This window comes from Salmo salar, chromosome ssa11 (genome assembly GCF_905237065.1).
Source record: "Salmo salar chromosome ssa11, Ssal_v3.1, whole genome shotgun sequence".
NCBI lineage: Eukaryota > Metazoa > Chordata > Actinopteri > Salmoniformes > Salmonidae > Salmo > Salmo salar.
The window spans coordinates 80,219,476-80,291,564 of NC_059452.1; the positions used below are offsets into that span (position 1 = coordinate 80,219,476).

A 72,089-nucleotide genomic window follows, 5' to 3' on the forward strand; every position below is an offset into this window, starting at 1 on the left:
TATATCACGGGTATGACAAAACATTTATTTTTACTGCTCTAGTTACGTTGGTAACCAGTCTATAATAGCAATAAGGCACCTCGGGGGTTTGCGATATATGGCCAATATACCACGGCTTAGGACTGTATCCAGGCACTCCGCGTTGCATCATGCATAAGAACAGCCCTTAGCCGTGGTATATTGGCCATATACCACACCTTGTGCCTTGTTGCTTAATTCTAGTCATGGCTCATCCTACAGTATATAACTACTACTGTACACACCTTTTCTTTACATATACTGTCCATACTGTCTTCACACACCATTATATGTATAGATATTGATATCGAGTCTCTGACATTGCTCGTTCTGATATTTCTTAATTTCTTAATTTCTGCATCGTGTGTATTGTTTCGTTTTTTATTGCTAGGTATTACTGCGCTGTTGGATAGCATCTACAAATCTGAGTACGTGATCAATAAACTTGAATTTGATTTGATTTGACTGCACCTTAACTTGTGGCCAACATAAGCAACACAAACAAGTTTTCTCTCCCTCATGACAACGGTGGTTGATGGATCACTTAGATACAATATCTGTCATCACTAGTGAATCACCCAATCCACTCAGCTGCATCTGGCAGCACATCAAAATAAGAAAACTTTCATTGATATAAGCCAAGATAAGGAGAATGGAATTAACCCCTTGAGCCCTAGGGCCTACGGGAAGTTGTGTTGTGTTTTCACATGTCTGACTCTTTCTACATGTAACTCCTTGTATCTTTTCTATATTCCACCACACTATTTTTTGCTTTGGTTGACAAAAAGGGAACACTAATGCAGAAAACAGGGTCTAAACTGATGAGAACCCAACTGACATCGATGCAGGTAAAAAATATTTTAAAAATAAACCTTCTTCTTTGTTTGAGAACATTTTTGAACATTTTTAAGAAACATCATAAAATGGTTGTAAAGGAAAAAATCTTAATTTCAACTTGTGTTCAAGATTCAAAGCAGAGGCCTTTTCCTGAAGCCCTTAGGTGATCATTTGTAGTCTTGACAAAGCAAACCAGGTTAAATAGTTATAAGTGGTCATTTATTATGGTGTTCTAGATGTACAGAACACTGTTAAGCAACTGATAGTACTCCTTGCCTTAGAGAAGAAAAAAAATAGTTGGGCGAGGTATGAGAACATCAGAGAGAATGTGACGTTAAAGTTCTGGATTTCAAAGGAACCGAACTAGCGTTACGCAAACGAAACCTGTCAGTATTGCACAGTATTACCCCATGAGGGAAATGATGGAGAAAGGCTTTGATGCTTTGATGATATTGACAAATGTGGGAAGGTACACGATCTTCTACGTATAACATTAGTTTCAAAGATTGAATTGTAATACACCGTCTCTGACGGTCGTCGAATGTGGCAGGGCTTGCAAACTATTACGAATTACAAAGGGAAACCCAGCCGAGGCCTGCCCAGTGACATGAGCCTACCAGAAGAGCTAAATGCCTTCAATACTCGCTTCGAGACTAGCAACACATGAGAGCACCAGCTGTTCCGGACGACTGTGTGAGCACGCTTTCTGTAGCCGATGTGAATAAGGCCTTTAAACAGGTTAACATTCACAAGGCCGTAGGGCCAAACGGATTAACAGGATGCATACTCAGAGTATGCACTGACCAGCTGGCAAGAGTCTTCACTGACATTTTCAACCTCTCTCTGACCAACGACAATGAGACAGCCTAAAAGGGAGAAGGTTAGAGACCTGGCAGTGTGGTGACTGGACAACAACCTCGCCCTCAACGTCAGCAAGACAAAGGAGCTGATCGTGAACTACAGGAAATGGAAGGCCGAGAACGCCCCCATTAACATCGACAGGGCTATAGTAGAGCGGGTCGAGAGCTTCAAGTTCCTCGGTGTCCATATCACTAAGGACCTATCATGGTTCAAACACACCAACCGGGTCGTGAAGATGGCACAATAACTTATTTTCCCCCTCAGGGTGCTGAAAGATTTGGCATGGTCCTTCAGATCCTCAAAAAGTTATACGGCTGCACCATTGAGAGCATCTTGACTGGTGGCATCACTGCTTAGTATGGCAACTGCTTGGCATCTGACCGTATGGCACTACAGAAGGTAGTGCATATGGCCCAGAACATCACTGGGGCCGAGCTCCCTGCCATCCAGGACCGCTATTCCAGGCGGTGTTAGAGGAAGGTCCAAAAAATTGTCAAAGACTCCAGCTACTGAAGTCATAGATTGTTATCTCTGCCACCTCATGGCAAGCAGTACCAGAGTGCCAAGTCTGGGACCAAAATGGCTGCTGAACAGCTTCTACCCTCAAGCCATAAGACTGCTGAACAGTTAATCAAATGGCTACCATGACTATTTGCATTGACCCCTTTTAATTTGAACTGACTCTCTTGCACCGGCTCTATGCACACTCACTGGACTCTACCCACACACTCACACATACTACACTGACACTCCAACACACACATACACACACACAAACACTACATACGCTCACACAAAACACAATCACACACATGCAATTGACACTACACACACTCACACATAGACATACTTTAACACTCTTCACATACGCTGCTGCTACTCTGTTTATTATCTATCTTGATTGCCTAGTTACTTTTACCCCTACTTACATGTACATATTACCTCAATTACATCAACTACCTCATACTCCTGCACATTGATTCGGTACTGGTACTCCTTCTATATAGTCTCGTTATAGTTATTTTATTGTTTTACTATTTCATTTTTTATTGTGTGCACATTTTTTCTACTTTTTAACTCTGCATTGTTGGGAAAGGGCTTGTAAGTAAGTATTTCACGGTAAAGTCTATGCCTGTTGTATTCGGCATATGTGACAAATGAAATTTCATTTGATTTGAATGTAAGGCCATAATTATAATCGCAATAGAAAATATGAAGCACAGTTGTTCCTCATGACATCCTATCAGAGAATGTACTCAGCAGCACGACCATGATCCTTCTGACCTACCTTAATCAGCTGATGGCATGAAGTCTTTAAGTGATACCTGTAGGCCATAAAAATAAATAACTGAATGAAATCAATAAATGGAAACAGTAAAAAGAATTGTCACAGATTTGTCCAAACAAATCATTAAAGAGAAATCAGTAGGGGTTCAGGCTAGAGTCAATGATAGGTCGTTTTTACCATAGAGACAGTTGTTCTATCTATATAGTTTTTACGTTGTTGATTACTTGTTTAGACGGACACAATTCAACTTAATTTCACACCTGCTTGATTTGTCAGAGTAATAAAACATATATTGTGTTATGTTGATTATAAGCATTTTCACTAACAAGCAGAGAATGGAAAATGGATGTGTTTAGTGTGGGTAAGCTGTTTCTTGTTTTGGACGTTCGTTCCCTCCTAAATGCAACCAGAGAAGATCGCTGAATCGGTCTGGTTCCGTTGACATCTTGAATGCACAGTAATGTGATGTGTAATGGGCATCTGGTATCATCAATTCCTCAGGTAAGCATAACCATGTGTAGAAGTGAAAAAACATAAACTTTTCTGAATTTAAATACAAAACAGAGAGAAATATATATAAATTCACACCTATCTTCCTTTTTCTCAATATTACTGAAGACACACATGCATACTTTATACTTAAGCAATAAGGCAAGAGGGGGTGTGGTATATGACCAACATACCACGGCTAAGGGCTGTTCTTATGCACAACACAATGCGGAACCATGGTATGTTGGCCATATACCAAAAACCCCAGAGGTGCCTTATTGCTATTATAAACCGATTGCCAACGTAATTAGAACAGTTTCCAGTCGGGCCGCCTCCGGGTGGTGAATGTAGGAAACAACATCTCCACTTCGCAGACCCTCAACACTGGGGCCCCACAAGGGTGCGTTCTCAGCCCTCTCCTGTACTCCTTGTTCACCCATGACTGCATGGCCACGCACGCCTTCAACTCAATCATCAAGTTTGCAGACAACACAACAGTAGTGGGCTTGATTTCCAACAATGACAGATAGCCTACATGGAGGAGGTGACAGCCCTCGGAGTGTGGTGTCAGAAAAATAACCTCTCACTCAACGTCAACAAAACAAAGGAGATGATCGGGGACTTCAGGAAACAGCAGAGGGAGCACCCCCCTATCCACATCGACAGGACAGTAGTGGAGAAGGTGGAAAGTTTTAAGTTCCTCTGCGTACACATCATGGACAAACTGAAATTGTCCACCCACATAGACAGCGTGGTGAAGAAGGCGCAACATCCCCTCTTCAACTTCAGGAGGCTGAAGAAATTTGTCTTGTCACCTAAAACTCTCACAAACTTTTACAGATGCACAATCGAGAGCATCCTGTCGGGCTGTATCACTGCCTGGTACTGCAACTGCACCGCCCTCAACCGCAAGGCTCTCCAGGGGTAGTGCAGTTTGCACAACGCATCACCGGGGGAAAATTACCTGCCCTCCAGGACACCTACAGCACCCGATGTCACAGGAAGGCCAAAAAGATCATCAAGGACAACAACCACCCAAGCCACTGCCTGTTCACCCAGCTATCATCCAGAAGGCGAGGTCAGTGCAGGTGCATCAAAGCTGGGACTGAGAGACTGAAAAACAGCTTCTATCTCAAGGCCATCAGACTGTTAAACAGCCATCACTAACATAGAGAGGCTGCTGTCAACATACAGACTCAAATCTCTGGCCACATAAATAAATGGATTTAATAAAGGTATCACTAGTCACTTTAAATAATGCCACTTTAATAATGTTTGCATATCCTACATTACTCATCTCATATGTATATTCTGTATCTTAGACCATCTATTGCATCTTGCCTGTGCCGCACGGCCATCACGCATCCATATATTTATATGTACATATTCTTATTCCATCCCCTTACATTTTGTGTATAACGTAGTCGTTGTGAATTTGTTAGACTACTTGGTAGATATTACTTCACTGTTGTAACTAGAAGCACAATAATTTCGCTACACTTGCATTAACATCTACTAACCATGGGTATGTGACCAATACAATTTTATTTTATTTGAGTAAAACATATTTTTGGGTCATACCCTTGGTATACGGTCTGAAATACCACGGCTTTCAGGCATTCAGCATTCTGGGCTCGATCCACACGGTTTATAATATGCTTTAATGAACTGCAATCTTTTCCATCTGTGCCTGTCAGCCACCTCATAACTGCCAGCCATTAATAGAAACATACCATTAGCAGACAACTAGAAGAATGGAATTGATTTAGTGCTTAGTATGGAACAATACTTTGAATGACAATGAAATGCTGAAAAAAACAGGCTTTATCCGGGTGCAATAATGACAAACAGATAGCTTGATTAAAGCTGGAGTCCTTAATGGTGAAACTCCTACGTCTATTTGCAATATTACAACAACAAAGAAGTTACTGCAGACAACGAACAGCAAAATATGTACTGCAATTTAGTTTTACCACGTTGAGCCACCGCTTCGTCAACAGAACAATAACTATAACTACAGCCGTGGGACGAACAGTGGCACTGTTTCCGCTACTGCGGATTCTATCTTTAAAGTTAGCAACAAAGGTATTTATGGACAGTCAGTGTAATGTAGAGGCCTTTCGCCATGTCACCGAGTTGCCAACTGCTTGTAGCTAAGCATGATAGATCACAGTTAGTTATTGGATGGAATAGGAGGCCACCATTGAAAATCAAAGATGCCTGCACCTGGTATTACTGTGGCGGACCGTAGGGGGCAGCATTGTCCTTGGTCGCAGTAGATATGATGTTGCCTAGGTGGTTCAAATTAGTAGTCACTACGTTGTAAGCCTAAAGTCGCACAACCTTTGGTCAATATCCCATTTCAAGAGAGACCAAATTTAATAAATTAAATCCTAGTCCTGCCATTATTATTGTCTCCATGCTTCAAATATACTAAAACACCTTACCTAATTACAAAAAGTGACTGGATTAGATGATTTACATGAAAACACTGTAAACTCATTTATGATCCCATGAAACAAAAACATGAGGTAGTAAAATAGCAAAGGATTAACATTGTTGGAATCAGTAATGCTTGTGACTAAGTGATACCATCTGAAACCACATGGTGGAGACATTAGATCACATTTTGAATTCAGTGTCCCAAAAATGGAATCAAACGTTTACTATATTTACTCAACAGAGCGTCTCAGTCTCAATATAGTGTGAATTGTCTATGAATCTGTGTGTACACATTTTCCAGAAATCTGTGTAAAAACACAAAGCCATCAAAACACTTTGGAAATGTAATCCAGCATTTCTCAAATCAGTCATTGGGGACCCCTCAGGGTGTGCATATTTCTGTTCTAGTGCAGTACTAAAACTCCTAACTTAACAAATCAAGTGTTTGGTGATAGGTTGGGTAGTCAAATCAGGTGTGTTGGTGCAGGGAATAAAATAATAAAAGTGTGCACAACCTGAGGGTCCCCCAGGAATGAATTACAATCTAGCCTTCCAAATTTTTTTTTTTAAAGGTTCAAGAATAACTAAGCTTTTTTATCTTGTTTAGCCTTTGAAGATTTATTTGACTAAACACAAACAATTTTAGACAAACCTAGGAAGTGTGGGGTAGCATAGACAACATCACATAATTGAAACATCTTCATGATTTGGAAATAAGTGAAATTCCAGACTACATGCATGTATTTGCATCATTGCATGCAACATGTATGTGTCACATGATGTAGGCCTACAGTGAATTTCACCTTTAAAGCCACTGCTACTTCTGCTGTGCTAAATGGGTTATTTACATGCTTTTTAGACAGCCCTGGTTTTGAAGGAGTTTCAGCCTGGCCTGGCCACGGAATTCTCCCCCTGCCACAGAAGGTCTAATCTCTCCCTTCATCTCCTTCTGTAGATGAGCTGCTTGGAATGAGAGAAGGCAAATCTCCATCTCCTCAGAGGTCTAATAGTCTCCAGCATCAACGGCACTTCATACACAACCACTGGCTGGCAGATTAGAGGGAAGTCGTAGGCTAGCACACGCACACACTGACTGACACACAAACACACACAGCTCTTTACCATGAAAGTAATGTGAAGCGTGTGGCGTGACAATAACTTTGGCCTCTCACCGCACTCACCCCACCTTCCTACATTGATGACAGATTCACTGGACTTCCTTCTTTTCATGAAGAATTGAGCATGTTCTTTTGGAATAAATATCATTCCCACTGTAGCCTATTTCAATCGTCTGAAACGCTTTGAGAGACATTCATGTTCAACCAGAGATCTCTCCAGCAGTCTAGGGTATGGCTTTAGGCCTACTGCAATAATAGGCCTATATGTGAAAGGATTGTCCAAGTTCATTGTAAGTTTCGTTTGATTTAGTCTTATTTTTTAACTTCTACTACTCCTCCTAAATGTTGATATTTGTTACATTTTCAACCAAATATAATTCAATCCCACTGGGCACAGAAGTCAGTTCAACGTCGAATTTTGATTTACTGTTAGTTGAGTTGTCAACTAACATGAATTCAACTTGAAATCAACCATGTCATTCAGTGGTGACCCGTAATTCTGCCCCACCTGTTTTGAGCCCCATCTGTTTAGCTAAAGAAAATATGTTTTGCATGTTATTTTGCCATTAATACGTGTTACATATCAGTTTGCAAACAATGTAAAAAATCTAAAATCATTGAGTTAATAAAGCCGCATACAAACATGGTCTCTTTTTTGTTTTCTTGAGTAAGGCAGCTCCAAAATGCAGGTGTTTCAGTCTAGCTCAGTGCTTTCTGTGGTGGTGGGGCAGTCAGCGGAAAATGTAGAGCGTAAGGGTTGGTCATGTTTTCTAGTTGCGCCTTGATTGGCTCAGTGTTCTGTCACTCATGGGGACACTCCGTCACCGCAAAATCTACAGGTAGAGCTCGAAAATTGAAGCCCCTTGGGTGCTGCCATAGAATTACATTAGAGGTGTCCATCCAAGAAGACTCAAGGTCATTAGCCACAGATAAAATTATGTCAAATCACGTTATATCTACAGTAGCTTTGATTGGACTGATCATGTCAACATCATACTTTCAAAATCTTAGCTAGCAAGCTAGCAGTCATCATCATGAATCAAGTCGACAATCTACTGGCAAATCCTTTTCAACCCTTGTCATATAAAGAGAAATAATGAAGAGAAATTATAGATAAAACGTATTGCTGCTCATCGGCCAATGAAGATAAACATTACACAACAAGTTGGAAAGCGCAAATTCAACAATGAATGGTTTGGAAGGAATTGGTGGCTAAATGCAAGCATTGCAAAGATATCACTAGCCTGCTATTCAGTGGAGTTGGTGTGTGGTCCCAGTAAGGCTTTAAGGGTCTCTTTTCCAAGATTACAATTATAAACATTTAACATTGCCCATGCTGTCACTCCAGCATGACTTCTGCACGCTCAAAACAACTGGAAACTCGGAACTGGGAAGTCTCAGACTTCAATAAGTTCAACACAACTGGGAACTCTGAAAAAAACGAGCTCCGACTGGGAAAATACATTTTGAACGGTCATCCAACTTGGAATTGCTAGTCGGGAACTAAGGCTTCTTTCTGGAGTTCCAAACTGAAGATCACTGACGTCATCATGATTCGCCCTTGTTTTTTTTCAGTTTCCAGCACCATAAATCCAGAGAATGCCAGACTTTGTTGACAAAATTTGCCCACAAAGGACCACCGCGCCACCTTCCTGTTCAAGTGAGCACAGCACAACAAGGTGAGTCCAAAAATGTCTTGTAGGCTACTGCATAAATGATGTAATATGCCAGGGAGATATGTATACTGTAGCTAAGAAAGTAATACCAAGTGTATGCTGTGTAGTAAGCTGTTAGTAGCCCATGTGCCTCACCCTAATCATTTGGTCCATTTTCCCCTCATAATTTAGCCTACTGTTCTGACTTGGTGATGCATATGTAGCCTATAGCCTGTATTAGAGAAATGTAATCATTGAATATTGTAAGAGCTTTCATTGTCTGCCTTTATGCCCCCTTTATTTATCCTATGGATCTGACTTGGTGTACAGGGAGAATGCTGTAAGAGAGCCCATGTTCTGAATTCTGTTGACATTTCAAAGTGCTGAACAAATAGTTTTTATTGACTACATCAGTCCTAGCTCGCTCATTAATGTCTCAATCGAAATTAGGGATTGCCTCTTATCCGATCAGCATTATAGTGCAATTGATGTATTGTTTAGTGTTGTGGTGTGTTGTGTTGTGGCTGGCTTTGAGTTTGCCCAACCAAGATTTACATGCTAAAATCGACACTGATGTCATTGGATTTAGGTTAAAAGTTGTGTGGAAAAATTAGAAATACCCTTACATTGATTACTTTTTGCAAATCATCCCAAAGGTGTTCGATGGGGTTGAGGTCAGGGCTCTGTGCAGACCAGTCAAGTTCTTCCACGCCGATCTCAACAAACCATTTCTGTTTGGACCTCACTTTGTGCATGGGTTGCATTGTCATACTGAAACAGGAAAGGGCCTTCCCCAAACTGTTGCCACAAAGTTGGAAGCATTGAATGGTCTAGAATGTCATTATATGCCGTAGCATTAAGATTTCCCTTCAATGGAACTAAGGGGCCTAGCCTGAACCATGAAAACAGCCCTAGACCATTATTCCTCCGCCACCAAACTTTACAGTTGGCCCTATGCATTGGGGCAAGTAGCGTTCTCCTGGCATCCAACAACCCAGATGAATCTGTCGGACTGCCAGATGGTGAAGTGTGATTCATCACTCCAGAGAACGCGTTTCCACTACTCCAGAGTCCAATGGTGGTGAGCTTTACACCACTCCAGCCGACGCTTGGCATTGCGAATGGTGAGCTTAGGCTTGTGTGCGGCTGTTCAGCCATGGAGACCTATTTCATGAAGCTCCCAACAGACAGTTCTTGTGCTGACGTTGCTTCCAGAGTCAGTTTGGAACTCGGTAGTGAGTGTTGCAACCGAGGACAGACGATTTTTACACGCTAGCCTAATTTGAAGGGGTGTCCACATACTTTTGTGTATATATTGTAAGTCATTAATCAATCTGACTCTGTCTCAACCAAAAATCTAAGTTAAAGAATAGGACTAAATCAAATCAAACTTTAAATGCACTTTAAATAATGTTTGATTTGATTCAGTCCTATTGTCTTACTTAGATTTTTGGTTGAGATGGACACATGAATTCAACATATCAATTACTAATTTGTAGACAAACTGGAATTAAAGCCAGACGAAAGTCAGTGTCACAGATGCAACTATCCAAGCAGAAGATACTTCTCCTTCAAATGTTGATATTTGGTTGCACTGACAACCAAACACAATTCAAAAGCCCTAAATCATTACAGTTGAAATCAACCAGAGCTTTATACCCTAGGCATACATGTATTGTCTATTTTTAGTTGAATCCTGGGTTGAATTGAAACAGTAGCTTTTGATAAAAGGCCTAATTAGCATCATTAATGATGTATGAGATAAAGTATGGTTACATTTAATTTGCTCTGTTAAATCATTTTGAATTACTTTGATAGCAACAGTGAATCTATTTCTTTTTAAGTGGAGATCTCTCAACAGCATATTGGTAATAGTCAGTGACAAATATCAAAGTTGGGCTTGGTTAAACCCCTGGATGGGAGACCAAAGGGTAGCTGTAGATAGATAAATGATCCAGTAGAAGGTGTTGCCCAGCCTATTGTTTTTTTCTGATAGTGGCTATACAGTGCCTTCGGAAATTATTCAGACTCGTTGATTTTTCCACATTTTGTTAAATTTCAGCATTATTCTAAAATGGATTAAATAAACCATTTTCATCGGCAATCTACACACAATACCCCATAATGACAAAGCAAAAACAGGTTCAAATTTTTGCTCATTTATTCAAAATAAAAAACAGAAATACCTTATGTACATAAGGATTCAGACTGTTTGCTATGAGACTTGAAATTGAGCTCAGGTGCATCCTGTTTTTATTGATCCTCCTTGAGATGTTTCTACTACTTCATTGGAGTCATCCTGTGGTAAATTCATTTGATTGGACATGATTTGGAAAGGCACGCAGCTGTCTATATAAGGTCCCACAGTTGACAGAGCATGTCAGAGCAAGTGTCATACCCAAGAAGACACGAGGCTGTAATCGCCGCCAAAGGTGCTTTAACAAAGTTCTGAGTAAAGGGTCTGAATACTTCTGTAAATGCAATACTTCAGTTTTTAATTTTTAATAAATGAGCAAAAATTTCTAAAAACCTGTTTTTGCTTCGTCATTATGGGGTTTTGTGTGTAGATTGATGAGGGAGGAATAAAACAATTGAATCCGTTTTAGAATAAGGCTGTAACATAACAAAATGTGGAAAACGTCAAGGGGTCTGAATACTTTCCGAAGGCACTGTATATACAAATTCAATGTAAGGTTTATCTATGTTGAAATTTGGTTACCATGATGACATAATCCTGTGGTTGAAATTTCACCCACAAAACAACAGTTTTAATGACTTTCAAATCCATTGTATTTTCCACATAGATTCCACGTCACAATATGTTGACAAATTATGTTGAAACAAACCTATTAGTTCGCAGTGGGCTAGGCCTAGTTTACTAATACAAGGTAAAATGCTAATTAGTGCAACACAGTCATTTCATAGGTTACATGAGATTCATTAGAACAATAGCTAACAATTCAGTTCAGTAGTAATCAATCAATCAAATTGATTTACAAATCAGAAGATGTCACAAAGTGCTATACAGAAACCCAGCCTAAAACCCCAAACAAGCAATGCAGATGGCCTGATTCTCATGAACAGATGAAATGACAAACTTTGAGAGGCAACTTTTTAATCAGAGTTAAGATGTTTAAGCTATCTGTCTTACTGTGACTGCCGAAAACTTCAGAACAAAGTTGACTACAAATACAAAGTTATTTATTACCTTTATTTAACTAGGCATGTCAGATAAGAACAAATTCTGATTTACCATGACGGCCTGCACCGACCAAACCCGGACGACGCTGGGCCAATCGTGCGCTGCCCTATGGGACTCCCAATCACCACTCGGGAGCTCATCAAAAGTTGCCAAAGTAGCCTATTTTAAATTGTTCCAAACAAGTGAAGATGCTTGGGCCTATATAGCCTATTTCAATCATATTGAAATTAATTTAGTGGGCAATCAATTCAGTTCTATTTTGAAACTAGGCTACTGTCTGTCATTTTTGTCTCAAAGTGTTTCATGATGGGTGACAACATGTGCACAATGAACTGCCCAATCTGTGATTTAGTGCATTGTAATTGGGTAAGCATAATAAGCCGCTTCAATAGCTATTTGCAGCCATAGGTAGTAAAATCTCTCCAGTAGCTGATCCATTATCAGTATTGTGGAATACTTCTAATGCTAAGGTAAGATCTGAACGAAGATATCTGATCTGAGAGCAGCGCTGCTTTTCCTTCGATCCTATCAGTATCTACACATGGTCTGACGCACTTAGCAAACGTTCTCTCCATGCGCTTGTTTGGGAAACACTTAAAACATTGGCTCCAAAATAACGATGCATCTGGTATGATCATTCTAATGTTTAAGTTACATCACAACTGGGAAACTAGGCCCTGATCAAGACCACCTGTCTGGTGAGTAGCATATTGTTTCGCCTACATTTTCTAAACTGAGGATGAAGATTTCCTCGAGCACTATGTCACTTATCCTTTCTTTATTCAGGAAAGGAGTTGATTAAATCAGCGTGACCACAGTGATTAGATGAAGAATGAAGATCCCCTCAACTCCCCTATTGGCCTATTGATTGTGGTGTTTAAGTTGATCTGATGTCAATGGTTCAAAGCGAAATCTCGGCCTACCTGGAGTTTTGGGGTAGTGAGGCTTGCAGACAGTCATGATTTGTGCTCTGGAAATGTGAAAGGTTGTGCAGTGGGGTGCAAATAGTGCTGAACCCTAGCGGGAGGTGAGAGAGGATGTCCCCCAGACCCCAACCCCTGTAAGGACTGCCTAGGCTGGACCAGACCAGACAGACCACACCAGAAGGTTCCCATACCACACCAGAAGGTTCCCACACAACTCACACCCAGTCTTCTCTAACTGTCTCCTCTGTGTGTGTACCACCCACTAGTAGCCCTCATCCGTACACACTGATGTCAAATTTGCTACTTCCGAACTTGGGAAGAGTAGAGAATGTATGGTTGGCAGTGGATATCTTATTCCTAGTGATCCCTATAGTGCCCTTTAGGAAAGGAGGCTGTTGCCATTTGGGGTGGTTGACTAGCCTAGTGGTTAGAGCGTTGGACTAGTAACCGAAATGGTTGCAAGTTCAAATCCCTGAGCTGACAAGGTACAAATCTGTTGTTCTGCCCCTGAACAGAAAGTTAACCCACTGTTCCTAGGCTGTCATTTAAAATAAGAATTTGTTCTTAACTGACTTGCCTAGTTAAATAAAGGTAAATTTAAAAAATCCTTTCACAGTGTCTTCCAAAAGGAAAAATGGGCAGGCACCATCTGATACAACTTCCAAAACATCATTCAGGTAGGGGCTACATCCAACTCATGTCTCAGGTGTCCATAGTATTCATGTTGTATTGGCCTATTTATTGATTTTATTTGCCAGTCAAAACATTTTTTTTAAACATGACAGCGGTATCACAAAAAAGTCTGACTTATTTCCATTGTGATCCCTAGCTTGATAACTGAACACCTTTTGTGATGTCTGCAGTGTCATGTCTGCTTTCTCTCTTGATTCAATTATTGACGTCCATTTTGGTACTGTCCTCAGCCAACATTTGTTGTTTGGTCTGTCTGTTCTCTCTTTCACAAGCCAATGAACTAAGAGTGAAGGACCAATAGAGAGCAGCAGAGTACATGACATGGACAATTCTGTCACATAATTAAGGGGGAAATTATTGCAGAAGATACAATCAAATTAATTGAAATGATGATAAGGAAACCGTGAGTTTAAAATATGCCAGTAATTAATAATATTGTAATTACCAGTAATATTATTATGATTACTTATTTTATTATTAATGCAGGAATCCACATGTTTGATTTGCTCAATGTCTGACCTACGGCTGCACAGTTCCACTGAGAGCCAGCTGGGGGAAGAGGTAGGCTGTGAAGGAGAGATGGGGAAGAGAAAGGGATCAGGAAGTCGGAATGTGGGTCCCTGTGTGTGATGTGATTGTTAACAGAAATGTGTCAGCCCAGCCCCACCACCCTTGAGCCCAGGGCCCCGTGCGGCCTGCACAACTCAGAGCCAGGCTGGAGGTGTGGGGGACTCTGCCTCTGAACGCTGCAGTGCCGTGCAGCCCCAGATAACTTATCATCCCTGTCTCCAGTGGAACAACCATAAACCCCCGGGAGGAGGAAGAGGGGGGGAGAGAGGGGCCATAGTGGAAGGCTGAGCATAGAGCCATCTTTGGCCATGTAGGGTCCACCCATTCTGGGGAGGGTTCAGTGGGTCACCCCCTTCCTTAGAGAGGACTGGAGATGGAAGAACCCTGGCGGCAGGAGGAGACTCTGTGATGGGATCTAATCAGGAAGGAGGGTATAAGGCCCACAGACAAATGAGGCATCAATCAGGACACATCCCTTTCCAGTCATTATGCACGACTGAAACAGACTAGAGCGACAGTATGGCCATGAAACTATGTCTAACATATTATTTGGAGGTGGCAGGTAGACTAGTGGTTAGAGCGTTAGAATAATAACCGAAAGGTTGCAAGATCAAATCCCAGAGCTGACAAGGTAAAAATCTGTCGTTCTGACCCTGAACAAGGCAGTTAACCCACTGTTCCCCGGTAGGCCGTCATTGTAAATAAGAATTTGTTCTTAACTGACTTTCCAAGTTAAATAAAGGTAAAATATGCTTTTTTTTTCAAAGTTCATTTCATAACATATCCTACAGCTATTTACTTAGTGTACCTCCTGAAATGGGTAAGGAAAGACGAATGTTTAAAATGCAAAAACTTGTCAACACCTAAATCCTTCTCTATATAATTATGAATGGTGTTCTATTATGTATGTTGTAGATTGTACCTTTAGACAAGCAGCAAATAGTTTTGCCTAATAAGAAGAGAATAACATTTATGTATATTCACAGAAGGGTCACTCAGTCCTGGACTAGGTTGATTGAACCCAGGCTGATCTCTGACATGTCCTGTATCTCTGCCCCAGACTGACTGCTCTGGCCCTGTCAATGACAAACTCCATTTCACAGTCACATATGAAAAGACTCAATCTGAAAAATGCAATCTCAACAACTTTTGTCCTTGTTGTGTGTGTGTGTGTGTGTGTGTGTGTGTGTGTCGTGCGTGCGTGCGTGCAAGCATGCATGAGCATGTGTGTGCGTGTGTGTCTGACCTTTTTTAATGAAATAACAAATGTGAAATAATACATTCTAAAGACATTTAAATAAAATCTGTTTCACAATTGGTTGTTTTAAATGTAAATACCCTCTACTCTGTATACGTATTTCAACTGTAACTTTCCTGTAACTGAAACTTCCATTTTCTCCCCATGGTGAATAACATGTAGCCAATCCCCTTGAGTATTTCGTTCTGTCTAGACTTTCCATGTACCTATTTGTGCCTTTCAACACTGGGAAAGCAGATGACAGCCTCAACCTGACAGGATATGAGATTTTGGACAACCCGTGATAATTGCATGGGTGAATGGGATTTGTAGTTCTGTATTTGAAGGGAACTTGTATTATCGTCATTTGTTATCAATTAAGGAGCTGAGGGACGTTGGTGTTTGAATAACGCTTGGTGCTCTGATGAATAGCTTGGCAGGAGCAACTTGATTTCATTCTTTATAATAAAGGGCTATAGTCTAAGGCTGGAGTAGGTGCTGACATTTGCAGCTATAAAAACATATTTTTGGTATCTCAGATTTTGTAACTTTTGTACACCTAAATATACCTTATTACAGTGTAATTTACATATGTAATTACACTGTAACAAGTATTGTAATTATTTGTAATAATTAATAGTTAGACAGTACTAACAACATGTATCTGGTGGTAATTGCAGTCTTTAATTACAGTGGTGTAACAACGAATGCGCGTTACCATGCTTGTTACAAATGTTCAAGTTTCCGATAGCATCCGAACGCAACATTTTTCAGCCTGCACAAACCACTTTATAAGTGTTAGCCAATTGAAAACCAACCACCTCATTGACACAACTCTGCTATAAAGGGCTCTAAAGTCTGATGCCCAGGCCTTCATCCAGCTTTTGAAGTTCATGGGAGCTTATGAGCGCTATAGCAAAAACATGTTTTATTGTTAAATCATTTAACAGTGTATTTGACCTCGAAAGCAACAGTAGCTAAGGAGGGCGGGGCTTGACAATGGGTGGATTACTTTATTAAGCATCAATCTCAAAACATTTACAAGGTAGTAAACAGTTATGGCTAAAATTGTGAGATAGTCATTCAGTACTTGCCAAATTAGGGCGCCTATTAAGCTTGGTTAAATAAGGGTTTATAAATGCACTTAAAATGGTCATAAGACAACCTCTTATATTGTCATGTAACCTTGCAGGTGGTTGAACAACATTCTCACTTTTGGATGGGACGCACTGTTGCACTTATTTATTTATCCTAGGGCGGCATCACGTCAAGATCTGCCCATCTTTGAAACTCGCTCAAAATAACAAAGACCTTGAACATGCCCACAATTTGTGTTTACACTGACTTGGTGACAGTGAAAGTCGGCCAGTAAAATGCTACTAGAGTAAAAGTCTAAAAGTATTTGATTTTTAATATACTTAAGTCTCACAATTAAATGCAATTGCTAAAATATACTTAATTATCAAAAGTTAAAGTAAAAGTATAAATCATTTCAAATTCCCTATATTAAGCAAACCAGACGGCATGATTTTCTTGTGTTTTTAATTTACGGATAGCCAGGGGCACACTACAACATTCAGACAAAGCATTTGTGTTTAGTTAGTCCACCAGATCAGAGGCAGTAGGGATGACCAGGGATGTTCTCTTGATACGTGCATGAATTTAACCATTTCTTGTCCTGCTAAGCATTCAAAATGTAACGAGTACTTTTGGGTGTCAGGGAAAATGTATGGAGTAAAAAGTATATTATTTTCTTCAGGCATGTAGTGGAGTAAAAGTAAAAGTTGTCAAAAATATAAATGGCAAACTAAAATACAGGTACCCCAAAAACCTACTTATTTTTACCTAAGTACTTTGCACCACTGCATCTACAGTACAGAATGGACTTTCCATGCCTTGACAGCTAACGTTAGCCAGCTAGCTACTTAAAGCTGGCAAATAGCTACCTAGCTGGGCTCAATAGTCTTATCTTCCCTGATCCTTGTTCTCAGGGTATCCATACGGTACCCAAGGGTATTACTTTAGCTAGCTAGCTAGCTACTTCTGTCAACAAACCTATGAGTACACTACCATTCAAAAGTTTGGGGTCACTTAGAAATGTCCCTTGTTTTTTAAAGAAAAGCACATTTTCTGTCCATTAGAATAACATGAAATTGATCAGAAATACAGTGCAGACAATGTTAATGTTGTAAATGACTATTGTAGCTGGAAAAGGTTGATTTTAATGGAATATCTATATAGGCGTACAGATGCCCATTATCAGCAACCATCACTTCTGTGTTCCAATGGCATGTCTTGTTAGCTAATCCAAGTTTATAATTTTAAAAGGCTAATTGATTGTTAGAAAACCCTTTTGCAATTATGTTAGCACAGCTGAAAACTGTTGTTCTAATTAAAGAAGCTATAAAACTGTCCTTCTTTAGACTAGTTGAATATCTGGAGCATCAGCATTTGTGGGTTCGATTACAGGCTCAAAATGGCCAGAAACAAAGGACTTTTGTCTGAAACTTGTCAGTCTATTCTTGTTCTGAGAAATGAAGGCTATTCCAAGTGAGAAATTGCATAGAAACTAAAGATCTCGTACAACGCTGTGTACTACACCCTTCACAGAACAGCGCAAACTGGCTCTAACCAGAATAGAAAGAGGAGTGGGAGGCCCCGGTGCACAACTGAGCAAGAGGACAAGTACAGTAAAGTGTCTAGTTTGAGAAACAGACGCCTCACAAGTCCTCAACTGGTAGCTTCATTAAATAGTATCCGCAAAACACCAGTCTCAATGTCAACAGTGAAGAGGCGACTCCGGGATGCTGGCCTTCTAGGCAGAGTTCCTCTGTCCAGTGTCTGTGTTCTTTTGCCCATCTTAATCCTTTCTTTGTATTGGCCAGTCTGAGATATGGCTTTTTCGTTGCAACTCTGCCTAGAAGGCCAGCATCCCTGAGTCACCTCTTCACTATTGACGTTGAGATTGGTGTTCTGCGCATTCACAAGTAGGTAATTAAAGCCTATTGAGCCTCCAACCTTTCTAATCTTGGACACCCAGTGCATCTGTCCACGAGAGATTACAACCTTGTGACAGGTGTTACTGATTTGGATGCTGAGAAGAAACAAAACCCTAAATTAGTGAATTTTTGTGGAAACTTTCCCATTTGTAACAAGCACACTAACAAGCCACCAATTACCACCAGTTAGTTACATGTTGTTATTACAGTGCAACTAGTATTACAATTAACTGCAATACTTGTTACAGTGTAATTACACATGTAACCACCTTTTTTGTTCTGACTGTGCTATACATGATTATCTGAAGGTTGGAGCACATAAGATTACAGTAATAATGTTGTTAATACATGCACATTGAAATGCAATCTGTTGCTATGCAGTACCGGTACCTCAAAGTGCTTTCTGACCTACCACATTTTACACTTGACTTGTTTCCTTTCTTGACAGTTTTACAGTTATTTTATTGATTCAATTTCACTTAACTCCATCCACCAGTAGATGACCCTATTCCTTTACTATAATGACCAATCCCAAAACCAGTCCATTAGAAATCATCCATGCATTAGAAATAACTTTTAAAAGGGAATTGATATAACATTTGCTAATACAACATTCATAACATACCTAGACATAATGCTTTGATTAAGTTGGGTTCTCAGCTCCCCGTGGTCTCTTCTGCAGGCAATAACATGGTGAATATACCTGCATTAAACTGTAAAGGGGTTGCTGTGAATTTGACTGCAACTTACAGACAGCTAGTACTAAGTATGTTACTGTATTTCATATTGCACTACTGTAATCTAAACACAGAATTAAAGCAAGTACTTTATCATGATGACACACAGTAAAATAGCAGAGAATGGATTGTAATATACAGTAAAAAAAAGTCAACGGTACTGTAATTGTAAAAAATGTATTAATTAATGGATGAGCGAATGACATTAATAGAGGGGAGATGGGGTTTGTATTTCACAGTATTTTACCGTAATGTGATTGGTGAGAGCAGCTTGGCTGCTAGGTAATGTGTTTACACGTTACAGCATATCAATTAATATTTGTTGTTTTCTATCACTTGCACATCTAGAGGCCTTAACAAAGGCTTCCAAACTGTCAGTGACTACAGGGCAAAACAGACCAAAAGGACATGGCAAAATCCAATCTTGCCTGACGACTCACCCTGAATTTATTTCCGCTTCTCTAAAGATCACTATGTACAGTCCCTTCAGAAATATTCATAGCCCTTGACTTATTTCACATTTTGTTGCGTTACGGACTGAATTGAAATGATTTAAAAATATATATATCTTATCCATCTACACACAATACCCCATAATGACAATGTGAAGACATGTTTTTTGAAATGTTGGCAAATGTTGAAAATAAAACACAGAAATATCTAATTTACGGAAGTATTCACACCCCTGAGTCACTACATGTTACAATCACATTTGGCAGCGATTACAGCTGTGAGTCTTTCTGGGTAATGTAACGGGCGTCGTAAGGAGTGGACCAAAATGCAGCGGGTAAAGTGCTCATCTTCTTATTTATTAAAGGACAAAACACTTAAACAAAACAAACGATGGAAACACTCCCGTAAGGTGCACAGACTATACAGGAAACAACCACTCACAAAACACAAGTAAAACAAACCCCAACTAAATATGGCCTCCAATTAGAGGCAACGACAACCAGCTGCTTCTAATTGGAGGTCCTACCAAAACCCCAACATAGAAATAGAAAAACTAGATAAACACATAGAAATACAAAATGTAAAACATAAACCAAAAAACCCGAACCACACAAAACAAACACCCCCTGCCACGCCCTGACCAAACTACAATAACAAATAACCCCTTTTACTGGTCAGGACGTGACAGGTAAGTCTCTAAGAGCTTTGCAAATCTGGATTGTACGATATTTGCCCATTACTCTTTTCAAAATTATTCAAGCTCTGTCAAACTGGTTGTTGATCATTGCTAAACAACCATTTTCAGGTCTTGCCATAGATTTTCAAACAGATTTAAGTCAAAACTGTAACTCGGGCATGCAGGATCTTTCGCTGTCTTCTTGGTAAGCAACTCCAGTGTAGATTTGTCCTTGTGTTTTAAGTTAATGTCCTGCTGAAAGGTTAGTTAATCTCCCAGTGTAACGTGGGTCGTCTAAAGGAGACCAAGGCGCAGCGTGTATAGTGCTCATTCTTTTCTTTAATGAAAAACACTTCAACAAAACAACAAACGACCGACAACAGTTCCGTAAGGTACACTTGACAAAACGAAAAACAACTACCCACAAAAACCCCATAGACAAACCCCAACTTAAATATGATCTCCAATTAGAGACAACACGAACCAGCTGCCTCTAATTGGAGATCATCAAAACTCAACCTAGAACTAGAAAACCAGAACAAAACATAGAAACAAAAAACATAGACTGCCCAACCATATCACACCCTGACCTAAATAAACAGAAAAACACAACTCTCCTAGGTCAGAGCGTGACACCCAGTGTCTGATGGAAAGCAGACTGAACCAGGTTTTCCTCTAGGATTTTGCCTGGGCTTAACTCCATTCCGTTTATTTTTTTATCCTAAAAACTCCCCAGTCCTTAACGATTACAAGCATACCTACAATATGAACTATACAGAAGCTACTGTGTAGCCTTCAAGGAACTACACTGGACTTTATGCAAACTGGAAACCACATATCCTGAGGCCGCATTTATTGTAGCTGGGGATTTTAACAAAGCAAATTTGAGGACAATGCGACTGAAGATCTATCAACACATTGACTGTAGTAATCATTTATGGAAAACAGTCTTTTAGGGATCACTGCTACTTGCCTTTTTGAGATGCTTACAAGGCCATCTCCCGCCCTCCTTTCGGCAAATCAGATCACGACTCCATTTTGCTCCTCCCTTCCTATAATCCCTATAAACAGAAACTCACACAGGAAGTACCCATGCTAAGGTCTATTCAATGCTGGTATGACCAATCGGTATCCATGCTTTGAGAATGTTTTAATTACGCAGACTGGGATATGTTCCGGGTAGCCTCTGAGAATAACATTGACACTTACACGGACACAGTGACTGAGTTCATCAGGAAGTGTATAGAGGATGATGTTCCAAAGGTGATTATTAAAACCTACCCAAACCAGAAACCGTGGATAGATGGCAGAATTCGCTCAAAACTGAAAGCACGAACCATCGCATTTAACCCTGGCAAGGTGACTGGGAATATGGCAGAATACAACCAGTGTAGTTATTCCCTCCGTAAGGCAATCAAACAGCCAAAACGTCAGTACAGACACAAAGTGGAGTCACAATTCAACAGCTCAGACACAAGATGTCTGTGGCAGGGTCTATTACAAAGAAAAAACCAGCCACGTCATGGTCACCGAAGTCTTGCTCCCAGACAAGCTAAACACTTTCTTCGCCCGCTTTGAGGATAACACAGTGGCACCGATGCAGACCACTCCCAAGGACTGTGGGCGCTCGTTCTCCGTGGCTGACGTAAGTCATTTCAGCATGTTAACCCTCGCAAGGTTGCCGGCCCAGACGACATATCTAGCCGCGTCCTCAGAGCATGCACAGACCAGCTGGCAGGAGTGTTTACAGACATATTCAATATCTCCCTGTCCCAGTCTGCTGTCCCCACTTGTTTCAAGATGTCCACCATTGTTCCTGTACCCAAGAAAGCAAAGGTAACTGTAGCACTGACTTCTGTCATCATGACATGCTTTGAGAGGCTAGTTAAGGATCATATCACCTCTACCTTACCTGACACCTTAGACTCACTTCAATTTGCTTACCACCGCAATAGATCCACAGACGATGCAATCGCCATTGCACTGCACACTGCCCTATCCCATCTGGACAAGAGGAATACCCACGTCAAAATGCTGTTCATTGACAAAAGCTCAGCCTTAAACACCATAGTACCCTCCAAACTCATCATTAAGCTCAGGGCCCTGGTTCTGAACCCCGCCCTGTGCAATTGGGTCCTGGACTTCCTGACAGGCCGCCCCCAGGTGGTGAAGGTAGGAAACAACACCTCCACCTCGCTGATCCTCAACACAGGGGCCCCACAAGGGTGCATGCTCAGCCCCCTCCTGTACTCCCTGTTCACTCATGACTGTGTGGCCACGCACGCCTCCAAATCAATCATCCTGTTTGCAGACGACACATCAGTAGTGGGCTTGATTACCAACAATAACGAGACAGCCTACAGGGAGGAGGTGAGGGCCCTGGCAGAGTGGGAACAGGAAAATAACCTCTCTCTCAATGTCAACAAAACAAAGGAGCTGATCGTGGACTTCAGGAAACAGCAGAGGGAGCATCGACGGGACCACAGTGGAGAAGGTGGAAAGATTAAAGTTCCTCAGCATACACATCACTGACAGTCTGAAATGGTCCACCCACACAGACAGTGTGGTGAAGAAGACACAACAGCAACCTCAGGAGGCTGAATAAATTTGGCTTGGCCCCTAAGACACTCAAAACCTTTTACAAATGCACAATTGAGAGCATCTTGTCGAGCTGTATCACCGCCTGGTACGGCAACGCCCACAACCACAAGGCGGTGGTACGGTCTGCCCAACGCATTACCCGGGGCACAATGCCGGCCCTCCAGGACACATTATTTATATTTAACCTTTAACAACAAATTATTTACAATGACAGCCTACACCAGCAACACTTGTGCACCGCGCTATGGGACTGCCAATCACGGGCAGTTGTGATACAGCCTGGATTCAAACCAGGTTGTCTGTAGTGATGCCTCAAGCATTGAGATGCAGTGCCTTAGACCGCTGTGCCACTTGGGAGCCCCTAGTGGAGTATTGTGTGTAAGCCAGTGATAAAACAAATCTCAATTTAATCCATTTTAAATTCAGGAGGTAACACAGCAAAATGTCAAAAGAATCAAGTGGGGTGATAATGATTTGATGCCACAGATGGTTTGTTTACATAGCAGGTTAGGATAATTAACTTGGCAGGTTAGGATAACTAACTAGGCAGGTTAGGATAACTAACTTGGCAGGTTAGGAAAATGAACGTGGCAGTTTGGGTGAATTAACACAACAGGTTAGGAGAATGAAGTTAAGGTTAGGAAAAGGATTGAGGGTTAGACTTAGCTACAATGCTACAGTTGTCAACAACTGTTGTCCCTAACGCAACCAATTTATGGAGCTGTAGGCTTACTCCATCTAGTCACAATAGTAGAAACGCAAATAAACCAACTGTGGCGGACAAATCATCAGTATGATAACACCGGAGCCAGTGGTGTATTGCAGGCATTGTGTATTCTCACTTCTTAATCCCCATTATGTGTTTCAAAGTAGTGTGGTGGAGGTATATGCTGTATCAATTAATAAGGCTGATGGAACAGACCAAAATATTTAGTTTAAAATGTTGATAAACTATTTTTCTTTACTTCTAGGCGCAGCAATGTGCACATGGTAAGCCTACACACGAATGTTCCAAAATACAATTTGCAGGAAAACACCTTTCTAAAATGCACACCGCACATGCAAGCAGTTTCATAGACAGAGATGGAAATATCAGTTAGACGTTTAGAAAGGGGGAGATCTAAAGATGCTGCAACCATCATGGGTTGCTAATGTGACTGGGATAATGCCTTTGGCTGCTAGACAATGAAAAAAAGTTGAATGAAAACCAATAGAACAGGAGAACGCATATGAGTCTTTATGAAATAATTGCTTCCATGTTTCTATGGTGGTATTTTAGCTATGGGCTACTTTGAAGCAAGGTAAGCCATGCCTCATAATAGGAAGTAAAACGTCCAGGTCTCAAACAATTAAGAAACAGGAAAAATACAGTGATGCTAATGATAGGCCTAACCTTCTTCTGGTAGATGGAAAGGTTTTCCCAAAAGCCTTCAACAATTAAATGTTAACTCTCTATAAAGTAGCCTTTGCCTACCGAGCAGAATGATATCATGATTACTTGCATCAATCCAGTGGCCATCTGTTTTGCAAACTCCATCTCATGTGCTACAGAAACATCACTAACCAAACAACAGTGCTAGGTGTCTGTGCACTTGAATTAAAGGGTAAGTACACTAAAAACTCAGACCTCAAAAGTTGTCTCCTGATTTGTTAAAGCATTGTTATGGACAATCCAATATTGTAGTTTTCTATTAACAAAGTGTGACTTTGAGAGCAAAAACCTATGAATTTCTGACTCAGTTGACAGCCTCATTTATCTGTTTCAATAGCAGGACTACTATTAGCTTACTTGCACAGTACAGGGTTGGCTTGACTGTGAAAGACCAATATGGTCGGCGGGTAATGATAATGTTTTATCTCTGGACAATAAAGTAGACGAGCTCAAGGCGAGGTTCTCCTTCCAGAGAGACATCAGGGACTGTAACATACTCTGTTTCACGGAATCATGGCTTTCTCTGGATATACTGTCCCCGTCCATACAGCCAGCTGGATTCTCAGTACAAGAACTCAAGTCTTTTTGTTCACCTGATGTAGAATACCTCACAATCAAATGCCGACTGCATTACCTCCTGAGAGAATTCTCTTCAGTCATTATCACAGCCGTGTATATTCCCCCTTAATCCGATACCACGACAGCTCTCAAGGAACCACAGTCATGTCGCCGACAGAGATGGTCGCCTCGCTTCGCATTCTTAGGAAATTATGCAATATTTAGTTTTTATATGTATTATTTCTTGCATTGTTACCCCAGGAAATCTTAAGTCTTATTACATACAGCCGGGAAGAACTATTGGATATAAGAGCAATGTCAACTTACCAACATTACGAAGGGGAATACGACTTTCCCAAAGCGGATCCCCTGTTCGGACTACCACCCAGGACAATGGATCTGATCCCAGTAGGCGACCCAAAACAACGGCGCCGCAGAAGGGGCAGACGAAGCGGTCCTCTGGTCAGGCTCCGTAGACATGCACATCACTCACCGCTCCCGCTCCCAAGTATACGCTCCCGAGTATACTACTCGCCAATGTCCAGTCTCTTGACAACAAGGTAGACGAAATTCGAGCAAGGGTTGCCTTTCAGAGATTGTAACATTCTCTGTTTCATGGAAACATGGCTCACACGGGATATGTTATCAGACTCGGTACAGCCACCCGATTTCTTCACGCATCGTGCCAACAGAAACAAACATCTCTCTGGTAAGAAGGCTGGGGGTGTATGTCTTATGATTAATGAGTTATGGTGTAATCATAACAACATACTCAAGTCCTTTTGTTCACCTGACCTAGAATTCCTTGCAATCAAATCCCGACCGCATTATCTACCAAAAGAATTCTCTTCGATTATAATCACAGCCGTGTATATTGTGCATATTGTGCATATTGTCTATTCATCTCATCACATACAGTATATATAAAGCTTGCTCCAACAGTGCAGTAATAACTAACAATACCCAAAAATACACACACATCTAAAAAGTAAAAGAATGGAATTTTGAAATATAGAATTATTAGGACGAGCAGAGTATAAATATATATACAGTACAATTCAAAAGTTTGGAAACACCTCATAATATCTGTGTTTTGATTGAATAAATGTGATGCTATACAAAGATAACTAACATCTTTCTAAACCAATCCTATCATTGAATTGTTGCACCCTTTACTGAAATGGATGTTCCAGTTTAAATGGCTTTGGTAGTTTCCTCCCATTGTTCTGAACCCTGGCAGTCATTGTGAATGCAGGTTGCGTATGAATACAAATTTCAACTGGTAGATAGCCTAACGCTGTGAGGACAGATGCTGGGAGATGAGAAGCAAGTACATGGAATGAATATTTAATAAATAACGGAAATGAAACAAAACAAGGACAGCGTCTGGACAGGGGGAACAAAACTACATTAATGTAGACACAGGGAAGAAACTGAGGAAGTGACAGATATAGGGGAGGCAATCAATAAGGTAATAGAGTCGAGGTGAGTCCCATGAAGCGCTGATGTGCGTAACGATGGTGACAAGTGTGCGTAATGATGGGCCACCTGGCGCCAGAGAGCGCCAGAGAGGGGGAGCGGGCGTGACAGTACCCCCCCCCGTAGGGGCGCCCGGCTGAGGCATGGGAGCCGGGCGTGGGAGCCCGACAAGCCGGCTGATGCATGACGTGGGATGGGAGCCTGATAAGCCGACTGAGGCGTGGGAGCCCGACAAGACGGCTGAGGCGTGACGTGGGATGGGAGCTTGCCGAGGCAACCAAGGCAAGAAAACCTCTTGGGCCAGCTAAGGCATGGAAGCCCGACGAGCCAGCTGAGGCACCGCCATCAACCCCAACAACAACAAAAATCCCTGATGCTTCCAATAATGGTGTCTGCATTCTATGAGGACAGACACTGGGTGACGAGAAGCAAGTACAGGGAGTGAATATTTAATAAATAATGAACAAGAAACAAAACAAAGATAGTGTCTGGATAAGTGGAACAAAACTACATTAATGCAGACAAGGGGATGAAACTGAGGAAGTGACAGATATAGGGGAGGCAATCAATAAGGTAAAAGAGTCCCGGTGCGTCCAGGTGTGTCCAGGTGCGCGTAATGATGGTAACAGGTGTGCGTAATGATGTTGCCACCTGGCGCCCTCAAGCGCCAGAGAAAGGGAGCGGGACAAACACTGGCTAGGCATCACTTTGCAATCCAGCATAATGTGATTTACAGTTTGGGTTGCAAAAATCTGGTAAATTTCCCAGGTTTTGTAGGAATCCTGGTTGGGAGAATTGGGAAAGTTTGTGGAATTTTTCAACCCTACTTGCAGGCCTGATGTGACCTGTAAACTGTGAGTCTCAAGCCACTGTATTAGGCCTTATGATATACACTATATATACAAAAGTATGTTGACATCCCTTCAAATTAGTGGATTCGGCTATTTCAGTCACCTCCGTTGCTGATAGGTGCACACAGCCATTCAATCTCCATAGACATTGGCAGTAGAATGGCCTTAATGAAGAGCTCAATGACTTTCAACGTGTCACCGGCATAGGATGCCACCTTTCCAACAAGTCAGCTTGTCAAATTTCTGCCCTGCTAGAGATGCAGGGCAGTGTAAGTGCTGTTATTGTGAAGTGGAAACGTCTAGGAGCAACAACGACTCAGCAGTGAAGTGGTAGGCCACACAAGCTCATAGAATGGGACCTCTGAGTGCTCAAGCGCATAGTCTGTCCTCGGTTGCAACACTCCCTAACGAGTTCCAAACTGCTTCTGGAAGCAATGTCTTCGGGAGCTTTATGAAATGAGTTTCCAAGGCCAAGCAGCCGCACACAAGCCTAAGTTCACCATGCGCAATGCCAAACGTCTGCTGGAGTGGTGTAAAGCTCACCACCATTGGACACTGGAGCAGTGGAAACGCGTTCTCTGGAGTGATGAATCTCGCTTCACCATCTGGCAGTCCGACAGACGAATATGGGTTTGGCGGATGCCCTGAGAACGCTACCTGCCCAAATGCATAGTGCCAACTGTAAAGTTTGGTGGAGGAATATGTGCTTCCAACTTTGTGGCAACAGTTTGGGGAAGGCCCTTTCCTGTTTCAGCATGACAATGCCCCCCCCCCCACACACACAAAGTAAGGTAAATACAGAAATGGTTTGTCAAGATCGGTGTGGAAGAACTTGACTGGCCTGCACAGAGCCCTGACCTCAACCCCATCGAACACCTTTGGGATGAATTGGAACTCCTAATGCGAGCCAGGCCTAATCCCCCAACATCAGTGCCCGACCTCACTAATGCTCTTGTGGCTGAATGGAAGCAAGACCCTGCAGTAATGTTCTAGCATCTAGTGGAAAGCCTTCCCAGAAGATTGTAGGCTATTATAGCAGCAAAGGGGGACCAACTCCATATAAACACCCATGATTTTGGAATGAGAAGTTCAATGAGCAGGTGTCCACAAACTTTTGGTCATGTAGTGTATGGTTTGTTTCAATTATGTTGATAATATTTGCCTTGGGACTCTCTTGGTGAAGGCCACAGTACTGAACATGAAGGAATTGAACAACCAAATCTCTGTCATTAACAAATACAGTCATAGGTGGTAACTGTGCAATTCAATCGAAAAGGCAAGGCACACTGGGAAATTATTGGAGGTGTGGCTTAGTGGGGGAGTTAAATGTAAGTATACCTTACACACAAAAAATTATGTTGTATTACTCATATGAATATAATACTGCTCACTTCAACTATTTAAGTTTCTTAAGTTAATTTTTTTTAGGTAATCGGTTTCCTCAAAATGTTTGAGAATTTATCCGGTTTTAAAGTGCACAGCTTGTTGGCCAAAGCCTATGGGGAAATGGATGGAGTTTTTGGATAAACGCTGATATTAAGGTCTGTGGTAAACACAGGCTTGGGAGATCGTATTTCTTACGTTTTGTTCTATGAAATAATCTTCATCAACAAATGTAGCTATTTGTGAATTTTGAAGCATTTATGCAATAAAAATTATTCATAAAGGTCATGTTAACTGACTGATATTATCTCATAGAACAAAAGGTATAAGAGCTCCTAAACCTGTGGTAACCTCAGACCTTATTGTTGGCGTTTATCCAAAACCCGATTCTATCCGAACTAACCAGAGGTAACTAATTTCCGGTTTGTATGACTTCAAGCTGGCGAGCTCTATAAGGAACGACGTTGAACAATGTGATGTATAGGCTAATGTTAACATTAAAATGTTTTCCGATCAGTTTTATGAGTAATGGCATGTTATATAAAAGTTTTAGGACTATGGCAATATCTATGAACATATAACCACAATTATTGGGCAAAAGAAAGTGCAAATTAGGGGCAGTACCTTTATTCACTAATGAATACAAATATGTATTCTCATCGCAGAAGTATTGCGGAAGATCCGCGTAAAAGCGCGATTGAAATTGAAAAGCAATGTTTCCATGTATTCTGCATGTGTCAGCTCAGTCGGAAATTACCTTTTTCATTTTAACGCAATCTTTCGCGATACTTCCGCGATAAGAATTTAATCCAGCCCTAAATCTTTGAGATTGTGCTATGCACAAAAGCGTTTGATGGCCTATAGTCTCTGATTGACTTTGTCCTACCCACACTTCTGTGCCTTAATTCCCAGTATCCCTATGTGATCTGTCCTGTTTCGCCTGGTCCTGTTTCGCTTGATTTTATACTGCACTATTGATTGATGCACTTGATTTTATGTACAGCACTACATTTTATGTTAGCCTACTTTTAATGTAAAATGTCCTCGACTGTCTTGAAAGGCGTCTGACAAATAAAATCCATTATTAGTAGTATTGTTATAATATTTCACGTGTCGTACTTTCCCATTGAACATTGACAAAATGTCAATTTTATTTCACACCTACAGTGGCGTAGGCCTAGTGTATAACTCCATCTGGCAAGTAATTCATTTGTCAGCTTTGTTCACGTGCACCCTTGGATTGCAAAGGGATTTTAAATGTAAATGAGTAAAAACCCAGACTTCGATGAATGTACCGGAATTACAGTGTATTTAAACAAATTCTAAAATATAGCCATATACAAATTCATCATGATAAAATTATCATAGTGTAGGCGACTGTATTAAAACATAATTTCGAAATTAGGATTTAGGATTTATGCTCAGAACTAAGCATAATAGCATACATTTATTGCTCTTGTTTTTTTGTTTTGTTTTGTTTTGTTATAGCTGGCTCCCGAGTGGCGCAGCGGTCTAAAGCACTGCAGCTCAGTGCATAGAGGCGTCACTACAGTTCCTGGTTCGAATCCAGCCTGTATCACATCCGGCCGTGATTGGGAGTCCCATAGGGCTCCGTACAATTGGCCCAGCATCGTCCGGGTTTGTCCGGGGTAGGCCGTCACCGTAAATTAGAATGTGTTCTTAACTGACTTGCCTAGTTAAATTAAGGTCAAAATAAAGATTGCTCTCTCATATGCCTAGTCCCTTACATATTTGTCTATTAAAGTTAGAACCCTTAGTTGCTGCATCAATGTTTGGGCTTATAAATTAACGATATATTACCATTGACTGTTGAAGAATATAACTTAGAAATAAAGGCTTCATTAACATAGTTGAACTGTCGTACCACAATATAAGCTTGTTATATTTCAACATTTGTTAACAAAGTAAATGTAAACAAATACTTTCTAGCCTCAAAACATGGTTAAAACTCGAATGTTTATATCATGGATGGTCAGTCATACCTACCTCACGCTTTGAATTTGAGAATGGTTCAATTTCTCCAGGCCCACCCCTCAGATTATTTGTGAAACACAGGCAGGGTACCCCTTTGTTATTGTTTCAATTAAGGATTCCAGCTTTAACATTAAATTGAAAGATAAACCACAGTGCCATGTGGCTCAATTACTTGTTATAATACCTCGATGCTGTTACATGTAATTACTTAGTAGCACTAACTATAATACGTTTTTTACAGTGTACCTGTATTACAATTCATCATTATTTATTGTAGGCTATCTACACAAGGCCTAGCTGAGTTGCCAAATAACCAAACGTAGTTCGTCTTTAGAGTAGCCTAACTATAAAGGCATCCTAATAAAGATCTGACACTTTATCCTTAGTTTTGAACTACTCGACCTTTTTGCGTTTCTGGACTTGACCGTGTAACGGTGAGACATTTTCACGCTAGTGTTGTTCATGCGTCAGGCTATGGATATGGAACAATCAAGAGAAATGTACATGTTGTTTAAATGTCTATATCATTAATTGCAATAAAATATTAAGTTAATTAATAACAGTTTGACTTTCTAAAGTTCACGTCCAAAAGTCATTTCGGAATGAATTACAGAAGCAGTCCCTTTACACAGCTACATTGCTGTGTATGAATGAATTACAGAAGCAGTCCCTTTACACAGCTACATTGCTGTGTATGAATGAATTACAGAAGCAGTCCCTTTACACAGCTACATTGCTGTGTATGAATGAAATACAGAAGCAGTCCCTTTACACAGCTACATTGCTGTGTATGAAGGAATTACAGAAGCAGTCCCTTTACACAGCTACATTGCTGTGTATGAAGGAATTACAGAAGCAGTCCCTTTACACAGCTACATTGCTGTGTATGAAGGAATTACAGAAGCAGTCCCTTTACACAGCTACATTGCTGTGTATGAAGGAATTACAGAAGCAGTCCCTTTACACAGCTACATTGATTGGTGATTTGTTGTTGTTTTTCGTTTTTACTTCATTACATAGCAGGAATGAAAATGTAGGCAAATCCATGTTGAAAGTAAATTGGTTTATGTACTGACTGTTGTATAATCTCTGATAATTTGATATTTTCCCAATTGACAATCATTTCCCATTAACATTCAACGAAAACGTTTGGTCTGTAAAATGATTTCAGTCTTCATATTGATGATGGAGCTTCATACCTATTTGGAAAAATGACGGGTTGAGTCTCGTTACGCAAATGTTTACCTGTTGTTGACGATGATGACGATGATGAAGACTATGATTATTCTAGTAGATTGTGGTTCCACCAGTTGCATCAGATGTCCTCCGTAGAAGTGAACGTTTTGTTGAATATTTTTGGAGTGAAAAAACATCATGAACATGTTTGTGTATTCGGAACCAAACTGGAATGACCCAATTTGTCATAGGATTAGCCCCATATCACCACCATGCTAAAAAAGGCATTATGAGAGTTTACATAGTAGGCCTATCCATTTCACTGACCAGTCGGGTGCAATGTTGACACAATCCAGTGAGCTGCATCACCCTTAAAAAGTTATGTAGCCATATACACAATTCAAAAGCTACGTCTCACTTAGGGAGTTGGTAATAATGATTCTTTGTTTTGTCTCACGCACATGCTCTTCTGTATAAGAACTTAAATGGGAATATTGTCTTTGACAACAACAAAAAGTCCACCGCTTTGTGTGATAGGCTATTTGCGCAATTGTTCTAGTATTAGGACAGTCTCTCTTTAACCCTATTTTTCCTAAATGCATTACTCCCGCTGTTACCTGCGTTATGTCCATATTTATTTTACAGAATAATGCATTGAGCAGACTAGCCTAACGTTATATATCCTCAAGTATGCTAATTTATTTATTATGTATGTTTCATTCAACGCTTGAGTCTCACTTCCCCGAAGGTCTTCCGTATTTAGAGTATTATTTGTTTGTGGAAGACAAAAATATTTCATTAGTAGTAGCAATTAGACCTATACAACGATTTACCCAAATGTAGCCTTTGACAATTTCTTTCTCTTTCGACGCATACAATCCTTGTTTTGCTAGGTCAGCGTATCTCACTCACTCAGATTTGCTACTTTATTTTCCTCCTCAAAATGATCGAAAGAGGAATGCCTTTGGTGCGTAGAGTTCAGTGCATCTATTGAGGAGCTCTTGTGTGGCCCCCGGTGGCCAAGAATTTAGCAATACTTTATCATGAGTTTGCTGGATTAGCATTTTATCATGGCAAAGAACCGGTTCCCATGATCTCCAGTGTGAGCCAACGGGTTATTATTTGCTATGTAGCGCAGTCCAGTTTTTCAGGGTGGTGTATGTGATATATCTATCTATTGGCTAACATTTCACACATTGAGGAGCAATGTCAGACAACGTCAGACAAGATAAACTGATATTTTGATACCAAATTTGGCACGGACTTGTTTCCCCCTAGGCTTAAAGCTGATGAGTTCGTTTAGCCTAAATGTCGTGCATTTATTTATAAACGTTGTCTTTTGGGGGGGTAGGCCTACTTTCTTCTTTGGTGATGTGTAATATTTTGACACGTGAATAGAAATGCTGTTTGTGATGATGAGTCACGGCGGTCAGTCGTCAGATATGTGGTGTGCGTGTGGGGCAGGGTGGGCTACAGGGGTTATGGTAATTGGCATAAGAACAACTGACATCTTAGAAGTCTAAATATTGACATCGTGCCACTGAATGACCATAGACCAACAGCCTATGGGGTCATACCACGCCGTGTGAGGTGTCTTTAGTAGCAGCTCTGTAAAGTTTCTGTCACACGGTTCTTCCCGTTCGACGTGTCACACCCTCTGAATTAAATCATATAGGAAATGGACTGAAAACCAAATGTGGTTTTATCAGAGGTAAGGCGCCTGCGTACTGGAATAATGGCCTCGGGTGAAACAAATCTAATGTAGTGTGCACGGTGGAGGATTCCCACCATAATAAAGCCGTGAAACAGAGATGTCTGCGTTGTCCACATAAGACGAACGTATGTTTAATACTAGAATACAGTAGACTGCCAGAGAGTTCAACGACCAAGCTCAGTATGTCACCCTCCCTGCGCGCAATGGAGAATCTTCCATGTGGTCTGATTTTGTATTCACGCGTAAATACAGATTTGTACGATATCTGGCCTTCAATTTACATTGCAGGACTATCGTCATGGAAATGATGGCATATACAATTGTGTTGCGCTATCTTCTAATGGTTATTCACTCATTGTAAAGTTATGCGGCCGTGGCCCACACTTAAGGCTCCAAATCATTTTGACGAGGCGGGATGAAGGGTCAGACGCAGCTCATTCACACATTGCATGGATATTTTCTGTAGGCTACAATTTACTTATTGTTGTCTACTATGCACATGCACTCCTATTTTATTTTATGCTTTTGTTGACCATTGTTCTCAGATCTGCCCATATAATCCCATTCAAAGGTTTATTTGTTCAGTTCTCCGATGCAAGACGCATATAGCCTAGGCTAAATTTGTTAGTAAACATATATTTTTAAATAGGATGCCTTTATCGGTGTTTGTCTCTTAATTGACCGCGATGTAAGCAAAATCACAATTGCAAACGTTACTGAGTTTGCGCAATAGGAAAATATCTCCAGCAGATTTAGCAGTAAATGAGAGGTTTTAGAGGGGGTTGAGGGACGTGGGAGGGTGGACCTGAAGAAGACTACTTGAGGGTGACCGTTCCTGTTCAGGCACTGGATAGGCAGAGAGGACAACCCAAACTAGCCTACGCTGCTCGTCACAGACTCAGCGCTTCCGATTCGTAACGCGTACTACCGTGGACCGTTGGTGTGCGAGAGGGAGGGAGAGAGAGAGAGAGAGGAGGGAGGAAAGAAGCTTGGTGACGGACTTGCTCCTCTGGAACACTGCAATGTGCTATCACCAGGGAAGGCTTCCCAAACATCTCGACTATAAAATGTACAATAAAGTAACACCGCGCGCGTTATTTTAGCCATCTTTGCAAGACTCTTGAATCTTCCTTGACTTGTGAGTGTTTGCTTGGTCGCTAGGTCGCAGTCAATCTGAAGATAGAGACAATCCATGGAGATACTGGATAGCCTTTTCGGGCTACACATTGGGATTATACATTGAATTGGGTGGAAACTCTTAGCAAACATTTTTTTGAAGAAACTACCTCGGCTGTGCCATAGCTTCACGATATTGAAAGTGACGTTTCTGGTTACAAGGTAAATCCGTTTTTACTGTACGGAGTAGGCTACCGGGTGTCATCGTAGTTAGTGGTTCATTATAGTAATTGTTATCGCAGGTCATGTCAGTTTAGGCCCTCGTATTGGGGAAAACATCACGTCTGTTTTTGCAAGGAGCTGGGGACGCGTTTAGATACAGAAGCCGTATATTAGACCATTTTTGGCTATACGTCGTGCTCTCTGTTTATACAAATACATATATCTTACTATTTGCAGTGGTGGTAGTTGTTACCATCACCATCTAGCATCCAAGGAATACATAGCCTATAGGCTTTGTCCCGAATTTGAGGTTTTTGTAATATTTTGTCTAGATTCCCTATAAAAACATAACGCCGGCAGGTAGCCTAGTGCTTAGAGCGTTGGGCCAGTAACCGAAAGGTTGCTGGATCGAATCCCCGAGCTGACAAGGTAAAAATCTGTCGTTCTGACCCTGAACAAGGCTGTTCCCCAGTAGGCCGTCATTGTAAATAAGAATTTGTTCTTCGCTCAGTTCCATACTTTAAAAAAATATAGGCTGCTAGCAAAGTCAGCGTTATCGAGTTTAGACACGTTATGAGTGGTCTCCTTGCTAACCATGTATCACCATTGCTATGTTTATTATTACAAGTAGCCTACATACTTATTTGTTATTGTAATCATTTCTGCTACAATTATTGCTGTCTTTATTTTCTTCGTTATTATATCAATTATAATGAAAGCCATAGACGTATAGCAGTTGCGAATCAATTCGACTCACGCTCAACCTTTGTTCAATGAAAGAGTCTCAGACTGAAATGTATTAGAAGGATGAAGACTGCGAAAATGTGTGTGCTGAGCATGTCATGGCTATTTTATTTTCACCTACAAGTTATTTCAGTCGAACTGGAATTTCAATTGGCTAATGTCACATCAAAAATGTATTGAATAAAAGTTATGCGCATAGGTATATTCAGGACTGAGAATGTGACGTTAAAATGTGCTTTTGTTTCGTTCTAACAGTTGAGGCCTTGGTCGCCGGAGCTCCAGACATGGCGGACCAGAATGAAACCGTTGGGGTCCAAAATTCGCCAAGCGGTTCAGAGTCAAAGGAATTACACTCCGAGAGTAAAGCAGATAAACAAAATGGAACTTCGGGCAAATCTCCATCCTCCCAGACGACATATATTCAACAGGTCAGCGTTACTAACTATTTTGAACCTATGCACTTCAGGTCGACAGCCTCAAGTCACTGCCTAGAGGTTGCTCTTGACCTATATGCCTATCTATTGCTTCAGAGTAGCCACATGTGAATAGTAGGCTAATATGAAATGCTATTGTATCTATAGGTTTTTGTTCAACTATAATGGAATTTATACTACAGTGCAACATTGTCCCTGTATGAATGACACGACATAGAGAAGTATATATTAGTTGTATAATGATTTGGCTAATTAAGCTTACAGAATGGTGTCAAGGAAAAGTGATATTGATATTCGTTTTACTTGTCTAATGAAGGGAATGGAGGGGATAAAAGTGTACCTCCACGAGAGGGAACTGTGGGAGAAGTTTCACGAGGTGGGGACAGAGATGATCATCACCAAAGCAGGAAGGTAAGAGAGCAGCGCCTGCTAATACTGGCGTTATGGGCTATGCGGATACCTTTTAGGAACATACACTGATTTAAATATTGTTGCCATGGTCAATGAATACATACATACACCAGAATATATTACTGAAATTAGTTGTGTCATGTTTGTATGCTTTAATTATATGAATGATCCATGTTTGCAATACGCTTAGGCCTACATGTGAGGTTATGTTTGAATAATTATTAGTTGAAAAAAAATTGTCAAAATTACTACCACTAAATTTTGTCATTTTTTTCAACAAATAATTATAGCAGTTGCTAAGTATTACTAATTTTGACAGCTCGGTGTCTGAAAAAGTGAATCTGTCCATGTTCCGTTTGATGTATGAGCACAGAGATGAGTGGTTTTACGTTTCAATAATGTGATAGTGAAAATGAATGCTGTATTCGTTTCTGAAAGGAGGCCTACTTTCACTTTTGTCAATAGGCCAAGAGATAGCGTCATAAATACATCTATATAGGCAGAGTCATTTTAAGACAGAACCTTGGCTAGATAAATGTCAAATAAACAACACGTGGCATATACTATATGTTATATCACCTCCATTCTTGTAATCCTCTCTCACTTTCTCCATCCATTTTATTTTTGAGGTTTATTTTTCCAAATTGAATACGTGATATTCTTTTCATTCTACCCTAATGTTCGTCACGTTTGCCATATTGAAAACATTGTCAAATTACTTTTCAAGACAAAAAAGTAGGGGGGCGGAGTGTAAATCCGTTTAGCAAATCCGTCTAACTGGCCTGTTTAGAAACTCTCAAGGAATATGGTCGAGATATTCTTGTACCTGTGAACTTCAATATGCATGATGGTCGGTGGTCTCTGCTCATGTTAACAAATCGTCTTGTGGCTTTTAGGTATTTATTATTAATTTCAGTGATGTCTCAATAGCCTTCCTATGGTGCTTTAGGTTAATGTTTTTTCTCACAGCTGCATAAAGCCGTCTTTATATTATGTCCATTCATTCCCCCTTTTTGGCTTAAGACTTTATTAACCATCCCTCCTCAGCCCTTACCCCTTCCCATCACCCGGGCGGCAGGTAGCCTAGAACGTTTGACCAGTAACCGAAAGGTTGATACCTCGAATCCCTGTCAAGGTAAAAATCTGTCGTTCTGCCCCTGAACAAGGCAGTTAACCCACTGTTCCTAGGCCGTCATTGTAAATAAGAATTTGTTCTTAACTGATTTGCCTATTTAAATAAAGGATTAGTAAAAAAAAAAAAATCGCCGCGTACGACTTATTTTCTTTAGCAATTTCTATACCATTGCTGACGTTTTACTTGTGGAAATTGGCACATCTGGAAATATATGTGCACACATCACACATGCATCTGGTTTTAGTGGGGCATTTGATGCAAAATAAGCTTCCTTAAACCGAGAAACAATAGGCCTATTCCTTCATAGAATAAATAACCTGTTTTCTTTTGTTGAAGTACATTCGCTTCTTTTGTTGCATGCGTAAAAGTATGCAGTCGCTTCCAAGCGAACAAAATATATATTTGGCTACTTTAATTCCCATGTATTTTCTTTTGTTTTATTGATTGTCGTTCTAAGCTTCATTTGGTTGTATGTATCTGACGTTGATATTCATTTTGAAGCAGTGGGGTTTACACCCACCCCTAAAGACTTGGAGTGTAGGCCATTCGTCTAAGCTTGCTAAATTTGGAACAAGTTGTGGGCTTCTATGCAAGGCCTGTGTCAAGGTTGTAGAAGTTCATTGATTTTTAACAGTATGATTTCGGGAACTGTAATCAATTTATATGACAGGCAGGACATCATGTAGAGTTGAACAATATCGACTATTCCATAAATGTGTCAATAATCCTACATTCCCTTAAGCAAATGGTCACTTCAATCAATGATAGCAGTCATACTTTATTAATTGTAAACATTTTCACTTGTATTGTGTAACTATTTCATCGTGCTTTATTTGCAGAAGAATGTTTCCCAGCTTCAAAGTGAAGGTCACTGGATTGAACCCTAAAACGAAATACATTCTCCTGATGGATGTCGTGCCTGCGGACGACCATCGCTACAAATTCGCTGATAATAAATGGTATGTAGGACTTTTACAAAACTCTTGGATCGTTCCAGGCAATTCCCAAAGCCGTATCACAATAACTACCTGTATGCAACATATGATCACGTGAACACATTATGATACGTATTTTCAGCTCCAGAATGTTTCACAACCCTATAATGAGGCGTTTTCTGTTTGCGAGTTTTAATAGCATTATAGTGCAGTTCAGTAGCGTATGGACCTATGCCCCCAGGCTACTACTATTGCATACATCGATATATGGAAACTGTAGTCAATGTGCAATACATTATCCTAGTAGGCCTATAAGAATGTATCCAGTTGATGTCAATACATCGCCTTATACTTCACGCTATGGAATGAGATTCATAATCAGTCTTGGGACTAAAAACCTTTTTTATTGAAATTGTATGGTTAGGCCTACGGTTTATGCCTCACATTCTTTTCCCATGCATTTCGTAGGCCTAGTAGGCAATCTTTAGCAAACTATTCCTTATGGCTCAAATGTCTAAACGTGTTGCTGTAGGCTGTGCAGCCTAATGTACTTTAAAAGAACATTTTACCAAATCTGAAGAAAAAGAAATGGCTTTCGGGTGGAGTAGGGGGATCCTCGGCAAGTGCTGCGGAGTTGTGCTGACTACCGACTAATAGCCTTGGGATATTTTTATGTTTTATGCGAATTTATTATAGCGTTGATGTTTCGTATGGTGAGGGTGTAGCTCTCTTCTGACACCTCTGAGGAATTCTCTTTACCATCAGTGAAACGTAGCTTAAACACTATTTGTCATGTCCATCTGGTCAACAATGCCTTTTTGGGGTCAGTGGTTTTCTACTGAGAGTTTTTAAAGAGTATAATCACATGCAAATAACGCTGATAATGACCTGTTCAGCGCATGTTGTGGAACTAATCCGCTCTTGGTCAACTAAGAAAATGATGTTCCCCCGTGCCAAATTGCAGGTTATTTATTGTTGGTCAACGTATAGCACGCCATAGGACACAAGACTATAGGCTTAATGTAGGATATTATATAAAAACATGTGTTCAGTTTGCATTTATTGTCACACAATAGCCTTTTTTACAAAAATGTGCCATTCTTATTCCTGTGAGGTGAGAGTAGGCTAAACAAAAAATAGGCTATACGTGGACAGTATTAAAAACTACAAACTAAAGGCATTTGTCGAACCTTCAATTTCATTAACTATTGGCCTATAATGGTATAATCCTGGTAAAATCTCCAGGTTTGGACAAACCCTAGGCCTAATTCCAAATAGTTCAAAAAAAAAAAAATCGAAGAAGCTTTGGCTACAAATTAGGCTAAACCTGTATTTCTGATGAAAAGTGAATTATGCCTGAGGCATTTTCATAAACAGCAGTGGGAAACAGTGGGGAAGAAGGGAAAGTATTTTGTTTAAACGTTGACTTTGGTGGTGTGATTCAGGTCTGTGACCGGGAAGGCCGAACCTGCCATGCCCGGGAGGCTCTACGTTCACCCGGACTCTCCTGCGACTGGGGCGCATTGGATGAGGCAGCTAGTCTCTTTCCAGAAGCTGAAACTGACGAACAACCACCTGGATCCTTTTGGACATGTATGTTTACGGCTCTTCATATATTATGGGTTGGTCTGTAAGACGCATGATGATTTTCGTAAGGAATACTGTGGCTTATAATTATCAAAGCCACATCTGCATGCGTTAGTAAAGAGTAGAAGTCAGATGGCATCCGTTTCTTTCCTTTTAACGATGCTCTCATTATGAACTCCCAAGACCCTCGATTTTGTGATCCATATCTGAAACAATATAGCAAACACAAACATCCCTTACATAATCGATTTGCTTCGATGTTAAAAATTGTGCTGTCGGCTAGAGATGTAGTTCATGTGGTTCCAGGTTTGGGTGACATTGTGTCCAAATTAAACATCTAAACAGAGAATACAGGATAGGACTGATTATGATACAATAGTTATATACTTTATAGGACATAAAAACTGCCCTATGCAATTATTCATATTTTGTTAATTGACAATCACAAGAACAATATTGGATGTTAAAGAAATTGAAATAAGGAAGTGGATTATGCACAAAATAGCCAATTTAGAAAAAAGTTAGAAAACTATAACAATTCTAGAAAGTTAAGTGATAAACTTACTCTGTCCATCTCTTGAATTATGACATGAAGGAAAGTGTCAATATTGGTCACCTGCTTGTTGCTTCTACATGTATGAAGCTGATTAGAATTGCAGTTGTTTGAGCCTATTCTTTCTGCTCAGAGTGGAGCAACATTTTTTAAAATGATTTAAGCAAATAACAAACTGGATGCAAACCATAACACTATAAAGGTCAACACATAATCATATGGTCACAGATTTAACAGCAATTTGCCATCATTGATGATAGCTGTAGTAGGGAGTATGTTGATTGGAAATCATTTCGCATTCTTTGCATGTGTAAAAGTATGGGCTCACTGCAAATCTACGGCACAATGCGTGTGATTTTGAAGTCAGCAATAGTACAGATTGTACTCTCTTTAACCATTGACCAAAGCACCTACAGCACACACAGCACTATCTATCTTCTGCCCGATCACATGACTCCTTTGGCGGTGTGTGAGAATTTATAGTGATTGTTGCCATGCCAAATCCCAGCTGGTAGAATGAAATTGGAGCTCAGTTCAGTTGGATTGTGAGCAGTGTTGTAAATTTCGGGCCAGAATGCATTTTTAATTGGTTGCAGTGGTTCCTGGCATGCCCTCTTTCATGCTCAAAAAGTTCCATAGGATTCATAAATGAAATACTGGTGCTGGGCCAAGAGACTATTCTATCAGCTTGTTTGTCCAGCTGGTTGAAATAACTTTGAGACAATTTATAATTAGTAGTGTCAGACATGGAGTTGAAACATGTCAGTGAGGTAGGTTGGAGACAGTTAGGAGGGACCTGAAACATGTCAGTGAGGTAGGTTGGAGACAGTTAGGAGGGACCTGAAACATGTCAGTGAGGTAGGTTGGAGACAGTTAGGAGGGACCTGAAACATGTCAGTGAGGTAGGTTGGAGACAGTTAGGAGGGACCTGAAACATGTCAGTGAGGTAGGTTGGAGACAGTTAGGAGGGACCTGAAACATGTCAGTGAGGTAGGTTGGAGACAGTTAGGAGGGACCTGAAACATGTCAGTGAGGTAGGTTGGAGACAGTTAGGAGGGACCTGAAACATGTCAGTGAGGTAGGTTGGAGACAGTTAGGAGGGACCTGAAACATGTCAGTGAGGTAGGTTGGAGACAGTTAGGAGGGACCTGAAACATGTCAGTGAGGTAGGTTGGAGACAGTTAGGAGGGACCTGAAACATGTCAGTGAGGTAGGTTGGAGACAGTTAGGAGGGACCTGAAACATGTCAGTGAGGTAGGTTGGAGACAGTTAGGCGGGACCTGAAACAGGACGTTACTTTACAATTGTTTGGTAATTAGGCAGAACAGAGCAGGACCTCCCCTCCCCAGCCAGAGAGCATGCTGGGATAAACCAGTGGCTCCTGTAGGTTTCAGAAGGTTGAAATGAATGTTTTTATGACTGTATATGTTTGTAATTGAGTGTGAATGTGAGTTTACTGAAGGGATTTCTGATATTTGGTTTGATTTTTACAGTTCATTCTGCTATTGTTAAAGTTTACAATACATATTATTGACAATATTTATATATTTTATGTTTGTTGACTCTCAATCATATAGATGGTATAATCTCAGTTATTTGGGTTAGGTTGCTAATTGAGGCGTTAGTTTCTATCTGATACCAATAGTATGCATATAAACATATGATTACCCATTTTCAGTTTAGGGCCTCCGTTTTATCACAAGCCTCAGCTAGGGCTTTGATCTCCCTCTCAACTTGCGTAACATTTCTCAATGTTATTCATCTTCTCCCCCAATTTGCTGGTGCTGGTGCACTCGTCCAGTCCTCCCCACACATGTTTTAGCCAGGAGGGTGGAGTGTGGATATCCCACTGTTTATGTTCCAATGGCAGTGTGAGATGAGCAATAGATGATGGTGTACAAAGTCTGTTAATCCAAAGGCTTCAGAAAGCCCTCTGATGTGGAGGAACTTGAAAGCAGAGGGCAGCCGCTGGAGACCCAGGCTGATCCCTCACTATCATTAAATACTATCATACAGAGTCGGGGAGAATGGAGATGCAGAGCGCCAGGGCAACCGGGCAGGGAGACACGGCGTGTGCTGGAGGCCTAGTGGGTGGTCTGCTGTGCTCTGTGGTCACCCGCTCACAGACTGACGGACACGAAGGGAACCCCAACCCTGTCTGTGGTTCATGTTGTTGTCTGTAGAAAATGAACACAAGACTCTTGGTCTAGGTCACATGACACATAGATGTCTTCAGGAGTTAGAAAACCAGGTTGCATCTAAATGTGTTAAATCAAAGCATCCCAATGGTTTGTATCATAGTGAATCTGTAAGACAGATAACTTTTACATTTGCGGTTATGTTGGCTGATGTTCATAAATTATTTACAAGTCCCTAACCAACCTCCTCTGAAGGCTTTGTGGTGGGATTGGTGAATGTGAGCATACATCTGTTTTCTCCCACAGCTTTTATCTAATTCAGTGTTTTAAAATACTTCAAAAATACTTCAGCTTTGACCCATTGTATTTTTAATGGGCAAAATCAATATGAGTCATAATGCATTTCCAGTGTTGGCTGTTGAAATACATTCACCCATTTTCGGTTTTGAAGACAATCAAATGCATTCGACACTAACCTACTATCAAAGTGCTTTTGGAAATGTCACTGTGGATAACTATTTACTCTCTATTCTGAGGTTGAACTGTTCCATCAGCTGTGAGAATCCACTGAGGTCATGTCTTTGTAATGCCCCAGCAGTCTAGGAGGTCAGGGCATCCTCTCCCTTTTCTCTGCAGCGTGGCAACTGAAAGGAAAGTACTAAAACAACCCTACAGATAAGAGATAGGTGGAATGCCCAGGGGCAGGGGTGCAGGGGGTTCCTGAGGGGGCAAAGGAGAAAAAACCCTGTTTTGTTATCTGCAAATGTAAGTGGATTTAATGAAATTAAAAATCATTAGATTGTTCATGGCTGATGCCCATGACTCCACAGTATGTCAGACCAATTAGACTAAAGCCTGCGGATGAGATGGCCTCATGAGAAGAGTTCAGGGCTCAAGTTCAACTGGGTGGACCGCGTCTTAATGTCGCCAGTGGTAGTAGTCATCACTTAGCATTACTAGACCAGAGGGGTCAGGGCGAATGCAGGGAAAGAGAAGATGTTCACGTGTTACAATGGGAACTCATCTTTTCTGACATATGTGCATTATCATGGGATGTAAAGAGCGTTTTATTGTATTACTATCATGCTCTTCAGTGATATGTTTGTAGAGTTACATATAAGCTATGCTCACATTTAGATTTTGACTGTACTTTAAATGATATGGTCAAATAAATGTACATATACTGTATCTTGGGCTCCCGATTGGCGCAGCGGTCTAAAGCACTGCATGTTAGTGCAAGAGGTGTCGCTGCAGTCGCTGGTTCATATCCAAACTGCATCACATCCGGCTGTGATTGGGAGTCCCATAGGGCGCCACACAATTGGCCAGGGTAGGCCGTCATTGTAAATAAGAATGTGTTCTTAACTGACTTGCCTAGTTAAATAAAGGTTAAATAAAAAGTGAATTGCTATATGAGTATTCTTGGTTTTAATAAATATTTTGTATGTTTTATATACACTGAACAAAAATATAAACGCAACATGTAAAGTGTTGGTCCCATGTTTCATGAGCTGGAAAAAAAGATCCCAGAAATGTTCAATTTTCACAAAAAGCTTATTTCTCTCATTCTGTGTACAAATGTGTTCACATCCCTATTAGTGAGCATTTCTCTTTTGCCAAAATAATCCATCCACCTGATAGTTGTGGCATATCAAGAAGCTACTTAAACAGCATGATCATTATACAGGTGCACCTTGTGCAGGGGACAATAAAAGGCCACTATAAAATGTGTGTGCAATTGGCATGCTGACTGCAGAAATGCCAGAGAATTTTATGTTAATTTCTCTACCATAAGCCGCCTCCAACATCATTAAACTGCCACTAAACTGCATACCACGTGTATGGCATCGTGTGGGCGAGCAGTTTGCTGATGTCAACGTTGTGAACCGGGTGCCCCATGGTGGCGGTGGGGTTATGGTATGGGCAGGCATAAGCTACGGACAACGAACACAATTGTATTTTATCAATGTCAATTTGAATGCACAGAGATACTGTGATCAGATCCTGAGGCCCATTGCCGTGCCATTCATCCGCCACCATCATCTCATGTTTCAGCATTATAATGCACATCCTCATATCGCAAGGATCTGTACACAATTCCTGGAAGCTGAAAATGTCCCAATTCTTCCAAGGTCTGCATACTCACCAGACATGTCACCCATTGAGCATGTTTGGGATGCTCTGGATTGACGTGTACTTCAGCGTGTTCCAGTTCACACCAAATATCCATCAACTTCGCACAGCTGTTGAAGAGCAGTGGGACAACTTTCCACAGGTCAAAATCAACAGCCTGATCAACTCTATATGAAGGAGATGTGTTAAGCTGCATGAGACAAATAGTGATCACACCAGATACTGACTGGTTTTCTGATCCACGCACCTACCTTTTTTTAAGGTATCGGTATCTGTGACCAACAGATGCATATCTGTATTCCCAGTCATGTGAAATCCATAGATTAGGGCCTAATGAATTTATTTCAGTTGGCTGATTTCCTTATATGAACTGTAACTCAGTCCTTGAGTTTAAATTTGTGTTCAGTATATTTGTGTTTTATTCAAAGCACTAGCAATAGTATTTTGAGTTTATCTGAATTTTCTGAATGGGTTTAGAACTATGTTTCTTATTCTTGGTGCTGGGGACCCAAATGGTTACACATTTTCCCCAGCACTACACACCCGATTGATTCCACTAATCAAAGGTTTGTTGATGAGTTGATTTGTAGAATCAGTTGTGTAGTGCTAGGGCAAACTCAACTAAAAAACATTGGTTTAGATTTATCTGAATGTGATTTTGATAATATCAGACTGTGTTTTGGTGAGATTATGCGTCAGAGGTTGCCTATTTGTCAGGAGAAAACAGAAATGGTCAAAATACAAATAGGCATACATTTCTCTCTTCAGATTATCCTGAACTCCATGCATAAATACCAACCCAGGATTCACATCGTGAAAGCGGATGAAAATAACGGCTTTGGCTCCAAGAACACGGCGTTTTGTACCCACGTCTTCCCAGAGACTGCCTTCATTGCGGTTACGTCCTACCAGAACCATAAGGTAACTTTTCGATTTTGGACGTGTTTAAGTCATTGTATTGCGTGTGTGTGTGAATAGCCTAAATTGTTGTGAATTTGTCAGTGTATCATAGATTAGTAATTAATTACACACAGTTTATAACTAATACAAACTTTTTTACTTATAGGCATACAGAAAAACCGCCTTTTTGCATCGCCTTGTCAATTGAAAGTGACACAAAACGTCACAACACGTAGAAAATAATTGCATGGAATAATCGAAAATAGTTCAATAACATCAGAAAGTTGCTCATGCTGTAGGCTTTATGGCTGCTAAAGACCTGACGGTAAGACGTACAGCCGACGAATGAGGTCATTATCAAAGCTTGAATAATAAAACGGATAAGGTGTATCCTTTCGCAAGAAATGGAGTCCGATCTAATTATATGTCCCCATGACCAGTGGCAGAACATTAGGCCCACGTCTGATAATCACCGATATCATATTCAGTCATTGGCAGATGTGAGGAAGCTGTCCTGTGGGCCGGGGAAACCGCATGTCCAAAATATTGGATAAGGCGCGACCTCAAGAGACTTTTGGAAATTTCAGTGACTGGTCCCGTTTCATTAAACTTTAAACTCAACGATAGGAATTACAGATACTCCTCATACATTTTGAAAGTTGTATAACTGGCCTATGAGTGTATGTTCTTTATTATGTTTGCGCTTTATTGATATGCTATTGTATATTACTAGAGAAAATGTAGTCGCCTATAGCCTGTAAGAAATAAAGTAACAGCTTGTTTTATTGTCACCAGTGTCCCAACTCCATAGGATACTGAAGCTGCAATACATGTCGAAATAGTCCATATTGTGATTATTTTAGTCATAAATAAATAATTAATGTATGCATTTATATTTGTTTCTTATTGAAATGTGATAATTCACAGGCACATAGACTATTACGCATGGACTTGCAAGAATTATAATTTTAGTTCTACTTAAATTAGTAAATTCTAGATTAAAACATGAGTATATTTTCTTTCATGTACACTACCATACCTAGGCATACATATATTTATTGTGATCTTTTCCTATATGAACTTGAACACATTTACATCCACTTGTTGAATGCGCTTTATTTTGGCTGCGATTTGGAGCGTTTAGAGAAGACATCGAAATAATATTAAAGATTTCGTTTTCCTCAAGTTCTGACGACTCATAATCTTAGGAGTGCTGTCCTATCGTTTCTGCGTCTGTTTAACATCCGTTTTTAACTATGTCGGAGTCAGATTTTAGTGTGGAACAGAGGGAATATGCAAGGGGGCGAGGACCCTTAATGTGTCCTGAGCCAATCCGAATTCCCAAAGACTCTGAGAAACAGGAAATTCAAATGACTGAAACTCTGGAGAAACCATTCATTATATTCAGGGAGTTTATTGAGGGGACCTGAGAATGCAACATGGGCTAATTATTATTACCAGAGCCTGCCAGACTTCCAGATAGTTTTCTGATTACCCTAACTTTTTCCACGAATACATAATCCAAGAAGGTTACATCTGCCAATTAAACTAGAGAAAGTTATCATGCCATGCATTTTGGGGAAAGGGCACTAACGCGCATGAGCAGGCGCAGCCATCTGCCGTCAATACGGTCAAACTTGACCATACTATAGGCTTGTATTGAACAAATATAGCAATTTCCTTCTTAGTAAGCTATTTTGAAAACAACTCGCGTTTTCACACCTTCTGTTCTCAAGTCAATAGGCAAATAGGCTACAGAAAAGCATTGGTCCTAGGCATGTTGAATCTGAACGTATAAATGTACCAGCTAATTTACTACCTCTAACGAATTATAATTGCATTATAGTAAATACCATAGCCAAATATCACATGCAATGCATGATATAAACAAATGCAGTATCCTACTGTATTATGAATGCATGTTTGTCATGGTTGCTATCTGTGGTAGTCAAGACAAGTATATCTAACGAGTTGGTAACAAACTGCTTTGTATTTAACGGGGTGTATAGGCCTATAAATGTTTCCAGAATGGTTAGGAAACTCTGTTACCCCAGGCTTGTCTAATTCTTTCATACTATCAGTGTTAATTCACGGCGATTTCTTTAATACAACCAACAGCACACTATCAAATATTTATAATATACGTTTGGAAATAGTCTTACATTTGTGTAATCTGGTATGAATTCGTCCAAGTGATAATTGATGCAACCTGATTGACGCTCAGTAATATAAACTTTTCATCAAAGTTACATTAGTGAATTAGGTTTCATTAACATTTGCATTTACTATGCTATTCTTGCCCGCCTTTATAATGTAATATTTCACCTGAATTATCCTGCATATTAGGCTTGCAATTAAATAGGCATGGTAGGCCTAAGCGATTACTTCGGCGGTTGGGTATGCTATTTTGTTGAGGGTGTGTTACAAGTTATTTTTGCGAACATTTGTACCACCAACAGATATTTTCAAAATTATTGCTTTTTTTAAATAGATAACTAACATTGAGAATCATTATGTTGTTGAAATACGATAAAAAAAAAGATTGAATTCCCTTAAAACTTCTTTATTATCTATCCACACTTTATTTTCTACATTTGTTTCTCAATGAAAATCTACATGGTGCCAAAACGCCCCATGCATTAACGAGAAGCTAAAACCGTGTTTTTTCTCAACAAGAGATGTTGCACAAGGTTTCGTAGAAAGTGAGAGCCAGTGGGTGGACAGAAATCCATTCTTGTTGTGAGGCGGTAAGCACTAGACCCGCCAACTAATTAGGGCCTACCTGCCAGAAACAGCGCGCCATTGAGAGAGGGCGATCCCTGCATTCCGTTTAACCTAGGAGTCGTTACTACACTTAGAAAAAAGGGTGCTATCTAGAACCCAAAATGATTCTTCGGCTGTCCCCTTATGATAACCGTTTGTAGAACGCTTTTGGGTTCCAGGTAGAACCCTTTCCACGGGGGGTTATACATGGAACCCAGAAGTGTTCTACTTGGAACCCTTAAAGGGTTTTCCTATGGGGACAGTCCATGGAAAATTACATTTTTGGCGTCAACTTTAGAACTGTAGCCTGATCCACTCTAATATTTATAGAGTTGTGTGGTCCAGCTATACTTTTATGATAGAAAGTGTTCATATTTAGAATTAATGAATTAATGTTGTTTTTCGGGATTAAATTGTGTGCTTACCCTGAGCACATGGTCAGGGTAAGCACACAATTTAACAGCGACCAAGTAGTACAGTAGGCCTACATCCAAGTACTTTAAATAGCAGTGTTGAGGAGTAGTGAACTACATGTAGTTCAACTAGTAATTGAACTACATTTTGTGTTAATTGGTGGTGGTTTAACTAAATTCAAATCTAGGTAGCATTTTCAGTAATTTATGACTTTTTGCCATGTAGCTAACTACAGGAACTACAGGCTCGTTTTTTTGTGCAAAAATATGGGTGAAGTAGGCAATACTTTGCATTCTGTTTTTGCCATCAGATCTACCTAATTATCATTTGAAACATTGTTTTGTGTTTAATATGCTAAATTACACATTTGGTGAACATATGACCCCAAAGTGACTGGCTCTTGCAATTTGTAGTATATGACATTTCAGATTTTGTTCACCAAGTAGTTTGGATGTAGTGAACTACTTTTTAAAAGTAACTTTAGTTAAGTAAACTGTATTTTCTTAAGGGTAGCTTTAGTGTAGTTTAACTTCTTCCAGTGTGAAGTAATTGGTAGCTTGGTAAACTAGATTTCCAGAGTAGCTTCCCCAACACTGTTAAATAGCAGACTTCAAACCACAGGTTTTGTGAGGTTTCTCCCCAGGTGCTTATTTGAAAGGTTCAGTTTGTCACGAGACTGACCACAGCGCATGTGGACCTATGGAAAGTGTCTCATTCAAAAAGCATCATGAGGCTGATGTTCCACATGGGAGGGTAAACACGCTAGTTTTAAGTGAACATATCCTGCTATAGCCTCAAAGGACACTACAAGTCCTCACAGAATATAGAGGAAAGGAAACACAAGTATAGCATTGTGATATTAGCTTTTCTTGTTACATATTGTTGTAACTGACGGTTGAATTGTGTAACAACTTACAAATGTGCATGCTGTTTTACAGATAACGCAGCTGAAGATAGAGAACAACCCATTTGCAAAAGGCTTCCGTGGGAGTGATGACATGGAGCTCCATCGGATGTCCAGAATGCAAAGGTAAAGATGTAGGGTCTTAACTTGATCACTCTTTTGTTGCTGAGAAATTTCCTGCACCACAGGAAATGCATACGAGCTTTGGGATTTACGTAAATTCACTGAAAATCTGCACTAACAGTTATATTAACAGTATTGCACTTGTCATATAGCCTATTTTGTCCAGCTAATAGCGCAACCACCGATCAAGCAACTTTATGGACTAAACGTTCAAATCCTCTTGCAGCACGATTCTTTTTCAATGACAATACTGGTCAAATTAAGAACCTACATCTGTAGAAACGTATCACGGTCTCAAACAGACACATAGCCAATGGCCAAGCTTTGGTTCAGTGCTTAAGTTGCCTAACTTTTCTATCTCAGCCTACTAGAAATAATCCAAAATTACCATCATTAGCAGTTGTTTAGCACACTATACTGTAAGACAATAAACAGACATTTTTATATTTTACTAGGCAAGTCAGTTAAGAACAAATTCTTATTTTCAATGACAGCCTAGGAACAGTGGGTTAACTGCCTTGTTCAGGGGCAGAACAACAGATTTGTACCATGTCAGCTCGGGGATTCGAACTCGCACCCTTTCAGTTACTAGCCCAACACGCTAACCACTAGGCTACCCTGCCGCCACATTAGAAAATGTAACCGCTATTACAGTAGATAAGGATTACTAACATTGTAATCAGTGTCACTTCACAAGCACCGTTGTAATCCTTCAGTCAGTGAAATGCAAACCAGATATGAGTGTTATTTTCGGTGAGCCCCACCACCCCCTGCTCCTCTCTCCCCAGCTGTGATTTAAGTGTAGTTGTTGAGCAGAGGCCAGTCTCTATGTCCCAGGGATTTCATGGCTTATCTGGCAGGGCCTTCTGAACCAATGACATCCATCTTTACCCAATATTCCTACCAGTCATCTGTGCGTTGATGATATGGCTGGTACAGCAGCGGCACTGACCACATGCCCCTCCCCTTTATTCATTCCAGATGAGTGCTTTACGCATGCGTCCACACAGTGTGGAAAACATATTTTCAAAGGAGAAAATCTGGTTTGAGACTTCCCCAGATCGCCAACTAAGGTGTTGCGTGGCCTTTCAAACAGAGCATTCCGAAATCAGAGAAAAATGGGAAAGGAGCCTTGTTTTCCAATGCTGCAGTGAAACTTTGCCTCCCATGAATTTTTGGAATGGGAGAACAGAACATTCTCTCCAGTCAGCCACTGCAGGTGAATCATTTTTGGTTGACTGATTTTCCCCATCAGTAGGTAATAGGACACATTAAATGCAAATCTTGTCGTGAAATTATATTTAAGAAACTATTGGGATGTTTTTCCTTTTTCTCACCTGCAGTAATGTTTTAACAAATTGATTTTGCAAATTTAATTTTGGATTATCTAAGTCAGTTGATTAAGTTGGTTCATGTCACAAGATAATACTGCTGTAAGTGGAATAGTTTTTTTTTTTATAGACATTTGTAAATGGATTTTAATTGGCCAAAGGCCAAACCAGACTATCACTCCTAAATGCCACTGTCCTGTCTTGCCAAGTACAGTAAGCTCAGCACGTCTGGTCTTGGTTAGTATTTCCAAGGGAGAGCTTATTGCAAAACCAGGTCACTGGTTCAAAAGTAACAGTCAAAGAAATCAAAGAAACGGAAGAGGCAAGAATGGCTCATTCACGGATCCTCTAGATGAATGTGACTGGAATAAATCCCTGTCTTTCCACTAGAAACTGATCCTCTGGAACACTGTCTCTCTGTGAATCCTAAGTGGGTTTGTCTCATTGATGGTCAGTGTGGTTTGTTAGCATTGAGAAGGGTATAGTGTCCAGTCATTGGATGAAAGAGAGTGTGTATATAAGTCAGCCATGGTTAATGACTGAGGTCAGGCGCAGTCCTCAAATTGATACCAGGCTGTCAAGTAATATATTTGTCTTCTTCTTTTGCATGTGAAAATGCATTATGAATGCAAATAAATGAACAAATACTATGACGAGGATAATTAGGATTATTGATCTAGGATACTTAGGTGATAATTAAATACTATTGGCAATGATAGTAGTAGTAGTAGTATTAGTGGTGGTAATATTAGTTGAAGAAGCGTACAGTACAGTAAATGTTATCATCATTTCCTAACCCTGTCTCTGTATGAATGTCTGCAGCACTAAGGAGTACCCGGTGGTGCCTCGCAGTACGGTGCGCCAGAGGGTGGGCACCAGCCAGAGCCCGTTCAGTGGGGAGGTGCAGGGTATGGTCACCCCCAGTGGCCTGGCCTCCCAGTACACCCAGTGTGAGAACGGGGCCAACAGCACCTCACAGGATCTCCTGCCCCAGTCTGGCTCCTACCCTCTCCCACACGAGCACAGCCAGGACTACCACTGCATCAAGAGAAAAGGTGGGCCAGGCCATCATGATATATGAGCCATGCATGCTAATGAGATGTGTTGTTAGGAAGCATAAAAAAGGGAAACATAGTTGATTACTAAAGTAAAAATATGTACAATGTTTTGTTCAGCTGATAGGAGTCTACAGTATGTGTACATACTGTAACTGTAACTGTTTCCTGTCGGCCCGTAGTGGAGGATGACTGTCACTCAGGAGAGCCCACCTACAAGAAGGCTTACCTGGAGAGCTCCTCCAGCGAGGACGACCATTACTACCGTCCCGTCAGCTACCCACAGAGCCTGGGCCTGCCTGGGGGGCCCTACAGGACCGAGTCCAGCCAGAGGCAGGCCTGTATGTACGCTAGCGCCTCCCAGGGGGCCGAACCCGTCCCCAGCCTGGAGGACATCAGCTGCAACACCTGGGCCGGCATCTCGCCCTACGGCAGCTGCTCCGTCACCACCATGCAGCCAATGGAGCGGCTGCCCTACCAACACTTCTCCGCCCACTTCACCTCGGGGCCCCTGGTGTCCAGACTGAGTGGGGTGGCAGGCCACGCCTCTCCGCAGCTGGGTGACGCCCACCACGCCATGTACCAGGGCCCCATGGCCCATCAGACTCTGGGCCGCCAGTGCAGCCCCGGGGCAGGCATCCAGTCACCCACTGCAGGTCTCCAAGGCAACGAGTACCTGTACTCACACGGGATCCCGCGCACGCTGTCGCCTCATCAGTACCACGCGGTGCACAGCGTCAGCATCATGCCAGAGTGGAATGAGAGCAGCTAAACGGGTTTTCTTCGTAGGAAAGATGAAGAAGTTATAGAAAAAAGAACAGTGGGACTTTAGATACATCTATATTTATATTTTTTAAGCTGAATACAGTATGGCAGTGCAGTCTCGTGAGATTAGTGGGTGAGCCATGAATGCCTCGAGCATTGGACTTTGGTGTTCAGAGGAAGTGGGAATGACTTTGCAGTTGACTTGTTAATGCGCCTATGGGCAAACATCATGAGGATGAGCAAAACAAGGTGGAGACAAGCATTAACCATTGAGTTTTAAGGAGTCTTATTAGGACAACTAAATACGAGTTTAAAAGCCAATGCTTTTGCATGAGGGACAGAAGTGACTTTATCAAGAGACTCCCATTTTTAAATTGTCCTGTTTTGATAGTGTATTATACATCTTGGTGCTTGAGGGATATGTTTTCTTCTTTTTCTGCTTCAAGTAGAAATCTTGTTGACCTTTATTCTGTAGATCTTTACATGCTTTAGATTTTGTGCAAAAAAAAGTTTTCATTTTGTTTGGGGCTTTTGTAGAGAAACGCTTACTTTTTAAAACCATTCTTCAGAAATTCAGAAGATATTATTCTTTTTGTGGCTATTTTGAAAACATACTCGGTGAGTTGCTGGCCAGATTTGTCAATCAAAATTACAAAGTGCAGAAAACATTAGATACTTATACAAAAGACATTGTATTGCTCTGCTTTACTTTGAATACATCACCACCATATCCATGGATACGGGTTTGTATAACGGTGAGGTCATATGCAGTTGACAGGTCAATAAGCTGACAGTGTGTTCTGTAGAGCAAGTGTGTATCGATATCCTCTCTAACTCTGGCATGTACAACACACACTTTGACCTGGAAATATTTGGATGTGGTTTGCAGTTTGTCTGGGGAAGGTGTGTGAAAAATGTACCTGGTATTCGCTTGCAACGAAAGCTAAGAAACAAGAAACCTTCTGACATAGTGGTTCTCATTCAGGCACTGCCCTTATAAGAGATATAAGCTAGAACCAGTGAAAAGATGATTGCATATTTTTATTTTGCTAATTGAAAATACCATTTTTATTAGTCTATGTTGTACCCAGTAAATGTGTGTTGTTTCTCAATCTTTTCATTTATGCTCCTACAATTGGCACTTCTCCCACGACTACAGTCATGAACTCAACTAGAGAAAACAAAGATATGTATGGTGTATGACGCCTTTAACCATGTAGAACGCAAAGAACCAGAGGCAAAGATTGATATAGACAAATAATGATAATATGAAATCATGGTCACTTCAGAGATTATACAAGACATCAGTCAAAATACACGTCATCTCTGCCAATATATGGAAGTCCTGTTATATGTTAAAGGTCAGGTTTATGTATGGACAAAGACTTATTTTTAAAATGCTTGTAGTTGATAGAATGTTACTTGTCGATAGTATTTATTTTTTTCCTGTATTGTAAATCAACTTCTCCTGTTGTATCGACAATGAAATGTGTTAGTCGGTCCGGTTCTTTTTGTTACTTTGTTATTTAGGCTAAATGTATTTTCTTTTTTAATCATCCTGCTTTAGAAATCAGGACATTCATTTACAGTTGTCAAAAGTCTAAGAAAGACAGAGATTGATTACTGTGATGTAAATAAACACACGTGTATATAGAATACGGAATACTTGCAATAAATTTAAAAGAGGATTCTGTATTTTCTGATTTGACCTGTCTTTTATTTTGATGACGCTTACTGTTTAATCGTGACACCTAACAAAACTACTTAAACATAAAACATTGAATTCATCATTTGGGATCTATAGGACTCTGTACAGAGATAAGATGTTTGACTACAACTCTACATAGATACAGACAGCTATGCAAAACCATAAGAGACACTAATGTGATACACCAAAGTGTGGGGTAATGGACAAAAGCTCTGACCATAGACTTTTTGCTCCTTTGTTTGTATACACATAATTTTTGTTAATGCAACAAATGTTAAATCTTGTCATCCCAATGTAGGCAGCAGCAGTAACTAATTATACATACTTGTCCCCAGCTTCTCTTTATTCAATAGATAATCCTGAGGATTAAAGGTCTGCTGTCTGGCCAACCCCTCTGAAGCCCCTCATAAATCTTCTGTCTGTCTGTCTACGTGTGTTGTGCTGGTTTTGCCCCTTGGTGCAGTTGATTGGTTACCTTAGAAGACATATTGACCAGAGTTGACCACTCCTTAATCACTGTTTTAAACCACAGCCTGATGCTCACATTGTGTTCTTTTACAGAAGAGCTTGTTGTTGATCAGCCTAATGAAGCTTAGAAGGTTCTCAGAATCTCATATGAATCACTTCATGATCGGGACCATTTATGATGAAGTGTTCTCCCTAAAATAACACACGATTTTTTTTAATTATCCAATGGGAAGCTACATTTGGGTCCAGAATTATTGGATACCTTGATAAAGTTGAGAGAAAAAAAGACTGTATAAAATAAATAATTCAAATTCTGGGCTATATATATATATATCACATACACACACATTGAACAAAAATATAAACGCAACATGCAACAATTTAAAAGATTTTGCTGAGTAACAGTTCATATAAGGAAATCAGTCAATTGAAATAATTTCATTAGGCCCTAATCTAGGGATTTCACATGACTGGGAATACAAATATGCATCTGTTGGTCACAGATACCTTAAAAAAAAGATAGGGGCGTGGATCAGAAAACCAGTCAGTATCTGGTGTGATCACTATTTGCCTCATGCAGCTCAACACATCTCCTTCATATAGAGTTGATCAGGCTGTTGATTGTGGCCTGTGGAATGTTGTCCCACTCCTGTTCAATGGCTGTGCGAAGATGCTGGATATTGGCGGGAATTGGAATATGCTGTTGTATATGTTGATCTTGAGCATCCCAAACATGCTCAATGGGTGACATGTATGTTGAGTATAGAGGCCATCGAAGATCTGGGACATTTTCAGCTTCCAGGAATTATGTTCAGATCCTTGTGAAGCCTTGCATTATCATACTGAAACATTAGGTGATGGCAGCGGATGAATGGCACGACAATGGGCCTCAGGATCTTGTCACGGTATCTCTGTGCATTCAAATTGCCATCAATAAAATGCAATTGTGTTCGTTGTCCTTAGCTTATGCCTGCCCATACCATAACCCCACCGCCACCATGGGGCACTCTGTTCACAACGTTGACATCAGCAAACCGCTCGCCCACACAACACCATACACTCTGTTTGCCCGGTACAACTGAAACTGGGATTCATCCGTGAAGAGCACACTTTTCCAGCGTGCCAGTGGCCATCGAAGGCGAGCATTTGTCAGTTACGACGCCGAACTACAGTCAGGTCAAGACCCTGGTGAGAACGACGAGCATGCAGATGAGCTTCCTTGAGACGGATTCTGACAGTTTGTGCAGAAATTCTTCAGTTGTGCAAACCCACAGTTTCATCAGCTGTCCGGGTCGCTGGTCTCAGACAATCCCCCATGTGAAGAATCCCGATGTGGAGGTGCTGGGCTGGCGTGGTTACACGTGGTCTGTGGTTGTGAGGCCAGTTGGACATCCTGCCAAATTTTCCAAAACAACGTTGGAGGCGGCTTATGGTAGGGAAATTAACATTACATTCTCTGGCAACAGCTCTGGTGGACATTCCTGCAGTCAGCATGACAATTGCACGCTCCCTCAAAACTTAAGACATCTATGGCATTATGTTGTGTGACAAAATTGCACATTTTAGAATGGCCTTTTATTGTCCCCAGCACAAGGTGCACCTGTGTAAGGATCATTCGGTTTATTCAGCTTCTTGATATGCCACACCTGTCAGGTGGATGGATTATCATGGCAAATGAGAAATGCTCACTAACAGGGATGTAAACAAATTTGTGCACAAAATTGTAGAGAAATAAGATTTTTGTGCGTATGGAACATTTATGGCATATTTTATTTCAGCTCATGAAACATGTGACCAATACTTTAGATGTTGCGTTTATATTTTTGATCAGTAAATATATCATTTTATACTAATAGAATTGCTAAGAGAAAGAGATTTTGTTTAATAAGTAATAAAATATTGTTTCGCTGTTTTTCAATACTCCAGCACCCTCCCCAAAAATACTCCAGCACCCTCCCCAAAAAGAGATTGGAGCATACATTTTAGACATTCCACCATACAGAATCTTTCCATATCCTTGATATCCACCACCATACTTTACAGTAGGGATTGGGCGTAAACACTGTTCTTTCAAAGGCCAAATCCACCGCTGGTGCGGCAGCCAAAGTCCTCTATTTTCGCGTCATATTACCATAACACCGGTTCGAATCCAAGTGCCAATGCTGTTTAACAAACTCCAGGCGGTGCTATGGTCAGATAACATGAAAATAGAGCTCTTTGGCCACGCACAACAATGGTGGCTTTGGCCATTCGAAAGAACAATGCATATGCAGAAAATACGTCATCACTACTGTAAAATATGGTGGCAGAGCTTTGATGTCATGGGGCTATTTAGCTTTCACTTCTCCTGGGGCTGTTGTTAAGGTAAATGGCATCATGAACTTTACCAAGTACAAGGACATTTTTGCCAAAAACCTGGTTGCCTCTGCCAGAAGGCTGTAACTTGGCAGCAAGTGAATCTTCCAGCAGGACAATAACTAATAATGTAATTTAAAAAATAAAATAATGGAAAATACAATATAACTCATTATTTGTATTATTTATTTATACAGTCTTTTATGTTCATCTTTATCAAGGGATCCAATCATTCCGGACCCCACTGTATATCAATTCACTCTGCTACGAACTAACGGTTTCTGTAAGAATGTGGATGGGCATGTGGACAAGTTTGATGTTGCGACGCATAAAGAATAAGCTGCAACGCAGGGAGTTGTAATGCTCCAACAATCATTGTGAAATGGTTTTCTTGGAGGGTTAGTGGAAATATAACAGTTCATTTCACATTCCAGCACACAGATGTGTCATTCAGTACCACAGGATATCACAAGATGATATGTGATCTCTTTAACTCACACACATGCAGGCAGACAGTGTGAGAACTGAAATGTCAGTGACAAAAACCGTCTAGACCCATTATCTTAGCCTGGAATTCATTTTTCTGCTTCCTGTTATTCCATTGATTGGTGCAACTCCTGTGAATGTGAATGTGTAAACACAGGACACTGATAGACACACAGTATTTTCCCTTGACAGTCCACAGGAGCTCAAAGCAGATATTTTCCACCACTGTGGGAGATTAATTCATATGTTCAAACGAAGTGGAAAGTATAGACGCTGCACTCTATCCCTCCCCTCTCTCTGACCCTGTCTCAGTCTCTCTCCATCCTCACTCTCTCTTTCTCTGCCCCCCCCCCCCCCATCCCTCATATACCTCTCCCCTCTTTCTTTCTTTCTCCTTCCTCCCTGTCTCCCTGAGGGCAGTCCAATGGCCAACCACCCTGACCCTGGCCTCCTTTGATGTGAGTGATGTGACCCCTGCTCACTACCTGCCCCTACACAGCCAGCCTTATCCTCCCTGAGAGCCGCAGCGCGTCCCACTGCAACACAGAGTCATTAACCCCACAGCCCCTGGCCTCCACTCTGCTGCATCCACATGATGTATCGGGATGCCCACCCTCCACCCCACGGCCCACGCATCATCCTCTCATTCACCCAAACATGCACGAGTGGGCGAGCCCGGCCAGAGAGGATGATGCAAGAGGTTTTTTAAACATTTAAAGAAGGAGGTCAGCTTCAAAGGGGGAGCCAGAACCTTTGGCCACTGGTTCAGTTATCATAGGTCAGTGGTTGAAAGGAGAGAGATACGTTGGGAGGGAGAAGGAATGAATGTCTAATGAACTGAAAGACTGAATGATTCATGTATCCTAACAGCGGAACGTAGCTGGTTTACTTAGATGATGAGCATATAGGTTTGGAGATAAAGGAGCGAAAGTATAAAGAAAAGGAAAGAGAAAACAATGCACACGAATCGACACTGGCTGTTCAGGCTTAGCTTCTCTTCAATACGCTCAGGTAGTTATACTGGTATTGGTCGTAGAATTACAGAAATGCAGTACAGTAGAGAAACCCACAACACTGCCGATCCAGCAGACATGTTAAAAAAGCAGAGTCCACATAGAGTCATGATGAGTCCTTACCTCAGCCAAGGCAGCAGGTAGCCTCGTGGTTAAGAGCATTGGGCCAGAAAATGAAAAGTCACTGGTTCAAACCCCAGAGCCAACAAGGCAAAAAAATCTGCCGATGTGCCCTTGAGCAAGGCATCTAAGCCTAATTAGTCCTGTAAGTTCTTTGGATAAGTGTCTGCTACATGATGTGAAACCAAAATCATATTTGGGGTGCTCCACATGACAAAGCAGAGGAGCACAAGAGCATTCCTACTGGGGAAAAAATGAGGGAGAGGATTACTTTTTTTAGAATGTACTGAGATGCTGCTCACCAAAGATGGATGGAGCAGTTAAAAAAGAAATCCATCTCGTTCTAGAGTCACACATCTGCTTTGAAAAGGCAGCCTGAACCACACTGTTGCAGTCTTCAGAGGAATCATTAGAAACTGGGAGCTATTCCTTGTCTGACCACAGTATCAAAAGGACTCTCCCTGCCAGTGAAGAGAGAGAAGCACTCTCACACTTAGGGGCTGTGCCTCTATTTGTACCTGAATATGGGCTTCACGAAAGGCGAGGCCTCGTTCTGTTCTATTCTATTCTACTCCATTCTGAGCAGGCAGGTAAGAGAGAGGCCAGTTGCGAGCTCTCCTTGGCAGGATCCCAGGGCACATGTTGGGTGGGAGTGGGGTCTGGAGAGAGCCCTATATCAGATAACATATTTTCTGGTTCATGTAAAGACGTCGGGCGTATCAACAGAGACATGCATCACCCTGATGGGGCTTCATCATCTGCACAGGGCCTTGGGCTCTGGCTCTGTGGCCAGCCAGTGCTGAGATGGGAGCGGAGGCCCTCCAGCTCCCACCATTCAGTCTTTCAGCACCAGCCCTGGCCAGAGTCCTTCTCTGGGGGAGACAGGGGAGGGAGGTGGGGTGTTGATAGGGTGAGAACCAGAGAGTGTCACAGCGCTAAGAAAGTGGGATAAAGCTGCTAAGCCTGCCCGTACAGTAGCGTAGAGCTTTCAATTAAACTCCTGCCAGGGTGTTTTCCTCCAGTACATGGCAGAATCGGAACACTAACACATTGCAATACAGTACTGACAGAATACAGAATGTAGAGGAATACAGTAGCGGGAGTGGTTAGAAAGGGGGAAGGTGAAGTGAATTCTATTCTACTTTTATATCTATGTAGGAAAATGTGTTGTTATCAGTAAAATTCATATTAATAGAAAGACCATATTATGCGTGTCTGAACATGAATGTATTTAACCCTTTACACTCGTGGGAATTGGCCTATATGAATAGGTTTAAATTGAAATGTTTCTTACAGAAGAAATATGAAAAGTATATGCATAACAATGCTAGGAATTGAAAAGGAACAGTTTGGAGATGATGTGATTATTAGACCAAAGGTAAGGACACAACATTTCACCTGACACAAGACTGAATCCGAACGTTACACTGTTGATTTTATGTGGATTTTACATTTACTGTACTTTTCGCCGCATTTGTTCATAATGAAATCTGAAAATACTCCGGATACATTCTGTCACATGATAACAATATTGGAAAATGTGGGGTAGGTGCAACATAAGACAAAGGAACTACAAGGGTTTGAGTGAGAGGACTAACTGGTGTCTCCAAGTGTCCAAACACCTCCCCAAATTGTGAACAGCTCCTAGGTCATTTCAATCCCCTTTAATGACTCAAAGAAGCATCTTAGCTGTGCCATTGAGGAACTAGAGAAAGCATACTTGCAGTTTTGTTTGGAACACAACCCTGCAATCACACAATTATTGTTGTTGTTTATGCAATCCAAACACTGCCCATTATAAATCACAATCTGGGTCAGGTGGGCATCATTTGAAAGTCTGTTATATTGCCAACATGACTAGCTACGTTCTAAAATATGATACTACACTGTTAGGCTTTCACAATGCAATTCAGGGAAACAGATCATCATTTTGGTGCACATAGAAAGGAGTCATGAGTGCATTCAGGTGTGTGTGCCGCAGTGAAATTTCTTCACAATAGACAAACATAGGCTCATTCTGTTCAGAACAACTCAGGGTATGACGACATGTCATCTTGTAACTAACTGTACATCAAACATAGTGACTGTAAACATTGACGCTGTCTATGACATTAGTTTTATTATATGGAAATGTGAAGTGCACATATGGACTCACGGGTGTTTGGGTTGATTGTATGACAGACATCAAAGCCGTATTTATTGTAATCCTCAACGTCTGAAATATCCCATCAATATTTGCTAAAGTTGCCCGATTAGCGGGAGGGATGGGTGCTCAGGTTCAGAACGTCCGTCAGTCAAAACCCATAAAACTGTGAAGCGCAGAGACAGAGCTCTGACGTCATGTATAGCATGTTACTTTACAGCCACTGCGTTCCAATTTAGGCATTTATCAGTGCCCAAATCTGTCATTTTCAACCCCTATACAGGTACAAGTATAAAAGTGTCACGTCCTGGCCAGTATATAAAGTTAATTGTTTTGTAGTTTGGTCAGGGCGTGGCAGAGGGTATTTGTTTTATGTGGTTCGGGGTGGTGTGTTTGTTAAAAGGGTGTTTGGTTTAGTATTTCCGGGTTTTGGTTTATGTCTAGGTAGTTCTATGTGGAGTCTAGTGAGTGTATGTCTATGTTTGGTTAATTGGGGTTGGGACTCTCAGTTGAAGGCAGGTGTTGTCTATCTGCCTTTGATTGAGAGTCCCATATATTAGGGTGTGTTTGTGATTTGTGGGTGATTGTTCTGTGTTGAGCCTATGCTAGCCAGACTGTTTGTAGTTGTTCGTTCGTTCTTTTTTTTTTGTGATTTTTGTACGTTCATTTTTTGAAGTAAATAAATTCTCAAGATGAGCATACACGTACCTGCTGCGTATTGGTCCACATTTTCCGACGATGATTTCGTTATATCATCAGAGGACGAAGACAACCGTGACAGAATCACCCACCACCAAAGGACCAAGCAGCAGAGGAAGGAGCAGACGGAGTTCGAGTTGGACTGGCGGGAGAAGTGGACTTGGGAGGAAGTTCTGGACGGGGCCGGACCTTGGCATCAGGCTGGGGATTATCGCCGCCCGCAGTGGGAAATTGAGGCAGCCAAGGCAGAGAGGTGGTGGTACGAGGCCATGGACACGCTGAAGGTGAAGCACGAGAGGCACCCCCAAGAAATCTTTTTGGGGGGGGCACACGGGTAGTTTGGCTAGGCGTAAGAAGAGCCGGAAGCCAGCTACCCGTGGTTATATGTAGGAGCGTATGGGGTGGAGAGCGCTATGTTTCGCTGAGGAGCGCACTATCTCACCCATACGCACGCACAGTCCGGTGCGCGTTATTCCAGCCCCTCGCAGGTGCCGTGCTAGGGCGGGCATCCAGCCTGGTAGGAGGATGCCTGCGCAGCGCATCTGGTCGCCGGTACGCCTCCGAGGACCAGGCTACCCAACTCCCGCTCTACGCACGGCTACCATCAGGACCCTGCACAGCCCAGTCTGCCCTGTACGAGCACCCCGCTCGTACAGGGCTACTAGTTCCATCCAGCCAAGGCGGGTTGTGCAGGAGGTAAGATCTAGACCGGCTGTGCGCCTCCATAGCCCTGGGTTTCCAGCTCCTGTCTCTCGTGCGGACCCGGAAGTGCGTCCACCCAGTCCGACTCGTCCTGTTCCCGCTCCCGCACTAAACTGCAAGTGCGTAAACCCAGCCTCGCCAGTCAACAGTCATCATCAGAGCTGCCCGCCAGTCAACAGTCATCATCAGAGCTGCCCGCCAGTCAACAGTCGTCGGAGCTGCCCGCCAGTAAACAGTCGTCGGAGCTGCCCGTCAGTCAACAGTCGTCGGAGCTGCCCGTCAGTCAACAGTCGTCGGAGCTGCCCGTCAGTCAACAGTCGTCGGAGCTGCCCGTCAGTCAACAGTCGTCGAAGCTGCCCGTCAGTCAACAGTCGTCGGAGCTGCCCGTCAGTCAACAGTCGTCGGAGCTGCCCGTCAGTCAACAGTCGTCGGAGCTGCCCGTCAGTCAACAGTCGTCGGAGCTGCCCGTCAGTCAACAGTCGTCGGAGCTGCCCGTCAGTCAACAGTCGTCGGAGCTGCCCGTCAGTCAACAGTCGTCGGAGCTGCCGTCAGTCAACAGTCGCCGGAGTGGTCAGACTGCGCTGAACTGCCGGAGTGGCCAGACTGCGCTGAACTGCCGGAGTGGCCAGACTGCGCTGAACTGCCGGAGTGGCCAGACTGCGCTGAACTGCCGGAGTGGCCAGACTGCGCTGAACTGCCGGAGTGGCCAGACTGCCCTGAACTGCCGGAGTGGCCAGACTGCCCAGACGGTCCCGAGTTGCCAGACTGTCCCGAGCTGCCAGACTGCCCAGACTGTCCCGAGCTGCCAGACTGCCCAGACTGTCCCGAGCTGCCAGACTGCCCAGACTGTACCGAGCTGCCAGACTGCCCAGACAGCCTGGAACGGCCTGAGCCGGAGCCACCTCCAAAAAATAGGTGGGTTGGGGAGGGGGGGTGTAGCACAGTGCCGTCGTTGACGGCAGCCACCCTCCCTTCCCTCCCTTTAGTAAGGGGGAATTTTTCTTTTGGGTGTTGTTTGGGGTTATTTTTTATTTTTTTTGTTAAGGTGCTTCCGGGGTAGCACCTTTAAGGGGGGGGTACTGTCACGTCCTGGCCAGTATATAAAGTTAATTGTTTTGTAGTTTGGTCAGGGCGTGGCAGAGGGTATTTGTTTTATGTGGTTCGGGGTGGTGTGTTTGTTAAAAGGGTGTTTGGTTTAGTATTTCCGGGTTTTGGTTTATGTCTAGGTAGTTCTATGTGGAGTCTAGTGAGTGTATGTCTATGTTTGGTTAATTGGGGTTGGGACTCTCAGTTGAAGGCAGGTGTTGTCTATCTGCCTTTGATTGAGAGTCCCATATATTAGGGTGTGTTTGTGTTTGTGATTTGTGGGTGATTGTTCTGTGTTGAGCCTATGCTAGCCAGACTGTTTGTAGTTGTTCGTTCGTTCTTTTGTTTTGTGATTTTTGTATGTTCATTTTTTGAAGTAAATAAATTCTCAAGATGAGCATACACGTACCTGCTGCGTATTGGTCCACATTTTCCGACGATGATTTCGTTATATCATCAGAGGACGAAGACAACCGTGACAAAAAGGCTACCTAAGCATCTAAGCCTTGGGAATTGTTTTAAGATGGTCATACTGTACCATGGATCATTTAGCTATTTGATTTGGAATTTTAGGACCCTTGAGACAAGTCTTGTGAAGCTTGTGGGAATCATAGAGCAAGAGGAGAACCCATTTGTGTTTGTGAGAGTCTCAGCTTTCGATGGTGGGGTCATTTTCAATTGTAGCTCAAACCATTAAGACTTGACAGATGTTTTTGTGAGAAGACCTGTTCAGAGTTGGGACAGCGTCAGCTACTTGAAACAAGTCTGTGAAGCTTGTGGTCCCTTGAGAGCTTTTTTCTTTACATTGCTATTTACGCAACTTAGCTATTTATTATCGTAATCAGCCACATCAGTGGAATGCCCAACTGTAATATTATATAAAATCTCATTTGAACTGTAAAATGTTTGGTTGAAAAAAGAAAAAGGGACATATCGATTTATCATTTACTCAGTGGCATCATACTAATGATTTATTTTTCCACTAATATCACAATAGATGTTTATTTAATTTGACCATGATGCTTTTATCATACAAAAATAATTTTCAAAGACTTGCCATGACAGACCATTTTTTTTAAACGGGCAGCGCTTGGCTCCGACAGTGAAAGCTCTGTCTACAACAAAGAGATAACCAAGAATGAGTGAAATAATGGCATTTGCGCATAAAGGAAATCATATCAGATTTTAATGTATGGCTAATGTCAGAGCGGTCTCATCCATCCTTGTCATGGGGAGAGTAGGTAGGCTAGGCCATGGGGGTTTCAAAGACTAATCTGGGCCAGGCTGTAAAATGGCTTCCAGCTGTCTCATCATTAGAGCTGATAAGGCACCCTGGCTCCCTCCACTCTCTCTGTCAGAGGTAGGAATTAAAGGTAGAATCCTGAGGTAAGGGGCCCCACACAGCACAGCCCACTGTCAGTCTGTTGGGAAGTAAAGGAAGGTCTACAATCGTGAGGTAAGGGGCCCCACACAAGATAGCACAGAACAGCCCACTGTCAGTCTGTTGGGAAGTAAAGGTAGAGACTCCTGAGGTAAGGGACAACACACAGCAGAGTACAGTCCCATGTAAGTCTGTTGGAAATTAAATGGCCTAGAGTCCTGACGTTTTTGATTATTTTATTTTACCTTTATTTGACCAGGCAGGTCAATTAAGAACTAGTTCTTATTTACAATGACAGCCTGGCAAGAGGCCTCCTGTGGGGAAGGGGTGGGGGGATTAAGGGCTAAGATTCAAATAAGAGTCTTTACATAAGGGCCAACATTGAGCACATAACAGTACGTTCCGTAAATCTATGGGATTTGAGGTGAAGTCCTGAGGTAAGGGCCACATACAGTACAATAGACTATATCTCTCCACCTGCCTATCGAGCCCATATTGAACACATTCCACTGCCCCATTGAGTTTGTGAGGATGCTGCTTTGTTTTGTTGAGAATTACTTATTCATTACTTTCTGTCAGTGTCACTTTTCCTACTTTTCCCCCAGGTTTTTTAATTTTTCTGGTAAAGACTGAGGTAAAATCTATGTTCACAACTTTTTTACATTATCATCTATTTTCTTCAAGCCTTTTGATACTGGGTCTGTTTTGTCTGGAAGTGACTGTTTAGTCTCAGAACAAGTAAACAAACAGGGGTCAACTGGGGTCAAATAATTGTCTGCTGTGGGAATCCGCCTTATCACTTGACAAGGATGCCTATCATTTCCATTCAAATGTACTCATCCTTTTTTCTCATCGGATTCAGTGTGCATTTATGACAACAGCAGTTCAATAACCACCATTGACAAAGCTACAACATATAAACTTCCATTGTATTTTGATTAAGGGGCACTGATTTCATGTCATTTGAATTGACAGAATTAATTCAAGGGGCCTGTATCGAAAAAGCTGTCAATAGTACATGTACATAGGTATAACGATCAGGCCACTGATCACATCTAATCCGATGCCAGCAGGACACACTGGATGGAAGTAATCTGGTCACGTAAAGCTGTCTGTTGATGGGGCACAATTGTGACAGGTGTGGACGGTGCCCTCCTGCAAAGGTCAAAAAGGGGCCACCAGGCTATTGGAAAAGCCCAGCTGAGGATAGGGGAGCTCTACAGGGAGCCCCATAACCCCTGCCTGGGGATCAATAGAGTGGAGTTGCCCAGGGGAAGGCACAATCTCACCTGACCTTCTAATCCTACACAGACAATGCCCCAGTTCAATGAGTAAATGTATGGCATCACGTTTGATTAAAACTTTTTTATTTTTTATTTTTCACGAGTCCAACTTTTCATTTAAAAAAATACTGAGAGGAAACAAATACTGTAAATAGTGTAAACAAAAACGAATCAAAAGTATAAGCCAAAAATAAATTATATCATTGCTAAAAAAGTAAAGATTTCAAATCACAGTCGTTGAAGTCTCACTCCAAATGTATTGACCAATAGTAAGCAATATCACCCCCCCCCCCCCCCCCACCACCTTCTAAACCCCACATCAACATTGGCTCAGAGTAGACAGCCCTGGGCCCTAAACCCTCAGCCCAGTGATGCCAACTTAGCAATTTTGTTGCTAGATTTAGCAACTTTTCAGAGTACCCTGGCAACTCTCTTTTCAAACAGCACCTAGCAACAAATTTAGCTACTTTTAAAAATGTATTTGGAACTTTTAGAAACTTTTGAAAAGTGACTCAAACGCTAAAATGCATTTTCCCTCTAAATGACACAAAAACGATTTTCTCTGTCACACACTCAGTCACAAAAGTGGCTGCAAAAGTGCATTGTGAGTGACGTCAGCAGCAGGCGCTCAGCTCGTGCACAGGCAGCAGCAGGCCAGCAGCAATTTCAGCAAATTGAAGTCATTGTTGGCTGACTGCAGCAGCAGTAGTATGCGTTCGACGAGACAAACCCAATGAATATAGTTGGTCACAATTGTTTGATCTTGAACAGAACTTACAACATCAATCAACATGTCTCAATCAAAATTGTACAGCCAGAAGTACAGAAAAGAGTGGGAGTCTGTACCTGAATTTAAAGGGTGGCTGAAGCCAGTAATTGGGGATGATTGTCGGGCATACTGTGTGTACTACAAATCAGATATGCTTGCAAAAATGTATGACATAAAAAAACATTGTGCTACAGCAATGTATATAAATAAATGAAAACCGTACAACCCCGTAACACAGTCTACATTACCACAGTTGGTTAAGAAAGTGGATAACTGCAAAAGCGCAGAAGCTACTATGGCAATGGCCATTGCGGAGCATTGTTCGCTGCTAGCATGCGACCATTTAGGTATGGCTTGCAAAGCTGCCTTTTCAGATTCTGTGGCAGCAACACATTTCCAAATGCACCGCACCAAGGGCACAGAAATGATTAGGGGAGTACTGGCTACTTATTTTCTCAAAAGGGTAACATCAGATGTGGGGGATGAGAAGTTCAGTCTCCTTTTGGATGAGTCCACTGATGTCAGTGTCTCGAAATACCTGGGTGTGGTGATTCGGTATTTCAGTGCTAAAAAAAGAACCGTTGTGTCCACATTTCTTGGGCTGGTTGAATTGGAGGGGGCGATGCCAGATCAATAGCAAAGGCGGTAGTTGAGTGTCTTGAGAAGTGTAACCTTAAAAAAGAGAATCTTCAGGGTATTGGTACTGATAATGCGTCCGTGATGACTGGGGTGCACAATGGGGTGCACAAGATTTTAAAGGAAGAATGTGCATTGCCCAATTTGGTACTCATCCACTGTGTGTGCCATTTTTTACAATTGGCTGTCTGTGCAGCATCCAAAGAAACCATCCCTAGGAGTGTTGAGTACTTAATCAGGAAAACCTACAACTGGTTTTCGATTTCCCCAAAACGGCGCAAGGCGTACAAAGCAGTGTATGCCACCATTAATTGTGGCCAGGAACCCCTGCAGATCACCAAAGTGTGTGCCACACGTTGGCTATCGATTGAGCCTGCGGTAACTCGTATATCGAGCCAGTTGGAAGAACTGAAACTCCACTTTGAGGTGACCAAGGCCAGTGAGCATTGCTACATGGGGAATGTGCTCCACGCCATGTACATGGACAAGACCAACTATGTCTACCTGACATTCTTGAAATCAATCCTGTCCGACGTACAAGTTGCAGTGAAGTCATTTGAGGGAGAGCAAACAGATCCTGTCAAGCTTTTGGACAATCTGGTACACCTCTTAACATCAATTTGCAGCAGAGTAGTCAACCCTATGCCAAAATGTATGTGCTGAAGGATGCCATTGATGGACATCTCAGTCCATCACCATACCTTGGGTACCTTTTAGAGAGCACGGTGTACCAACTCAGTCTTGTGCCAGAGGACAAAAAGGTAATTCGGAGACGGTGCATCAACTACATTGTTGCTTTAAGCAAGGAGCTGCAAGCAAGGCTCCCAGACAACCTTGAAGCCTTGCGAAACATAGCCTTGTTCTGTGTTAAGAAAACGCTAAAGCACAATAAAGGCACCACTGAAATTATTAAAGTAGCTGAGCTACTGGAATACCAGCCCCAAACAATTGATAAAATTGTTTCCCAATGGAGAAACATCCATCTGTTTCGGTGGGACTCAACTGAAAATACAGTCGAGTTTTGGAGTGAAGTCAATAACTACACGGACTCTTCCGGGTCAAATCCATTTGAAGAACTGTGCAAAGCTGCACTCGCTGCCCTCTCCATGCCACACTCAAATGCAGAGGTTGAACGGCTGTTCAGCCAAATGAGTGTGGTCAAGTCAAAGTTAAGAAATAGAATGTTACTGCACACTCTCAACTCCATACTCCTGGTGCAGTATGGACTGAAGCTGGCTGGTGATACCTGTTACCAGCATAAACTACCAAGTGAAGTTGTGCAGCAGTTTGGCACCACAGCAGCATACAGCTTTAAGGCCACTCCATCCTGTACTGCTGGTTCCAGCTCCGTGACAATGCAGTTGGACAGTGAAGATGAAGAGGATTTCCTTGCCAATCTATGATTCATCATATTTACAGTACGTATGCAAGGAGTGGACTTTCTGGAACTGGCGGAGAAACACAGCTGATGGTGGCAGTGTGTACTGCAGTGTGTGTGAGAACAGTGGCAAGATCTGGAGGAAACCATTGAGCAGCTAGCCAGCCAAGCAGCACAACAACCTGGAGAGAGCTGGAGAGAGATGCCTAGCGCACACATCATTATTTCAGTTAAGTTGCTTGTTCAATAAGATAGCATATATACCTTGTTATTAGCTTGTACCTATAATTGTTGATCAGTTAGGTAGCATGTTAACTACCAATACACTGCTTAAAACTATAATTGTTGTAGGTTTACTAGTTGAAAAGGAAATAAATAAAATGTAATTGTTCAATAATGTGTAATTGTTTAATAATTCAATGTGTTGTGTTTAAAAATGAAAATATCTGATCATATAAAATGTGTTGTGTTTATATTACTTTTACAAATAAAAATATATGATAATAAACAAACAAATCGAAACTAACAAATGTAATGATGCAGTTTTACGTTATGACATAATGACGTCATAACGCCATGACATCACAACGTCATTTAGCAACTTTTAGCAACAAATCGACCTGCCTCTAGCAACTTCCCCTGAAAATTAGTTGGCAACACTGCCTCAGACCTTGAATGGCGTTTTACATCGTCACATCTGAGTGTACCAAATGTCACTTGCCCAAGCGAGGGAGAGTGATGATCGGAGGCACAACGTCCTTGGTGGAAATCTTGAAGTTGAGCTTAAAAACAACCAGCCTAAAGCTATTAATGTACCTAGTAAGCTGACATATCTAACTAGCACTCCTGTCAGGTAGCTAGCTACAGTTACCCATAGCTGGCTAGCTAGGTTTATAGTTTGGTAATTTACATTTCAGAATTGCAAAAAATATATGTTTATTTTTGCCTTGCAATACCTTTTTGTTAAGTTTTGTTTACAATGTTGAAGTTTGTGCTTCCAATATAAATTTTTTCCTTTCAAGACTTTTTGGACTTTTCGTAAAAAATCACAACACTTTAGGACTCATAAAAAAGAACCCACGATTATTTTTGAATCAAATGTGATCCATAAAAGTTATTATTTTCAAGACGAGTATTTATTTTCAAGAAATCTGTTTAAGTGTGAAAATGATGAACATTTAATATTGAACACCGAATAAAATGCGGTACAAAAAGCTCTATTCTTAACCCATCTTACTTGCTGCTGTTTTATTTAGAATTTAAAAAAATGTATTGGGTTGGAGGTATTAAACCAAAGAACCAACTCAGGACTATATCAGGTCATGCTCATTCTATTAACACCAGTGCTCAGTCGATCCGGGCCAGTCTCCTGGGAGGCCCTGAGCTGTTAGTTGAGGGGTATTGATCTCTGTAAATGCAGGGGCCTCCATGCAGACCTCTGAGGGGGAACAACGCTTTGCTCTGGCTACCTCTGCCTCTCTCCTCTTTCCTTCTCCCTCTTTCCCTCTGCCCCAGCACACAACCAGGGCCAGCCAGAGCCTCCTCCACCTCCACAGAGGCCAACGTGTGACTTGATGCCATCGATAAAACTACAGCCTGAGCTGGACCTCGGTCGCGTCCCTGCACAGTGAGACAGGCTCTCTGTTGCGGCTCACCTCAATGGAGGCCCGCCCTCTAGGATACAAACACTCAATATCTCACCGGTAGGTCTGTCCTCCCAGATCCATACAAGTTCATGTCTCTGTTTTTCCCTCCTTGTGTTCTGGGTCTTTAGGGTTTGGGTTAGTGCTTTGCGGCACTTAGATAGTTCCAGTTCCAGTGTTCATCCTATGTGGGTCCAAGTTGAGCTATGGGAGGTAGGAGAGACAGGGCAAGAGAGGTACGAGATGGAGAGAAATAGCCAGAAAAAAGTCTAAAGAGAGGTACAACAGACTTAGAAATATCTCACTATACACTCCCCTTCATATTTATTTGGATGGCACTGCAGTGGATAGCAGGCATTTTTTGTATGTAATGTCTCTGCCATCATTTCCTATGCCCGAAAACAGCATCTAGACATCAGAACAGCAATCACTAACCTCGATTTGAATGAGAAATTCTACTTCAATGAGTCAGCTCTGGATATTCTGCTTACTCTGGACTAGGCCCTAATTCCCAGGACTCGAAAAATGAAAAAACAGAGCAAGAGAATCAAACGAGCCGGCATCCTAACGGGACTACGTCGGCAAGCAAATAAACTGCCTCCACTCTCCATTCTATTGGCGAAGGTACAAGCACTAGCGAACAAACTTGACAAGCTCCGCTTGAGACGATCCTATCAACGGGACCTGAAGAACTGTAATATTCTATGTTTCTCTGAGATGTGGCTGAACAAGGATAATATACAGTATATCTTGCTGGTTTTTCCATCCATTGTCTAGACCGGACAGCACCCTCGGGTAAGGCAAGGGGGGAGGGTTGTGTCTCTAATCTTTAGGAAGTCTCAAGTTTTTGCTCGCCTGAGTTAGAATACCTCATGATAAGCTGCAGACCATACTAGTTATCAAGAGAGTTTTAATAATTTTTTTTCTTAGCTGTTTATTTACCACCACAAACCGATGCTGGCACTAAAGCCGCACTCAACAAGCTGTATAAGGCCATATATCTGCTTTTCCTCATTTTTACCAGCATGTCACCTTTGCAACTAGAGGTGACAAAACTCTTGATCACCTTTCCTCCATACACAGAAATTCATACAAGGCTCTCCCTCACCCTCCCTTTGGCAAATCTGACCATAACTCTATCCACCTGATTCCTGCGTCCAAGCATC

At 41.5% G+C, this 72,089-nt stretch overlaps 1 protein-coding gene across 1 annotated transcript; it reads left to right on the plus strand.

Annotated features, from left to right (window-relative positions):
* Positions 1-34,217: 34,217 nt before the first annotated feature.
* On the plus strand, positions 34,218-54,748 carry LOC106563286 (T-box transcription factor TBX5-A). The gene is made up of 9 exons (XM_014128753.2): positions 34,218-34,728; positions 35,728-35,900; positions 36,223-36,317; positions 38,292-38,411; positions 39,833-39,980; positions 45,567-45,719; positions 49,814-49,905; positions 52,056-52,288; positions 52,471-54,748. The coding sequence occupies exons 2-9, from the start codon at positions 35,757-35,759 to the stop codon at positions 53,058-53,060; spliced, it is 1,575 nt and encodes a 524-aa protein (XP_013984228.1). The 5' UTR covers positions 34,218-34,728; positions 35,728-35,756; the 3' UTR covers positions 53,061-54,748.
* Positions 54,749-72,089: the final 17,341 nt, after the last annotated feature.

Bases quoted from the DNA above. Each gene is read 5' to 3' on its own strand.
- LOC106563286 (XM_014128753.2), top strand. From the start codon at position 35,757: ATGGCGGACCAGAATGAAACCGTTGGGGTCCAAAATTCGCCAAGCGGT. The intron at 36,318-38,291 runs GTAAGAGAGCAG...CTTTATTTGCAG, and splicing joins ATCATCACCAAAGCAGGAAG to AAGAATGTTTCCCAGCTTCA. The intron at 38,412-39,832 runs GTATGTAGGACT...GGTGTGATTCAG, and splicing joins AAATTCGCTGATAATAAATG to GTCTGTGACCGGGAAGGCCG.